This window comes from Chroicocephalus ridibundus, chromosome 2, assembly GCF_963924245.1.
Source record: "Chroicocephalus ridibundus chromosome 2, bChrRid1.1, whole genome shotgun sequence".
Lineage (NCBI taxonomy): Eukaryota > Metazoa > Chordata > Aves > Charadriiformes > Laridae > Chroicocephalus > Chroicocephalus ridibundus.
Genome location: NC_086285.1, coordinates 92,254,387 through 92,315,334, shown reverse-complemented (window position 1 = coordinate 92,315,334; position 60,948 = coordinate 92,254,387). Strand labels below are relative to the sequence as shown.

Sequence of the window (60,948 nt, the reverse complement as noted above, 5' to 3'; positions counted from 1 at the left end):
CTGGACACAGTACTCCAGATGTGGCCTCACCAGGGCAGAGTACAGGTGAGGGGATGACCTCCCTCTATCTACTGGCCACAGTCTTTTTAATGCACCCCAGGAGACCACTGGCCTTCTTGGTCACAAGGGCACATTTCTGCCTCATGGTCACCTTCTTGTCCCATTGTTTAATTAACGCTGTTCGGTGTAAACGCCCACAGTTCCGCCCTCCCCCGCCCGGTGGCCGCCACCACCAGGGCCCAGCCGCGCCCCGGGTGACAGTTCCTGTCAGGCTGCCTCAGACTCCGGGGAGGGGTCTCGGCCCGGTGTCTGGGACTCCCGGCCCGCCCCGGCCCCGCCGCCCGGGCCCTGCCTTCGCTGACGGCCGAGCGTTGCCGGGTAACGGCGGCCGCCCGGCAGCATGGCTTCCCCCGCCCCGCCGGCGCTGCCGGCCGCCCCGGGAGCCCCGGAGGCTGGAGGGTCGGGAGGGGCAGAGGAGGCACTCGGTGGCGCGGCGGGAAGGAGGCGGCGGCCTCCCCTCTCCGCCGTCTCCGTCTTCAGCCACATCCCCGCCAGACGGGAAGGGCCTCCGGAGCTCAGCTATTTCCACCGGGTGGCCAAGGTGAGGGAGGGAGGGAGGGAAGGGAGCGAGCCGGGGGGAGGCGGGGGAGAGCCGGGGGGCCTCGCAGGGCCCGGCGGGGCTGGAGGGAAAAGCCTTCCCCCCCTGGGTTTCTGTACAGCGTCAGGACATTGTGCCCCACGATGCGAGCGCTCAGACCTCATCGAGAGGGACCTGGTCAGGCGGGTGTCTTAAAAAATCGCGCTAATATTTCAAAACCAGTGGAAATGCCGCGTGTCAGCCAGGCTATCTAATGCCTGAATAGCAGGTTTTCGCTTCAGAGGCCTTTGCAAAGTGTAACAGGTGTTTGCTACTTGTGGATGGAAACTGAGGGTGGATGCCATCACTGGATGGCAAGAGAAGGCAGAGACATGGTTCACCAAGGATTAAGGACCAGCCAGCCATGTGGTATCACCAAAATGCGAGACGTCTTTGGGGGTAACAGTAGGAAAGGCATCATCTGTCACTAGGGGTGGATGCGGCACCTGTGTTTTTTCTGGTAACACACACTCTCAGGAACTCTTTAATAAGAAACTGCTGCATTTTCAGTCAAGGGAAAAGGTTTTCAGCGTTCATCGTGCAATTTTTCCATATGCTCAGCTTTAATAAACAAAATCAAGAGCGCTACTCAATCACATCAGTATAGGCCTTGGTAACTGGATGCTTCTGAAGGTGTTACACTGACAACGTGTAGTAACTCAAGTAGACTAGCAGGGAGCCTTACCTCTCACTCTCTGCTGCATTGTATCACCCTTTTTCCTCATTCTCTCAGTCCTTATATTTAAAATCAGAAATGAAAACAATCTTACACCTTCAGCCTCAGCTGGGCTGTACTTCCTGGGTAGCAAACCTTTCTCTCTCTCAAAAGTCATATGAGCCATTGAAGTTAACAGCTTCCCCCTCAGAAAAAAAATAAAAACCATTAAAAATTTCTGAAATGTCTATTATATCAATGTAATATAGCAATATTATGGCAACATTTATTTATTTATTTGTAATAATAAATACACCCCATGAATCCCCTCCCCACCCAAGTGACCGGCTGCTGAATATGCAGAGCACTGGGCAGGGACAACTGGCAACCTGAGAGAGTCTGCAGGTTGTGTGGCCCTGGGATGCGGGAAGGGTGCAGACCACAGCACTGCGCTGGGCATTAAAGGAACAGCAAAACCAGATTTCCACCATTGACTGGGTGGCTCTGCTAAAAGACAGGTCGATTCGTAATTTCAGGCTCTTTTGTGTTGATTTCAGCCTTACCTTGGGAAGGTGCTCTGAGCCAAAGGTGAGCGGGCACAGATGGTGCCATGCTTAACAAAACATGGTAGGGAGAGCAGAACAAGAGTAAGGCTAGGGCAGGTCAGAGGGCTGGCGTGGTGTGGTGCGCTTGGGGCTGGTGGAGCTCCTAGTCTACCCAATCTGCATGGAATTAGCAGCCATATGGTAGAGCTTTTGCTTACAATATAAAGTCTGCTTTCACACTCTCGATGACCTGGTTTGTGAAAAATGCTGCTCCAGTGGCATGGAAACAAAAAATGATAACAGCTGTTTAATAGGTTTCTTCACAGCACAGGCCTTGGCCACAAGGGAGGAAACAGATTCAACCCATTCTTCTGTGCAATTAAGGAATTATATCATTTGAAATCTTTTGTCTGTACAGGAAGGGGAATTTCATTCCTTTTTGCAGCTTAAATACCTAAAACCAACTGCGTGTCAGAGACTGAAGGGGAGAGAAACAGAGGAAGATATGCTCAGTACATGGCCAAAAACCAGAAATTCCTGCCTTTTAATCCCTTGGCTGACAGTTGCTCCCTTGATTGCTTTACATAAGTTACTATAGCCAGTTTGTGTGGTGTTTCCTCTTCTGTGACGTGGAGAAAACTATTATCTATTTTATGTGTGTCTGGAATATTAATTAATGTTTTCAAAGTGCTTAGCTTTAGTAGCTATACACAGAGGATGCCCACCCTGAGTGCAAATTTATTGTCTGCTCTGCATGATTCCCTTGCTCTGATGGATTTAAGAAACGGTTCCCCCCCACCACCACCACCTAGGCCAACTAAGTCATCATTTAATACCAAAGAGGAACAAGAACAAAAAATTATCAATATATTGAGCACAGAAGTGTTGCCTCTGCACACCTGGCAGATCTTAAACAGATCATCTGGGACAGGGCTAGTTTTTAATGTAACAGGCTGGCTACCTATCTGCGAGTTCCAGAAAGAATGAATTATGTGCTCTGACACAGGTATGGATGGACGAATGGACGAATAATGTCATGTGAATAAAAACAAAGGAACAAATAACATTCCTGGTGGTGAACACAAATTAGATGCTCTCTACAATTTTGAATGAAACTGAAAGCATGGGGAGGAAAGGAGAAGGAAGGAGGCACAGAAAATAATAATAATAATAATAATAATAATAATAATAATAATAATAATGATGATGATGATGGAGGTGACAAATCAGATGCAGGATGCTCTTCAACGTGCCTGAAATTCTGTTAGGCTTGATGGTTTCTGAGAAATGAAGGGATGGATAGGTTAAATATCAAACCACCTCTCCTCTTGGCAGAACCAAGTAATGGAGATACACTTCCAGATGAAGCCTGTGATTACAGTTATGCCTCACTAGCGCTCTTACCTATGGTTTAGTTTTAATGGAACCATTATAGCCTTCTTGGCCTGCCCTGACTTGACTATTTTTGGAGGATAGCATTGTAAATTGTAAGACTCTAAATACAAAAGTTTTTCAAAGGCTAACTTGGGTACACTGTAAAATTAGAGATAAAAAAGTCGTCCAACAAAATGCACAATTTTTCAAATTTGTAGTCAGCCATGCATAAAACCAGTGATCGATTGACATGTTTACCAGAATAAGGACCTTTTAATGAAGTTCATTAAGAACTGACAGCATATTTCAACAAAGATTTTGCTTTTCTTTCTTTGAAAATGTTTTTTTTTTGTTTTTTAAATTCCTTTGATTCCATTGACGAGAACTTCTTGACTGGATTTCACAAATGCATTTGTTAGCAGATCACGTCTTTAATGTTGCTTATTTGGATGCAACTATGTCAACAGGTACCATAAATACAATAATATTCTGGCTTGGGGTGTGCTGTATGTTCATACGTGACATATATGCATACTACTGGATCGCAGGATTACCACTGTGGCGTGTTTCTGAACTGTTCTCAATTCTGCTTTAATCAGAAGTTAAATGGTGATTCCACTGCAGGATACATTTGTCTTTTTCATTCCAAATGAATTCTGAAACTGCCTGCTTTCCTTTTACGTTGCAGTGCCAGATCATTTCACAAATTTATGAACTTAAGAAGGACAATATGAAGTTCAGAAGAGTAAAATAAACAAATAAAGCAGTTAAATTTCCAAAAGTTACAGCAGATTACAGGGAAAAATTGAGGTAGATCGCTACAAGGGAAATTTCAGAGCTGAACAGATTCTAAAAGATACCACACGTCATTAGATGTTTTTATTGCAGACTATTCCAAAGGAGTGACCCAAAGTTGCTAATGGTAGCTCAGTAATATTACAGTTGCCATTCATCTAGTGCTATATGTACACTGTTATTAAGTATTGACTTAAGTATTGACTCAACTACATGTATTCTGTAACCTGTAAAGTTAAGCAATACTGCAAATTAGCCATTTTTCCCCCTTTTCTCAAGACAGGAGATGTTTCCACTTATGATTCCATTTTTAATAGACCAGAGGGTTACAACAAAAAACTTCACCGATGTGACAGAGAACATGCAAAGAGTCGTGGTCTTCACATTAATGAGGAGGTAACCCTTTTTTTAAAGTATTTTATACTTTTTGACATGGGTGGAGACTGTAGGCATTGTTTTACCCTTTATAATGCAGCCTATATGGTATCAAAGGAATCGGAAGGAAGACATCGTTGACCTCAACCTGGAGGTTTAGGAAAAGGCATTAGCCAGTGAAGACACCTGAGTTAGCTCCTGCTCTTTGGCATCCTGTAGATTTCCAGGTGACAAGCCGTATGCAAGTTAAAGCATGGGGAAAGATACACACAGCAAGGCAAACCCTCATGTTACAGACCTTCAGGGTCACCGAGAGTGACTTCTGAACCATCTGTGCCCCTCGAGAGTTGCAGTTCAGGTGGTCCCACAGCTGTTTCTGTGATGCTTGAAAACTCATCTCCTTGAGAACACTGGATTCAGGGACCCCAACTCAACCACTGCCCTCTGACATCATTTCTGAGAAAGCCCAAGTCTCTGAAGCTGGTGAGTTTTTTACACAAACTTACACCAGATTGCCCTGCAGGAAGGAAATTTATAGGGAGCTTGTGCAAAGGAGGGGTCAATCAGAAGACCACGGACGTACCTGGAAAACGCTGGGCAAAGCATTCAAGGCCAGCAGAATCTGAGTTTGGTGTGCAGTTTGTGTAGCTAAGGAAGCATGCAGACATGTTTTTAAACATCTGCCTTGAAAACAGAAATACTATAATATATATACACAAATATAGAAATACATATTTTTCCATGCAGCATCTGAATAATACACATACATACACAAGCAGGTATGTGTGTGTGTGTATATATATATATATGCACTTACATTTATGTACACACACACACAGGCAGAGCCTGTCAAAAACCAAATGAAGTGCAACCTCTGTGTGTTCATGGCCTCAAAATTCCAATGGGTTCATGGCATGTAAAGAGATGGGTAGGCTGGGAATGGCTGCCTGTATTGGTGATTATATATGATAGAGATGGAAGATGGAAAAGAGAGACAAAAGTTAAAATTACTGTAATCGCTGTGTAATAAAACTGCTGCTATTTTATGACAAAGGCCACTGCTTGTGATTTGTCTTACTAGCAGCTATATGTGCCAGACAGGTCACTGCTTAGCTGTAATGCCTGTCAGCTCTATAAGGCAGGGCAGGGAGTATTAGGTGCTCTCAAAGGAATATGTGGAGTGCCCCTTACCTGCTCATCCTAGTAATTCAACTGCAAATCTGCCTGAGGCCAAAAGCCATGTAAATGACTACTCCAATTAAAAATGAGCCTTTTTATCTAAACAAAACAAAGCCAACCTCCCTCCCCCAATGCCAAGCCCAACCTCCAGATGGGAAATCTGTGTAGAAACAGTTTATCAATACAGAGTTAAGGTTTTTTACTGAGTTCTTGTGTCCTTTCAGTATCAACAAAACCCACCTTCGTATCAGTTTGCTTCCTAAAGCAAATGCGTATGGGCCAGAATTCATACCAGCTCTGCTGGACAGCACACACAAGGGACTCTGCCTGAACAGGTGTCCCTTAATCCAGCCCTTTAATTAGCAAGGAAGCATATCAAACCCACAGCTGTTGAATGTTACAACATGATCCTCCTGCACGTGATGACACCCAACACTGGCCTTACCCATAACTAAGTGCAGGTCACATACTCAGCTCCTGCTCTTTAATTACCTCAGTGGCCCTCACAGACTTTATATAATAATAACTATATTATAAAACATAAAAAGGCCAACAATTGACATCTTTCTAGTACAACACTGAAAGGAGACAGGCTGAATCCACTACAGTATGCGCCTTTCCTTGAGGTGGAAAAAACCCAAACCACTAGATGTAAGCCCTTCATTTCCTGCAGGTGCACCCAGGGTATCCAAGAGTACAGTCACAGATACTTGGTTTAGCTGCACGCAGCACAGTTGACTGCAGTGGAGTGTTTGCACAAGGCTGCCATTGCTGATTTCAAGCGTTAACAGTGCTAGAATTACACGCTGTGAAGGCATGTAGCAGGATGCTTCTCAGCCAACTGTTGGAAAATCTGAAATCTGCTGAATGCCGAACCCGCGAAGATGAAATGCCACTGTGCACAGTCAGTGCTGTGCTACCAAGGATGCTGAAAACTGAATCTTATTTATTTAAAGGGAACACAAAATATTGGAATTACATACTGCTGCCTGTTGTTGGCACTGTAAACCTTGTATCGCTAGCAAAGTCTTTCTTGATGGTACAAAGATTCAGTCATTTCTCCTTTTCAACATTTGTTCACAGCTGGAAGAAATGGTCTTATTTTTTGCCTGCCACTCTTCTTGACTTGATTTTTGTTCTGCTGGGGTTAAAAGCTGGTGTACTGAATAGTTTTTAATGGAGTGGAGCAAGATAGGCAGGAAAGGTAGGGGAAGAATTCAGGGATGAATGGTTGTTTTGGAATGGGCTTTTCTGTTGGAGTTTTTTTTGGGTTTTTTGTTTGGTTGGTTTAGTTTTGGGGTGGGTTTTTTTTTTTTGAAAAAAAAGAGTTTACGGCCTCTTCCCAAGAATCTCAGGTCTAGCTCTGTCCACAAGCGTGGAAATGTCTTACAGGTGACTGCTCTGCTATGGGACCCCTCAGATCTGTGCTCCCACCTGCATCCTCACAGGAAATGCAGGGGCTCGTGTGCTTCACGGGTTCTATCATAAGCGCTGATACGGCAGAGACTTGTGTCTGTTGTAGCAAAGAAGTAATTTGTTTGCACCTAAACTGTGATGTGGCATCCACATTTTAATTTTGCTTGTAGGTATTATATCATAAGACTAGGTAAACACATTGGGGACCAAGGCTTACTGTGCTGGCCAGTGCGTAAGCATACAAGCAGCCTGATAAATCTGAGACCTTTGGCTAGGGAAAGAAAAACAAACAAATCCTGTCTTTCCCTTCTGACTCCAGAGCTCCCCGTTGCTGTAGCACAGGAAGGAACTGCAGATTGCAAATAGTGATTGCACAGTCACGTAAAGTGCAGTTTACTAAGAACGAGCTTAAAATAATCTTTTCTTTGTCAGGTTATTTTCCATCAAGTCCACTTCCCATCAGTGCAGAGCAGTTACTTCTGTAATCTTACAGCTACGAGCATTTTTAGTAAAACCTTTCAGTGTGCAAAAATATAGTAGCACATACTTTATGTCCTTTAGGGAAAGCTTGCATGGACTAGTGGTTGCTCAGGTTTTTCTTTAGGCTTTGATTTTTTTCATGTGGTGCTTTCACTGAATTGTGCAAGCAGGGTAGGTGTTCCTGTAACAGGGGACAAAAATTAAATTTCTCCTGTTTTTCAAATGAATCATACAAGCCAGTGCACAAGAAAAATAAGAATGAAAATAAAATCCGTGCCACTTTCCAGTAAAATAGTGTTTAGTTTGCCAGTAATGCCATGGTAATCCCCTCTGTGTGGGGAGGGGCATGCGTGCATGTGTGTATGTGCATGTGTGTGTGTGTAAAAAATTATCAGTCCACAGTAACTCACGGCACAGCTCCGTATCTTGTCATGTAGTGATACATTCACGGTTTATTAATATACATAAAAAACTAGGTCAGGGTTGGAACAGTAAGAGTGCAGATCACTGCTAAATAAATATACATCCATATAGCAGATGCTGTACAGTTCTGTCTGTTATTTTGCCCCTGGCTACAGCACATTTAGCAATAGATAACTGCCAAGTATTCACTCTGTGATTTTCTTACAGGGAGACTTTTATATTTTCACAGGAAATGGCAAGACCTGTCGCTGTTTTGTCATCTTCAGAGTATGGGAGACGCATAAATAAGCCCATAGAGCAACCAATCAGAGAGCACGCAAGGGTTAATATTCTGCAGGCAGAATTCTACAGGAAAAATGGCATCACCTGCTTATTGGAAGAACCTTCTCCAAGCCTGGATCCACGTTAAATCTCTTGTATCCGTCATTGCCAGCAACATTTATGTAGGAAAAAACCACCTCACATCAAAAAGCAATATGGTGCTTTTTCCGTTTCCTCTACATTTTAGTTAATGAGAATGATTTGGATTAAAAATAGGATGAAATAGCAGCTGTACTTTTCCTCGTGCTAATTCAAATGCATGTCTTCTCCTTACAGTCTCACAAAAATCTCATGAAAAGCAGCATCAATCATTCTATGATTTTAAGCAGCAACACTGGAAGCGAGACCTGTTGGGTCAACAGCTGTCTCTCTGCAATTTTAGGCAGTGCTTCTGCATAACTATTCGCAGACTTAACGTTTAAGCAAGCTTGCTCCTCAAGGTTATCAGTGGTCACCGACTTCTTAGTTCGTACAGTGTTGCTACAGAATTGCAAGGTGTCATTTTATTTGCACAACAGCTGAAACGGGGATTCATCCCAGATTTTCCAAAATGGGATGGCCTTACCCATAAAGGAGCAAGTAAAGAAATGAGCCGACTCAGAGAAGTGCTTAGCAGTTTCAGTAGACTTCAAATGAAAGTCAAGTTAACGGGAAGTTCTGAGCACTCAGCATTTCAACAGACAAAATCTCAGCTTAACTGGTTTCAGACATCCATTTTGCTGGCTTTCACGATACAAATAGCGTCTGAGGGACTGATCTGTTCAAGAGTGTCACAAGAAAAAACATCTCTGGTTCTGTAACCAAAGCTGAAAAAAAGAAGAAGAAAAAAGTAACACTAGCAGAATAAGCACTAAATAGTTTGGTAGAAAGGATGGAAAAAAACACAAGGATTTGAGCAGTAGCCATTTAAAAAGCATGTTTAGAGTAAACGTCTAAACATGGTTAAACATTTAATGCCTTGTATTCTCACTGAATCCAGTACTAAAGTTTTAAGGTAATTTCAGGAAAAGGAATACCTCCTGCAGGATATGCATCAGTTTGGTTCTCGAGAGCCATCGATCCTGCTGTTACTTAAAGCTGAGGCAGCATTGTTCAGAGGGGGACCACAGCGGGACTGATAATAGCAGAACAAGGACTGGAAGTCCACAGCTTTGACACTGGAGTTCTGTCAGGTACTTACACATAGGAAACCTGTCTCATTTGCGAACACAGTGAGTTTCCTAGTGAAAAATAATGAAAAAAAAGAACTTCTTAATCTGGAGCATGGATAAATAGTAAATTAGGCAATCGATAGCACTCGTTTGGCATGATGTGAGAAGCAGAGCACACAGAGCAGCGCATTCTGAGGTGTTTGTTACTTAGTCATTATTTATGACCTGCAAGTTCCTCTATAGTCAATGGGCTAGGGACAAGAGAGCAGTAACTGCTACATTCCTTTTCAACAATAAATACTTCGTTAAACAAATCCAGCAGCATAAATGAAAGGAATCACAGTAAGAAAAAAGTGAGACGGAAATGTTTTCTAACAATATCAGAATGCTTTTTTCAAAAATTAGTATCAAATGTATACCAGTGAAGAATTAGACAGAATATGGCCATATTCTAGACAGGTTATTTTTAGTTTGGGACAGCCAGTACAAATTACTTCTTTTAAGTAGTCTTACTATATTTACAGACCATCTGTGTTTGAAAAACTACGGGAAATCAAATCTGTTTGGGAACACCACCACCTTCTGGCCTGTGTGAGAAATAAGCATCACCAGCTCACTTCCACCGTGGAGAAAGGCACGAGTCATTGACACCAGTATCAGTTTCCCTCTCTCATTTCTTTGCTTGCATCACCCCCTTCTCTTTTTCAGCCCCTTCTCATCCCTCCTCAGTTTGGAAGGCTTTCTACAGGCTATTCCTCCTCCTACTTGTTTCTCATTCCGTTCTGAGGGGTTGATTTCTCCCTCCAGTGCTCAGTTAGTTACAATTTCTTCTGTATTAGGGAGAAGTTCCTTATGGATGTCTGCAAACACATTTTAGTCATTTTCCTTCAATTTCTCTTTTGCTAGGATGACAACTGTTAGGTTAGTGATGTGCTGTAAGCTTCCTAGTACACTGTCGGAAAGTATCTCATTACCTCTTGGTGCTCCCTCACCTGTCAGTGCTGACATACTACATTGAGTAAGGATTTTGAACTTGCAACTAATTAACGTGAACAGAATGCCAGCATGACACAATGTAAATTATATTTTGGATCTGGATTTTGCATCCAAAAATCTCCAGGAATTGTTGGGTTGAGATACCCACAACTCACAAATTACTAACAGTAGCCTTGGAAGGAAAAAATGGCCACGTTCTGCATCTACTGGTGAAATGCACAGAACTTTAAGAATGTAAAAGTTTCACCTTTTTTGTATGAAATCATAATAGTTAAAATCAAACCAGATGATGCTGCAAATTCTGCTTTGCTACTCATAAATAATAATTCCATACAGGACAGGATGCACACCTGAAAATGTGTTCCATGCAGCAGTTATTTGATCAGAACTAAGGTGATGTTACTTTCCCTTCATCCATCTGTAAAGCAACATGTTGACTTGAGTTAGGGCACGCTTGTTATGGCTGAATTGGTTACTGGTTCCAGTTCTAAATTACGGCAGAAGGGTGGAACCGATACTCATGCATAAAAAAAGCATAAAAAAAGGACTGTGTAGGACATAGTTCTGTTTCAGACCTTCAGAGTGTAATAAGTATTTAGGCCAGAATGGCAGGCTGGAAACTGAAGGAACTCCAGAGCGCATACACGACCCCATTTAGTCAGTTTAGATAAAACTGCCACCAAAGACAATATTACAAATAATACATATCCAGAACATGGGGTGGCCCCCACAGAGATAGCTGTGCAAGTCCACTACCCTGTGGCAGCTGTTCTTTTACAAAGTAAAGTGAATCTTTCTAATAAAAACTCTCTAATTTTTTGTAAGGCATTGCTACTTAGTGAACAGCACTCTGCATCTCTTTGAGAAATAAGCGAATGCTGCTTGTGCAACTACTGCAAATTTTCGTTTTATGAAACACTTGGGAAATCACACAAACAGCTATGAGTATATCGCACAATTTCTTTTTATACTGTCAAGAAAAGCCCTGATTGCTAGGTAGCGTGGCATTTTCTGTATATTCAACACCAGCCAGTATCCTTGAGTAGTCACATCTGTCCATTTGCAGTTGTGAGTTAGAACCAGTGAAAATCCAAAGGAAACGCAGAACTGACTGGCGCTTATATTTGTTAACTTGTAATAAACATTGACATAAAACTTAAGAAAATATGTTGCTCTTTATTACTCTTTACAATTGTTCCAAATATTGGAAGGTGTCACATTCAGAAGCTTAAATCATCTTAGGTGGAGTTATTTAGAAAACAGAATTATTCTTCCACATACAATATTTACACTTTATAGTACAGGAGGTCAACCTGTGATTTAGTATTATTCTCCTGCGTCAGCAGCCAAGTCCGTATGTATGAGGAAAGATTTTTTTGTGTAGATATTCTGCCATTTTTCTGCAATTTTGTAGACTCTCTATCTCAAAAAACGGAATCTGGAAAAGAAACAAAAATGATTGCTGGAAATACCTTTTAATAAACAGCTGGGTAGGATTGATGTTCATTAAGCAGATGTAAAATTACACACCAAGGATCTGTCTTTTTTAAAATTAAAATTTAATCTTAAGCATATTATTGATCTGTAAATCACCTGAACAGAGATTATTGTAAACCAAACAATGATATCCATTACAGGTTGAACTAAGTGAAATATAACCGACTTAGGCTTATGTGATAAGTGATTACAAATGGAAAAGAAAAACTCAAAAATCTAAAATTAACTGGTTTGGCCCAAAATATGCTTAAAGATAAAAATACCCCTATTAAAACAACACGCAAAATAAAGGATACACTCTGTTGTGAACATATTTACAATACAAAGCAGTTCCTTTTTGTTTTCTAACTCTTCTTTTTAAACTCCAAATTCAGATCTTTTTTAAAAAGTATTTAAATAAAAATCCCAATTCTACTGAACTCTTGGTCAACATTTGAACCTTAATCACTGCAGAGAAGTACTCTTTCAAGCAGCCCCTATTTGGCAGAAAACACAGGCAGAATACACTAATTGATGCAAGGAAGATAAAGGAATTTCTCTACCACCCTTAAAAAGGCAAAAGCTAGGCAGAGCGAACATAATGTAGAAAGGACAAGACTACATCTGCCTTGGGAAATAATTGCATCTACAGTTTTAAGCGTTATAATATAATAATTTTTCACTTGTTTTGTTAGCCAGAGAAAAAGCAAAACTCTGTCTTTGGACTTACCTGCACAACTTCATAACCAAGTAATTGAAGATGTCTCTGTTTAATAGCTTCTTCTCCCAACAGATTGTGGCTGTTAATGCAAAATCTATTTTGACCATCAACACAGAGGGCAACTCTGAAAGCAAGCACAAGAGTAGCATAAAAAAAAAAATAAATCCTTTACTTTAGTCACCACAACTACTGCAGTTCCTAAGAAGCATGAGACAGTAACTCCCCTCTTACTTCCTAATACCTCCTAGAATTAGATGTTGTAGGATGGAAGTTACCTAGTTCAGTCAATTTAAATCACTCAGCTTACTGGTGGGAGGGGGAAAACCTGAAGCTTAGTGAAACTAACCTGAAAAGCCTATTTATATGCTCCGAACAAAAACTACTATACAAGTTAATAAAAGCCTGATATTTTTCATGCTACTGTTGGTAAGCTGTTTGAATTATTCTAGAAGGAAAGACATACAAAACACTTCTCTCGGCTTGAAAACGGTTCAGCAGCTAAATTTACTCAACTTACTAGTGTACCTGTTAAACCTGTTACAGTTTAAGTTTAAGCTAAATCTGTTTAGGTTAAACCTGTATATATGGTTAGCAGCATCCAGATTATATTTTTTCCACTTAGTGATAAATATCACATCAACTTAAAGAAAGATTTGTATATCCACTGTAAAAAAAGACTTACATTTTCAGTATGTTAAGTATATTGTGACCTTTATTTACACGTGAAAGCTGTAATTTAAAAAAAAATAATCAAAGCCCATTCTTAAATATTAAAGGATTGGATTTTTGAAAGAACCTGTATTACTCTGAGTCTTGTGAAGGTTAATCTGGAGACAACATAAACTTTTAAAGACTTTTGCTTTATCCACAGAAGTGCAGTTGCAAATAGCACACAGGCAGGTTGCTTAACTTTGTATCAAATGTTTCTCAAAATAATCCTTGTTTAACATATTTCATAAACATCTATGCATTGTTCAATAAAAACAGCATCTGTAGCAAATATCCTTATTAGACAGGATTCTTTACAGAAGTAAATTTGTGAACTCAAACTGGCTTAAACTGTGCTAAATCCATGTGGACACACTCAATTGGAATTAATTTGGTTTTAATTTGAAAATTAATTACTGAAGATCAAACTACATCACTATAAGGCAAATCAGTATCACTTTGATCCTGACTGTCACTGGGTAAAGAGACTAATTGTCTTAACACTGTATAGTCAGGAGGCAAAACAACGAGGAAAAAGTACAGATCATTAATTTTGCCAACTTTGTCCTTTTGCCAGTGGTTTCAATGTGAAACCTTCGCTTTGTTGAGGTCAATGGCAAAACTCCAATTAGCTTAAATTTTGCCAGGGTTTCACCCTGGATGCTCTTTGTCAATGTTAACATTTTACCAGTGGCGTCTTTTATTCTCTTACCGTCTGTGTACCTCTTCACATTGGGCAGCAGGCAATACAAAACCTTCTTCATCTAATTTAATCTCAATATCTAGTAGATATTAAAAGAGAAGTGACATTAAAACTCACTTTGTATTAACAAACCGTTTGTTGTAATTCTCACCCTCTTGCAGTTCATTCTTTTATAGTAACTAAAATAATATTGCAGTACTTTTTTCTGAATCAGAGAGGCTTGCAAAAGATGTGTATAAACTATTTAACACAAATGAGTGATAATTAGTAACGCGTCAGCCTTTCGTAACACTAAAAGCAAAGTAGTATTCCAAGTCCACTAAAAACCACAATGTCCTTAAATGGCACTTTTCTGGGCTGGCTAGGGCCTCTGGAATGTTGAGGGCTTTGGGGAGACACTCTCTTTCTTACCCCCCCGCCCCGGACCTAAACCCTGCCAACTTTAACCCCATGTGGAAGCTGACATGCAGAATAATTCTAGAATCATCCCTTCCTCTTGATATTTTTTTTTTTTATCCCTTTGATGTCCATGGGGTCCAAGAGACCCTTCCCTCAACACCTTATTTATCATCGACCCCTCCTGGGCACACATCTTTCCTCATCATCTTTCCTCATCACCTTCTCTCAGTTTCTTTGCTCACTCCTCTCTTTCAATCCAGAAAAACCCCCACTGACTGTATGTAGCCAACAGTTCTTGCTAAGGGGAGAGGAGCCCAGCTGAGCAGGGCAGAGGGCTGACAACCTTCCAGTTCTCCCTCTCTCTACTCACCCCCAAAGCAGAGAGACCAGGCAAGTGGCATTGCCTCATTTTGCTTTACATTATACAATTTGATTACAGGATAACTAAAAAGGAGACAATAGTAAAAATACAGAATACAGGAGTTAGCAGCTATTTTTACTGCAGACTGGCTGTGCAAATTCCAAGTAACATTGCAGTTCTTTTCTCTTCCTGTTCTTGTTTTGGACTTTGAAAATGCATTTCCTTCAAGTTCCCATGACGTTTCCTCATTTCAGATCCTCTACGGAGTTCTGTATTCCAGTTTACTTTTTCTGTATTTGCACAATTCAGAATGCCCGCAAAGGGAAAAAAATCAGTAATTTTTATTTCTAGAAAATAACTAAGCCTAAAGTTTTGACAGCATAAGCACACATTTTAGTATTAATTTCAAGAAATGTTACTTACCAACTGTATAGAAATATGGTGTTGATACCTCTGATGCAAAATATATCCTTTTTTTCAGTAAATAAAGTAATCCAGTCTTCACCCTTTTGAGGAGGTGAACATCCAGAGAACTGGGAGGCATGAGAAAGGCTTTTACTTGATACTTTGGAAGGAGTTTGGGACCCTACATAATGACAGAAAACCAAATCAAACAAAAGAAAAAGGAAAATAAGGTTTTTGTAATTACCTGATATTAATGTAGCAAAATGTATTCTGTGCATTTCAAAGTCATGTCTATTGAGGGACTCACAGTCTGAGGTGTGATCTGCTGGAAACTTAAAAAAAGACCCCAAAAGAACCACCAGAACATCCTCAGCAAGCTTCCACGCTATCATGCTGAACATATCGTTCATGAGAAATGCACAACTGCTTCCGTTCCTCTTCAGTCAGGCCAACATCTAAGTGCCTGATCTCTTTTGTGCTCCAAGACTTCACAAGCCAAACATAAAAAAGCAATAGTTGTTGGAAAAGTACTCGGAAATACACAAAAACCACTTTAACTTAGAGCTAGTCAGTTCCATCAAACATACAAATATATCAAGTCAATCAAACAGGTAGAAATGCTTTGTATTTTCATCAAGGGGAAAAAAAAAGCTGTTTTGGCCAATTCCGATGTTTTTATGGAGAAGACAATCCTCAACTATCAACAGGGCCCTAGCAACCTTATCACCTCTTGTTAACATCAGTTCTGATTTCGTATGTACCATACCTCATAAAACGGGCACTCAAGGGTAACAGTCAGAAAAAGCTGGGTTAGCTGGGAGGTAACAATTCTGTCCAAACCAGGTGGCTGAGCTGAAACAACAATATTCAGGCTTTCAGGTGGACTTTCAACAAAGTATCTTTACACAAACCATCATTCAGAAGTTAGGAAAAACATGCAGAGAAGCTACTTGATCCTTATCACTCTTGATCATTGTTTGAATGAACAGAAAGATCAGTTGTGAAATTACATGGTTAGAAAAATGAGGAAATGATTTACAGAAATGTACAACTAGCAAGATCTTAGTTAAGACTATGATATTCTTGCACAAAAAAAAAATAAAAAAATCTGAGAGAGGTAGGACATTCTATATGGAGGAACAGGCGTGAGTTGAGGTCTTGGAGAAATATCCCATTTCCTTCTTCCTACAACCCCTTCTCCCCAGGTTATAATTCCACGATCTCATTGTTTTGCTCAGCTGGCTTTTTTTTTAATCTGAAAGTAGTGGATAATACTGAATAATTTCTGGAGGTTTTTCTACAAGCGTATACTTGAAGCATCTTTCATGTTATGTGCAAAGTATTATTACAGAACGGTAAAAACTGGATGTGGTACAAGATGTTAATCCTGCAGGTCATCTTCTCAAATTCCTGTTCTGAACTTTGACCACTGTGGTGGAATATCTTTTTTGATTTAAAAGAACTTATTCAAAGTAACTGGTGCTATGAGGTCTCTCATTTTCTAAGTATCAGCTTGAGAACTTTAAAAGACATTCTGTTTTTTAGGACATGAGGAACGTCTGCTTCCTAAAAATCAACCCCTTAAGGTATTTCATGTTGAACAGCTAAAAACTGAGTGACCAAAGTTTCTAATGACTTTGAAAACTTGACCTTATATAGAGCTTTATTAACAAAGCAATTTTATCTGAGATCTTGAGAAGTCACTCATCTTTCTGTTGTAGCTTACATATCCCTATAATGCCGCTAAAAATGCTTTCCTATCTAATACAGAATTACCAAAAATCTACAGCTTTTATGAACTGTGTTGTTCATAATATGTTTCCGTCCAAAAGCGTTGGATCATGCAGCAATTAGAACCAAGGACAGGCAATCACATGGGGGATGTTCTAGAGGCTTACTAGACTGGAGAAAAATAAAAAAATAGGTGAAGGCAGGCCTTGCAGACAAGACAGTCTTAGACGCAGCAGGTGAACAGGCTCTGAGATCTCCTAAGCAAGACGGGATAAACCATGGGGTAGATTTTTAAATTTCGTTATGTTTTCCTCAGTATGGTAAGACACAGAGGCAAGTCTGGGGCTGTAGCGCTTGCTCAGAGGTAGAAAGGAGCAGAGCTCAGGGCACAGAACACAGACGGGCACAGCAAGCCTCCCCCAGAGGAGTCCAGTCAGTACACAGGATGCCAATGGGAAGAAGCATCACATAACCATATCAGATTGTAGATTTAACAACCACGACGAAGCAACAATCTTTATGCCTTGTTAAAACATATGTGAGCCTTGGAATTCAATTTCCATTTTTACCTAGATAATTAAAAAACCCATACCAGCCTAGCCTTAACTGTTCACATTTATGACGCTGTTAACGTTTTACTGGTTCAAATCTCACTTCTATTTTAATTAAGCCAACAATTATGCACTGCAAATTAATTTTTTCAGCTTTATCCATTTACCCTTTTCAGCCTTCACAAGCTGATCATAATACAATATGAAAGAGAAACACAACCAGTTTGGAAGCATGAACATAACACAATAATCTTTATCCTGAAAGAGCAAAAGAGTAGAGATGACAGTGGGAGTCCGTACCCAGTTCTACCTTACCCCCACCTGAAAAGCTGGACACGATGCAGGCTGGCAGAAGGTAAGGAGTAAAGCACTAGAATCACTTAAATGCAGTGGACATTATTTGAATCATAAGGTAAAACAGTACTTGAAAAACACATTTTTTACTGCCTGAGATTTAGAAATGCTGTGTATATAATTGTAACATGTTCTTATCAATAATAGTAATTAAAATTCTTTTTGTCTCAATGCTCAACTTCACCTCACTCGTCTCTAGAATTTGTATTAACCTTAACCAAAGTTTATAAGGAATTTTAGACAAATTTTTAAAATACAGCAACGCATTATTTCTGCAGTAATAGGTGACCTTGCTAGTAACACAATGATAAGTAAGCTGTGGAACACTTATTGTAACTTTTCTTGCATATTATAATTTAGTCCCAATTTCAAAGGCTACAAACAGGTTTTCTGACAACTGCAATCATGTACCTTGCCCTTTGAGCCTCAGGAAGAGAGTGGTTTTGATGCTTAGGAAAATATCCAGAAACAAGGATTATGCAAAGTCACAGAAGACTTAACCTTAAAAAGACTGTCAGCAAAATCTTAACTCTAACCAGCAGTCCAGAAGAGAAGGTAATTATTTTCACAATCAATACTATTAGTATTTCTATTGTTTTTGAAATGCGTCCTCCCTTGGGCTAGGCCTGAGTAAAACACCTAAGAGCCAGTCCCAACCCTAAGGAGTATGAGATCCAAGTAAGCACAGCAAACAGTTGTGGGGGAAGAAAAAGATAAAGAAAAGTGAAGAGACCTGCCCAAAGCTGCAAAGCAAATGGGGGGCTACACCCAGTTTATTCGGTCTCAGTCAAGTCTCAGGACTCGCTATCCAGTGTCATTACAATGAAACAATTTAGAGAAAAATGAACCCAGAATCACTAAACTCTATTCTGTGTCAGTCATTCATCATTCCAAGTATCATTGTCATTACAAAATCTACCACTTTTGGTCTCAGTCTTGTTAGTTCCATAATAACTGGTCTCACTAGCCTTCCTAGTGTTACTAGTCTCAGAGTAACATAGTCTCACTTCATTGTGACTATTCACATCAGTTATGGCAAAGGCAAAATAAGTTTAAAACAGCCAGAGTTAAAAGTAATACATTTCCTCCACAGAATAACTTAGCGTCTAAAACCTGTATGAGACAAAGGACAAGCATGGGGAAAAACAGATCAGTATTTTTCAGAAAAACAAAAGGATTAACTGAAATAAAATTTTTAAGGGAACTCAAATCTCTGTTTAAGATTGTACAGTGCAATTTTCAAACTCCTCTAAATGATATAAACTGAAAGACAACTGCAACTGTGACAAGGAAGCACCTGTCTTTGGCCTCCTTATCACTATTCTCCAGTCACCTTAATCAGGTCATTGTTGATGTGACAGATGAAAAGTGGAAAGAAATGGGTGCTTGACAAGAGATATGCCATGTAATTAAAAGAAATGTGGAACATCACAAGAGAAACGCTGCTCCTTACCTTGAAGCTGTTGCAGGAAATAGGGACTAAATATTTTTGGCAGAAAATTTACTGGATAACGTTGAATAAGGACACACGAGTGCAGCAGTTTCAGCAAGGTGCGAGGCTGAAAGTGACTAAAACGAGCATGCAATATGGTTTCAAGCTTCCTAAACAAGGAAGAAGCACTTGTAGGCAGATAGTTAAGAGTCCCAAATGGTATAATGTACCCAGCAATCTGGTCGGTGGTAAATCTGTCAGCATCAGAAATGAAATTTTCTGCTGCTGCATCAAAGATGGGCTTAGAAAGGATCATCTTTTGGCAGCAATACTGCATGACTTTGCTGACTGTTTGAGGATGCATGGTAAAGATGGACTTGGGAATATGTGTTTCCAGTGCCTCTGTAAAAATTTCTTCACGATGTCCAAAGTATAGGAAGGCTTCCAGTACATTTACCAGTTCATCACCTGTGAAATATGGAATATGCTTCACAGAATGTTTACACAGTGCTGTGATTAAGGGAACTGCTTGAGTCTGGTGAAGAACAACCAGTGAATTCAGTATTATACTTGTGAACTTTGGGCTTAGCTGGGAAACTATGTTTAAAGTGACACTGTTCAGTCTGTTTAGCAAGTCTTGGTATTGTTCCCCTTCCCTGACAGTCACCTGCAGCATCTTATAAACCATCACCGTTTCCCTAGGACTCCACTTCTCAATGTCTTTTTCTTGCATGTGGTTCACAATTTCTCCCAGTGTTGCACAACTTGGGCCTTCCAACTCAAGCAAACTCTCTCCAAGAGCACACAGATTTTTAACAGTCAACTGTCCTTTACCAAGCCGTTCCTTACCCTCTGAAAGCAAGCTTGCCATCAACGTACTCTGGGGATCTATACGTAGTTTTATCAAAGCTTGCAATGCATTCAGCAGCCCAGTGTTTGACAGTTTTGAGGATTCAAATTCAAATTGAAAGCATAATGCCCTGAAAACTTCATTCTCTAACACCCCTTCAGGGTTTTTCAGACCATTGTCATCCACCTCAACTTCAGAAATCCTCTGCAGGGCTCCTGATGCCATAGTATCAGACATGGCTTCTAGAGAGCTAAGAAAGTCAAAAATCTCTTTTGATGTACAAAGGCTGTTCAACTTCTTGCAAAACAGTTGCTCATCCATCCACATGTTATTAGATTTAGTACTGCTCCCAGTATCTCCACAAAGATGCACAGTTTCATTAACAGAAAGAGACTGTACCCGCAGCTGTACATGGTTTTTCCTACAATACATATACTGAGATTTATCTTTGAAATAGAGCATCCTCATGGCTACAGAGCTACAGTTTTGGGGCTTTCGCTGCCCGCTGATAAAGCTCAACCTTTTGCTTAGGGTCATCAAAATGGACCTGCTTGCTGGTGCGCTGGATGAATAAAACTGGAAACTTTTCCGGCTAATCAAAGCCATACTGCATCAAGCAGGTTCTCAAAAGATACCTAGAGGAAGAAAAATACATATAAATGTATAGTTTGGAAAAGAGTGCCATTAAAACGCAACCAAAAAAAACCAAACACCTTTTAGGGGCTGGACACGACAGGGCTGGCCCCTCTCCCACGACCACCGGCGATGCAAAGAGAAGCAGAACCTGCCGGGAGCGGGGGGACCCGGGTGACAGACTGCAGCCCGCCCCTGCCCGGCGTCTCCCTAAGGACACCACGTGGGGGGGGGGGACACGGGGACGGGACGTTTCCCGAAGCGGGAACTGCGCGGCGGCGCCTTCCTCTTTACCCCGTCGGGGCGGGTGCGCCGGGCGGCAGAGGGTCTGACCGCCGTTACCGGGGGGGACCTGGCAGCCGGGGGGGCGATGGGCGACTCCGGCACAGGTAGGCCTCTCCGCCTCGCAGGCCCCACGCCTCCCCCGCCGAGAGCGGCGAGGCACAGGCAGGCCAAGGCGCGTCCTTCCCTCCCGCCCCAGCGCCTACCGCGGGCTGCGGTCCCGCGCCGCTCCCCCTCCCGCCCTCCCTCCGCCGCTGGAGGCGGCCGCTGGAGGCCGGGGTAGCCTCACCTCCGCCGCCATGACGGGCAGCGCGGGGGCTGCCGGGAGTTTCCGCCGCTCTCCCGGCGGGCACCTTCGGCCGCTGGCAGCCGCTGCCTTCCCTCGCCGGGCCGGGGCGGGGTAGAGCTGAACTGAGTCCGGCGCGGCGGAGCCAAGGGGCTTTGCCTTGGGAGCCGCATTTGTCCTCGCGTACGTATGGATCGAAAGCGCGTCCCTCAGCGCAAGTAATCCCCTTGGCCGTAGGGCAGCCGCGGGTGGGTGCTCTGAGGGGAGGCGGCGCGGGAGGCGAGGGGCCCGGCCCGGCGCTCCGGGAGGCTTCGGTTGCTGCAGCGGCGTTGAAGCCTCCGCTGCGGACCTGGCTTTGGCACCCTGAAACAGCCGTCCTTCTTGAGGGCCGTCTCTCCTCCTTCCCGGCAGGGTGTCCACTGGTCCAGCCAAATTGGTCTGGGCGGAAGGTCAGCCTTGGGCAGTGGAAGGTTTCACATGCCACTGTCCCACTGCTGTCACTGACGTTTTTTCTGTTTTCGTTTTGGTTTTTGGTTTTTTTTTTGTTTTGTTTTGTTTCGGGTTTTTTTTTTTTATATATGTCTTGGTCGTGGATTGAAAGTGATTCTGAGCAAGCCTGTAACAGTTGGAAGAATGGCATGGGAATGGGCATGGCTCTGAAGGCAACAGTCCCACAACCTGGTTTAAAGCCACACAGAAGCGTGTAAAAGCACCTGCAGGAGTTTCTTGGGTTTTTACCCTGTCCATGGCTATGCAGTTTGACTTTTTTGACAGATCAGGTACTTGAAGTAGGAGGTCTGGCCTTACGGTACGGCCATGTAATTGCTAGGGCCAGCACATCTGGTTCAGTGAAACTATAGCTGGCGTTCACAGATGGCTTGTTTGCTCCTGCAGTGTGTTGTCGTATAGAGCCAATGGCCTTCCTGTTAACCTTTTGTGGACTGGTAGTTTTCTGACTTTTCTGAGTACTTGATCAGATGAGCTATGATTTGGAATTTTGTCCTTAGTTTCATGTTAAGCCCTGGTTTGAGCCAGGAGATCCTGGGTTGTTTTTCCAGCTTAAACTGTGGGTTGTTTTTTGGTGTGCAACTACCAAGACATCAACATGTTAAAGACTGCTAAGTAGTAATACTATTAAAGTTAGAGGTATTATCTAGAAAGCTTGATAGTCAAGAATTACTGTTTTTTCCCCTCTTTATTTCAGTTGAACTCATATCACCTAACTGGAAGTGGCATATTGTCTTTGAAGAGTGTATGGTGCAGCAAAGCGAGAGTAATGTTGGCAGTATGTTCATCTGAGTGCAAGTGTGTTCCTGGTATATGATTTTGTTCATCTGCAGGTAGGCATGACTGATTTTCCTTTCTCTTAGCAGGCATCACTTGATCAGTTTGTGCGTGAAGCTCTTCTGCTTGATGACAGAGTGAAGGTCTCACAGGCAGAAACTCCTCAACTTGTGTGGTTTAGGTCAAAGCAAGATCAAAGAATGTTATTGATCTATTAATGACATACTTAACTGTCAGGCAGTTAAACTACTGTTTAATCAATTAATTGAACTATATATTCAAGATCAATAGCAGCAACGCAACAGATACAACAGTAGGCACTTAGAAAATGTTAATAAATGCCTACAAATATTTAAACAGCCTTCTGTATCAAATTCCAAAGAATTGTCTAATTGTGGCCTCCACCCTTCCCACAAGCGCCCATTTGCACTGTTACATATGCACAGAGTCCCCTCTTAGGAGGTATGCATCTCAAGCAAGATCCCCTCTTCTGGCCATGCGGGTTCTCTTGTTTACACACACCTTCTGTGGGAGATGTGATTGCTCTAACTTTTGTGTCTCTGTGCAATCTACTAGTCCACACACTAGTGAGCTCTCTGCCAGTTCACATACAGGCATCCAAGATGTGAGTAGCTACTTCTTGCACCCTTTGTTGTTACTGTACTAGCTGGAGTGGAAGCAGCTCAATGTCTTTTGGAGAGGCTGCTCTGCCTGACATAGGCAGAGATCACAGCGCTGTCAGGGCGACATCTGGCCACGTCAAACCACATTGTGACTGCTGTTCTTTCTGTTACCCTCTTCTCCCTCCCCACTATTGCAAATTTTCATGCTTCTCTTATGTATCTTCCCAAGCTGACTCTTTTATATGAAGTCTGTTGGTAATCCCCTTGACTATAGTGCTGGCAGCTTAACCCTCAGCTTTTTGTGTATAGAAGGCTTCCACACTGTGATGTGGTCCCAGTGGAAAACTGGTTATCTTTTTTCCTTTCTGAGGTATGAGAAAGAATGTAGTAATGAAATGCTGCTTCATCTTTATTGTTTTTCTCCATTTATAGTCAGGTATTGCCACCTGCTGACGAGAGAACCATTAGGGGGAAAATGTAGCATGTGACTAGGATGAATCTGTATTTCTACAGGGATCTGAGGGTATTTAAACTGTATTTAAACTGTGTTTCATATGAATTGTCATCATTTGTGTGTCATCAAATTTCTTTATATTTCTTTTCGAAAAGGAGGGTGAAAAATCATTTTGTGGATTGTTTTGGTGTATGCATTCTTCTTCTGTGCACATGCACATGAAGCCAGTTATTTAAATGAATTTATTTAAAGCAACTGTTAAGGTAATTATTAATGTTTTTAGGTAATACAATGTAATCAATTTAAAGTGAAAAATATAATGGAAAATGTAGAAGAACAAAATACAAGGAAAGCCTTAAAATTGTATAGTAGTTACATTTTTCATGGAATTCATGTACGATACAGGCACTGTACTCTTAAGAAACTATCACTTAGTTTTACCACTTTTGATTTACAAATCAGAGTGATAAGACTTGATTATACCAAGGAATCGTATGCAGAGAGGCTCTTGCTTATACTTATTGCTATAACAGCCAAGGTCAGCTAACTTTGTTATTTGCCCCGTTAGAGGGTCAGAAGTGGAAAAGCATAGAGGAGTCACACCTGCAGGGAGGAGTGGACAGGACAGGTGACCCAAAACTGACCAACAGGGTATTCCATCCCATCTGCATCATGCTCAGTATAAAAGCTGAGGGATCAAAAGGTCAAGTCTCTTTCTTCCGTGGCTGACATCTGAGGAGGGCCCTGTCTGTTTGTCTGCTTTTGATCCCAATCCGAGCATTCCTGATTCCAGATCTGGAATCCTGCTCCTGTCCATCGCTGACTCCAGTCTGGGACTTTCTCTGTGCATGATGGTGACACGATCGTCATCCTGGGAGCTGGATACGGTTTTGTATATATTGTATACTTTTTTACTATTATTATTTATTATTTCCTTATTTATTGATATTTTCATTAAAGAAGTAGTTTAGTTCTTTTTCTAAACTTGTAGATCTCTATCTCTTCCTCTCCTCTTTGGAGAGAGAGGGGAGGGGGCCATCTGTCATTCTGATTGGCCAATCCAGCCAAAACCACGACAGTATGCTTTTAAAAAAACGCTTATTGGAGAAACCTTCCACAATACTGTGGGGAGAAGTATCATGCCATGTCAATAGAGTGCAGTAGTTGTCTTCAGCAGTTGAGCTCTGTTGGTTTTCCTTTCAGAGAAACAGGAAAAAGATACGCTTCAAATTACTTAGTCGCAGGTTTCCATAAGTCAGTGTGTGTGGCTAGTACACTGAATGCTTTGTGTAGTTGAGTCCGTGTGGGTGCAATAGATGAAATGCAGCAAACTGGGCCCAGGCATGTGAAAAAAATCTCAAGTTGGGAACTGAAAATTACTCGGTTGTAATTCTCGGTATTTGAGCTAAACTGCAGCTCCCTAGCAGTGACAAAATATTCACAGAAGATTAATTTGTAATATACGCACAAGAGACATTCTGCTTGTTTCTTGTTCACTGCTTCTTGAAGTTGTCCTTGTATCTGTTGTGTTCTGTGTCAAAATCATGAAAGAAAACTTCTCTCATTAAAACTTTGATGGGACAGCTGAGTGGATAAGGCTATGCATATCATTTATCCTGCCGCTTGCAAGACTTTGTGAGGGAGTGGCATTTTACACTACAGCAGATTTCTCTTAAAGTGGTTTCTTATTTTTATGAGAAAAAAATACTAAACTGTCAATTCTGTAGTTGTACTTGTGTAAGAAGCTCGTTTTTGAAATATGAAATGAAAAACAATGTGTTCTAAAATACAGACATAGTGGACAATAAAGTGTAAAGTCATTCAGGCAAAAAATACTGATTTCAGAAAAGAGGAAACTGATCATTTTAATTTTTTTTTTTTCCTCAGGCATTGTGGTTTGACTTCACCAGGTCTATGTTTTTGTTTTGTTTTCAAATACATCTCAGAAAAGTAACCAAAGCAGTCACTGACTTAAAGTGGAAAATACAACTTACGTAACACAAATAGTACTTATTTTCAGGAAACTAGTTTCTCTGTTGTATTGTTTACAAACTAGATTCTTGATACTGGGCTTACTGCAATATTACTGCAATATCAGGGCAGTACAGCATGTATGACCAGTACTACGAGTCCTTTGCAACCTGGCCTGCAAAGCTTGGTTGTGAGAAATGGCTTCTCTTCAAAGTAGATGCCTCATTTCCAAGTTAAACACCAGTATGGCTGCCCTCTTTTTAATCTAATAAGCAAAGCAAAATCTTGCTGTTCTGCATGCAATGAATTCCCTTCTTTTTTCTTCTTTTTTCCCCTGCAGTGTCTTTAAGGAAAAAAAAAAAAAAAAAGTGCTGTGTTTTGAGAAATGTGCTGTGATGTAAAAAGAAGGTTTTTGCTCCTATATGCAACACAGAAGGGGCAGGCAAAAGCCATAGCTGAGGAAATATGCCAGCAAGCAGGTGCCCATGGACTTGAAGCTGATATGCATTGTATGAGTGAAATGGACAAGGTGAGGTACTCCATGCTATTTTGAAAAATAGGTATTTTAAAGCTGAATTTTTGTTCATGTGCTGCTGTAGCGGCGGTTAATAATCATGAAGGCTGAGCGTATTCAGCCATCTAGAATATACCATCTAGTTTTAAATTTTTGTTTCTTATGAATCAGTAATTTGGACCAATCCTCACAGACGCTTAGTAGCCTTCTGCCAAAGGTACATCTTTCTTGTGATTTTTCTTATTAGAACAGTAAATGAATGTATCTTTGATCTCTCTTCTAACAACAGTGCAGTAACTTCTAGAAAACTATTTATGTGTACAGTAGTGAATGAATTCTGTATTTACTGGTCATCTCTCCTGTTGTTAGAAATGACCCTTTATTTTTTTCTGCAGCTTTTATGTTGCATTGAGGTCCTGTGTTCTATTAAGTGTGGGCTTCCTCATGACCCTGAGCTTTTGTGGGATCTTCTTGAGTTACTTAGCATATGCACTCACTCCAGTTCACTCTGGGTACACTTAAAGTCTGTTCTGGAAAGAAATAAAAAGCTTACCTGGAGCAAGGAAGTGGCTTTTTATTATTTCCTGTTATACAAGGGTAAGGATGTGAAAACTGTCTGCCTGTGACTAAAAGCAATATGGACTGTAATTTCCTTCACAAAGTACTTTCAGTTGTATGTCCTCAAACAAAAACATTTAAAAAATCAAACAAACCAAACTTGATAGCCTGGTATTTCATATGAGGTGAGCAGAAAATACCACCTTTAAAAGTTTTCTTTGCACTTAAAAATGTGAAAAGTTTATGTAAATAATTTGGTTCCCTTTTAGCAAGTTGCTTTCTGGGGGATACACTACATGTTGGGTAGCTGGACATCTACTTTAGAATGAAAGTTCACTGAGTATGTAGTGAAGTGTTACAAAGAGATTTCTACGCAGCCAGAAGGGAATGCGAAGATTCTCCTTACATTCTTCCATTTCCTTTCTTCTGTATTTGACAGGTTTGGAGATTAGTTTTGGGAGGGCAGTAGGCAGGATATTTCTAGCCTGCCACTTGAATAAATCTATGTTGTCAAATTTGGCAAGACAACTCAGAACTGCAAGTCACTGATGAGGTAGAAAGATGTACTGAATTGAGAATCTGAGAATTGGTCAGTAATTCCCAAAAAGTAATTTCTGCAGCTTTGTAGATTTTATCACTTAGGATTTTCCTTACCCTTTACTGTAAATACAGAGAACTTCTAGAAGTGTAGATGTAATTGGGGAGGGGAAGGTAGGGTGGCATAATGTACTGGAGCAAGAGCTTGCTTGAATTTGATGGTGACCCTTGTGAAGTCCTTGGGACATGTTAGATATGAGAGTTTATTCTACAACATGCGTGTTTCGGAGAGGGGTGTGTGTGTATCCCTTAGGTGAGGAAGTAAGAGCTATCTGTTTTGTCCATGTTTCTCAGTTAAAAGGCCCATCTTTATGTGGCTGTTGGGTATTTCGCAGATCTTGTCATTACTTGTCATCACCTGCTCTAGGTGACCCTGCTCTGGCAGGGGGGTTGGACTAGATGATCTCCAGAGGTCCCTTCCAACCCTATGATTCTATGATTCTATGATTCTATGACTTAAAGGGATTGCTGTGAAGGTCGATGGATGGAATAGCTGGCTACAGAGTCAATAATCATAATGTGATCCTGTTGCCATACAGAAATGAATGGTCAAATACTGCTCAAGTCTCAGAAACACTGGCTGTTTCCAAGTAGTGTGTCTCACCTACGCTCTTGTAGGTGAGAAAAGGTCATAAATCTTTGGTTGGTTACTGTCGTTGCTTTTTATGCTTGATGAAAGACTGAAATGAAATGGAAGTGAGATAGGAACAGTAAAATATGAGACTAAATAGAGATCACCATGGGATGAGTTACCGGAGTAAGCACATTTACTATCATATGTATTATTCTGTGTAAGACATCATCTGGGTGTCTGATCCCATCCTCTTCCTTCAGCGATCGTTCACAGCTTGAGCAGGCTGCTCACTGCTGTTTTGTGCCATTGCTGTCCTCAGCTGAGGAGTACTTTTGAAGGAAGGAGAAAGAATGGGAAAAAGATGAAACAACAAGGGTATAGGAAGAAGTGGAAGGTAGCGTGAAAAAACGTGTAATTGTGAAAGGTTCTTGCTGGCCTAGTGATACATCAGACTTCTTGATGAGTGACACAAATCAATGCAGGACCTCTGTGCTTCCAGAGGCTAGGTGGCCTTGAATTTTCTTCTTAAGAAGTCTGTCGACAAACATTTGGCTTCAAAATGGTCTTTAAGTTTGCAGAGGGGACTGTGTAGTGGAGCAAGCAAAAATTTAGTGAACTAATCATACCTCTGTTCTAATACACTACCTTTTACTTTCTATGCTTGTATCTTTTTTTTTTTTTTAAATGGAACATCATGTAGTGTAACTTTTTATGTGATACCAGTATACCCTTGCATTTTGTACCTAAAGAGTTTGCTTTTGATTGTAAAAGCAGTAGTCACCTGTGACAGTGCACCGCAGAAGCTCTTGTATTTGCACTTATAAAATCAGCTGTGGAAGCTTTGAAAATCTGCGTTATTGCAACACGACCCTTACGGCCTTTTTTTGCACAACTTATAGTTCAGTCTTGGAAGTCTCGTGAATTTGTGGGTACTTGGAGGTCACCTGAACTTGTAAAAGACAAAACTTCTGTTTGGAACGTCCCTGGACCACAACTCACTGAAGTCTGTCAAAGTACTTGGCCAATATCCTTGCATGCTTTCTTCTCTTATATTTCTCTAGACACCTGCTGTTGGCCACTGTCAGAGGCAGGACACTACTGCAGATGGTAATTTAAGTTGCTCCATGCAACTGTTTTTGGTCCTTTGGGAAGGTTTTGGAAAAAATGACAACAGCAGACATCCTTGATACACTGTTTCTTTGTGTTCCTAACCTTTTTGGATGGTACATATAAGGGCTAACTTTTTATATGCCTTGAGAAGGGGATACGGTTTGAGTGATTTATTGAGTGAAGTGTTTAGAAGATAATGCCTCAAACTCGAAGTTTCATGTACGTGGCTCGCCGTCAGTTTGATTCAAAACCCATAACCCATTGGGGTGCTGTGAAAGAGCGTGTTGTGTGGGCGACCTGACGGACAGCACATTAGCATCATGCTGCAGCCTGCTATCAGTGGAAAGCTGAAATAATCACAGAAACAGAATGCTTTTTACTTGAGAAGTAATAAATGGTTTAATGACACCTGAATTTATGGAACCGACACACAGCCCCAAATATAGGCAGTTCTTGTCGACCTGGTGTAATGGGAGTAGCCCCCATAAAACTATGGGAAATGTGAAAGAGAGAGATAAATGAATTGGGGATAGGGTGAAGGGGCCAAAATGAATTAGACTGTAGAGCATGGTGACTCATTATCTCTGTTCAGAGCTACCTTAGTTCCCCCAAAGCACAGGCGGTTTTCAGTGGCAAAGACAGATGTAACATGGAAGTTATCAGACAGAACCAAATGGTCCCTAATGGAACTTAGAAATGATCCCTACAGTTTGTACAGCCAAACCTTAGTTATCTGTGTGAAATTATCAGCATTATGGCTAACTGTGTGATTGTGATCATATACGCAAAATACTTTTTCCACTTGACAAATCAAATACTGTAGAATTGTGTATTTAAGCTATCTGAGTGCAGTTGTGAAGTATTCTTCGCATGTGTACTAGCGTGCTCAAAATGCTGCCCTTCAGCATTTGTGTATGGGATCATAGGATAATTCAGGTTGGAAGGGACTTCATCCGGTTATCTCACAGCAGGGTCAGCTGGAGTCAGAGCAGGTTCCTCAGGGCTTTACCCAGTCTGGTCTTAAAAACTCCAGCCAAGATTATAAATTGAACCCCCAAATGACTTGGAAGGCTTTCTGTGGTTTAATACAAGTAAGATGAGATTAAACATTTTTCTGTGTACTTTTGGGAAAAGGGAGGGTGAAAGATAATATCTAAGGCTACAATTAGGTATCAAATGGCACCTTATAACTTACTTGTTCTATTACTTGCAGTATAACCTGGAAACAGAGAAGGATCCTGTAGTTATTGTTATTTCCACTACTGGTACTGGAGACCCACCAGACACTGCCCGCAAGTTTGTAAAGAAAATTCAAGACACAACCTTGCCACCTGATCATTTCGCGCATCTCCAGTACGGATTGCTAGGTGATTTAGTATTTTCTATATTATTGCAGCACTTGACTGTCAGTGAATGATTTTTGTATTTTTTACTTGTGAATAGGCTGTTTGGGGTTTTTTTAAGTGCTTATAAAACATTTATTTTTATAACATGAACAGCGTTTTTGTGTAATATACTCTATGAGCAATAAAGGAAAAACATCACAGAAATGATCTGAAAGTAAGCTAACAATTTTTTATAGTATAATTTTCTTTGCATAAACAAAATATGATGTAAACTATTTATAATTGTCATTTTAATTTTGAATGTCAAACTCATCAATAGAAGGAATATAACTTCAGATTAAGGATTGATATGCAAAATACAGATTTGGCAAAATGCATCTGATATATAGAATCATAGAATCATAGAATTGTTGAGGTTGGAAGGGACCTTTAAGATCATCGAGTCCAACCTTTAGCCTGCCCTGACAAGAGCCACTTCTAAACCATGTCCCTCAGTGCCCCATCTACCCTTTTTTAAACACCTCCAGAGATGGTGAATCCACCACCTCCCTGGGCAGCCTATTCCAATGTTTAATAACCCTTTCAGTGAAAAAATGTCTCCTAATATCTAATCTAAACCTCCCCTGACGTAACTTGAACCCGTTTCCTCTCGTCCTATCACTTGTCACCAGGGAGAAGAGGTCAGCCCCCATCTCTCTACAACCTCCTTTCAGGTAGTTGTAGAGGGTGATAAGATCTCCCCTCAGCCTCCTCTTTTCCAGGCTAAACAACCCCAGCTCCCTCAGTCGTTCTTCATAAGGTTTGTCCTCCAGACCCCTCACCAGCTTTGTAGCCCTTCTCTGGACACGCTCCAACACCTCAATGTCCCTCTTGTAGCGAGGGGCCCAAAACTGAACGCAGTACTCGAGGTGGGGCCTCACCAGTGCCGAGTACAGGGGGATGATCACTTCCCTAGTCCGGCTCACCACACTATTCCTGATACAGGCTAGGATGCTGTTGGCCTTCTTGGCCACCTGGGCACACTGCTGGCTCATATTCAGCCGGCTGTCAACCAACACTCCCAAGTCCTTTTCTGTCGAGCTGCTTTCAAGCCATTCTGCCCCAATCCTGTAGCGCTGCATGGGGTTGTTGTGACCCAAGTGCAGGACCCGTCACTTGGCCTTGTTGAACCTCATACCATTGGTCTCAGCCCATCGGTCCAGCCTGTCCAGATCCCTCTGCAGAGCCAACCTACCCTCAAGCAGATCAACACGCCCGCCCAGTTTAGTGTCATCTGCGAACTTACTGAGGGTGCATTCAATCCCTTCATCCAGATCATTGATAAAGATATTAAAGAGAACTGGCCCCAGCACCGAGCCCTGGGGGACACCACTTGTGACCGGACACCAACTGGATTTAACTCCATTTACCACCACTCTCTGGGCACGGCCATCCAGCCAGTTTTTTACCCAGCGAAGAGTACACCTGTCCAGGCCATGAGCAGCCAGTTTCTCCAGGAGGATGCTGTGGGAAACAGTGTCAAAAGCTTTGCAAAGATCCAAGTAGATAACATCCACAGCTTTTCCCTCATCCACTTTATCCCTATCCACTCATATCTTGAGCTGATGGTAAGGTCAGTTTGTTGAGTGTCCAGGTGGTGTTCAAACAAACTCCAGAAGCTTCTATTTGAACCTAGGTTATTTTTGCCTGACAAGTTTAAGTTGATAGGTAGGAGCAGGAGCAAGGAAACTTCTAGATTTCTAGTGAGGAAAGTTCCCACTAGGAGGAAATTTCTAGTGGATTTATGATGTGGAAGTCTGAAATGTACGCATCCTAAACATGTAACATTTTGAGAAGGTGTTATGCTGTTGCCTAGTTATACATTACGGTTTGTGACATGGTCAGGTTTTTCATAGATGACTGAATGCATATATGCATATATGAAGATAAGCATTGTATTAATACTGATTTTTGTTGTAACAGATATTATTATAGTATCTAAGTTATAACATGTTTTGTGATTCTAGTCTAAAAAGTTACCAGTCTTAAAATATATTCATAGTATCCATTTCATTTTGTCCTGTGAAGTGTTCACTCCAAGTACCATACTTGAGAGGGAGCAGAAGTCTTTTAAAAAGAAAAAGAAAAAAAAAAAAAAAGGCTATCATAAAGGAGAAAGGAATAGTCCGTTGCCACCCATTGTTATGTGGGAATAATAAGGGTCTAGTGGTTTGAAACTACACACACGAAAGGGTCAGGCTGTGAAAAATTGTGATAGTTAGGGTAGTGAAACAGTGGTGGTGTGGATTACTTACAGAATTTGTGAAGACTGCCTGACCTTTGGGATTGTTAGATAAACATGTGTTGTTGATCACTTTTAGGGCGGGTCAGTGGTTTAGTTGATATCTTAAAATCTCAAGTGCTCCATGAACATAACTCCTGAGTCCAATGACTGTTTAACTGATAACAAAGAGCATCTTCTAACAGAACATCTTCATGACTGTTAAAGGGCAGAAAACCCAGTGCAGTGAAACGGAGATCTACAAAGAAATCTCTGATTCCTGGGGAGGGGGATGTTGGACCAGATTCCTTTATGCACCTTTTTCTACATTTCTTACTTCATATTGTTTAAAATCACTCCTGTGTTTGATTTATTTTTGTCAAGGTTCCAATATTTTTTAATTACTTGTAATACTCTCTCCCTTGTGTTGTTGACATATATTAACAATTTTAACCTGAAGGTGAGGTAATTTATTTTGGTAATTCACATACAGTTTATCAATTTCACTATTTTCTAATTATTTCATTTCCTTGCATTTTTCCTGTGAGAATGGTTTTGTATTTTTTAAAAGCCTCAAACTAAAGCAGTATTCTTCTGAAGTGTGAAATATTGAAAGCAAAGTGTTTTCAGAGAGATTCTGTGTCTTACATTTGTGAGGGAGGAACCGCTTTTTCAGCTCTACTTTGTGACAAACACAATTTTTTTTTTAAGGTCATCAGAGTGTCCTGGTAATACACGCTTTTCTGTATCAGATTCTTCTGTTTGCCTGCCAGAAAATCCTGTGTTGTCTTTGCAGATCTTCGTCTGTGTAGCCTGGGTGGCTGCCTGATTGACATGATTACTCTTTCCTTGAATTTGCTAGGTCTGGGAGATTCAGAGTACACCTTCTTTTGTAATGGTGGAAAGACAGTAGACAGACGACTTCAAGAACTTGGTGCCCAGCACTTCTATGACACAGGATTAGCAGATGATTGTGTAGGGTGAGAGTTGAATGAGTTTGGATTTTATTTCTTCAGCATGCTATAATTACATGTGAATTTGGCTAAACATTCTGAACTCTTTGAAATCGGTTTGATTGAATACTCGGCACCTCATAGGAATGAGTCTTGTCTGAACACAGTATGCCTTTTCGGTCTCAATTGCCATTAGATGGAACTCCATTTTTAAAGCGTGAGCAAACATCTGTAATGCCTGGGAAAATGGAGGGTGTCTAGCAGTTACAGAAATTAAGTAATTCAGAATAAGTGGAGGGATTTAAAAAATGTAGACAGTTTACTGAAGCAAATCAAAATAAATCCAGTTCCCAGTACGTGTGGTACTGGCTAATGGAATCTCTACATGTGCATCAGACCTTTATCCAAGCTCACATCTTGCAGTAGAGCTGCTTTAAGCAAACCCTATAATATTTTCTATTTTTTTTCTCTGTTCCAGAAAGCATCCTTTTTTCTTTATTTTTTTTTCTTTTTTTATCACTGTAGAGGAATTATGTAAGAAAACAACTCCCTGTTCTGTTGCTCTTTCTGGCCGGTAGGCTGCAGTCTTGCCTTACCTATTTTGAACTGCAGATAATATCAGTTTTGTGCATGGTGATAGGAGACAGTTGAACACAAACATTACCATAACCATAAAACTTATGTCTTGTGTTCTAAAATAATAAAAATGGAACATTAGTGTAAGCTATTGATATTGCTGTTGCACAATGAAAAGTTGCATATTTTACTACCATCCCTTCAACTTCCTGTTATAAAGTTCAGCGTAAGAAAATAAAAATGAGAAACTGGAAGAAGAGTAAGGCTGTTATATGCTTTAGACTCTATAAATTTACCTAGTTGTAATAACTAAATTAAAATATTTTTTTAACAAAACTAAATTAAAATATTTTTTTAACAAAAAAGTCATCTTGGTAACAGCCGCAGATATATATTAAAAATGGAAAATGAATGGAAATGTTGTCTTTTCATTATTTGTAAGTAAAATACAACAGTAAAAGTCTTGTAACAGTCCAGTAAGTCACAATAACTCACCTGTTCCTTTCTCCTTTTTTTTTTTTCTCCCTTTCCAGTTTGGAATTAGTGGTTGATCCTTGGATTGATGGACTTTGGCTTGCCCTCAAGGAAGCATTTCTATTGCAGAAAGAAAAAGAAGGCATGAGCAGTGATGTTGATGCTGTTTCTAGCTCTCTCTCTGCAGCCCCCCATGTAGTGCATGAACTAAACTTAAGCTCAGAAGTACAGAACTTGAAGCTAGAAGATGGGGGAGTGATGAATTCTGATGTCCTGACACAGAAACTGGTTGACATCAGTCTTGTCGCTTCAGCTGGAGACACTGAACCTTCACTTGTTCATTCTGTCCCTCCTGTCTCTCAGTCTGCTCTTAATATTCCTGCCTTGCCACCAGAATATATAGAGGTGCAGTTTCAGGACACCCATGGTGAGGTAAGGACTTCACTTTGAATGATGAAAGCCTCCAGCTCTGGTAGCAGCATGAGTGTGTACTCCTACATACGGCTCAAAAGAGCAAGCGGATACTCATATAAGGGAGAAATGTCCCTGAACGCAGGAGTGAAAGGTCTGTTTATGTTGTGAAAATGTAGTTACCACCATATGAGTTATGGATGCTCATGTCGACGTATATTTTAGCTAAATAATAATTTGGCATTGCAATGCCAGGAATAGAAGAATTAAAATCTTCACTGTCTTAGGTTAGGATGGTGAAAACGTCTTCCTGTAGAAAGGAGTATAGTACAGTTTCTGTTAAATTTTTAGTACTTGCAGAATGCCTCAAGAGGGTGTAAAATTGCTCAAAATTTTGCTGCATATTTAGTAACAGAGAAACTTGTCATTGTAAAAACCTGATGATAATTTTACTGTTGGAAATGGAGGGTGAACTGTCGATCAAAAGCCAGTGTGCTTTTCTTATGAATCCATGTTGAACAAAGACCTGCTGTGCGATGAGAAGAATTAGCATGAGCTGGGGATCATCCCCAGTTGGCATATTTAGTGTTCAAAATGAACTGGAAAGCGTGACTCAAACTTTTCTAGTTGCCTGCCAAAGGGCAGATGTGTTGGTTATCTGTGCGAGGGAGCAGTGAGGGATGGCTGCTCTTCAAGGGACAGGGAGCCAGGAGCTGGGTGTGGTAACACAACCAGTCCCTTCCCCAGTACCCAAGCAATGCAAACCAGGAGATGGCAGCCAGGATCAGCCAAGAGTGCCGATCATCAGGCAAGTTTGTGGGAATGAGGGAGGTCTGGCGCCAAGCTGGGAAGTTGGTCTGCAGATCCAGGCCTGGATCAATAGCATCTGTGGCCAGCCATTCCTCTTATAAATTTCCTGTAACAATAACTCCATCTGTACCCCAAAGTCTTAATCTGTAAATCTGCAATGATGTGTTTAAATAGCTTCTGTTCTTACTTCTACTGTACACCTAGTAATCCTTTTCTTAGGCAGGAGTGTTTTGGATTTTAACATAAATGCCATTCTCTAATTGGCTGTTTTCAAGGCAGCTCTTGAAAAAGGAAACGGCTAGCTGCACTTGATGGTAGTTTAGGCCTACTAGACTGTTCAAGCCTACTGACTTTTTATAGTTGAATATATGCCGGTTGCTGCTTGGATGTGAATTTTAAAAATGTAGAGAAAAACACTCTATGTATATAGAAGATTCATGGTTTTCCTCATTGTTTTGAATTGTTTCCTAAGATAGTTTGAAAAAAATTGTAGCAACACTAATTCCTGTATGTCGTAGTAAGTCATCATTCAGCTGATTTGCATTTTTAGTGTAAGTTTTCATGTCCTCTTTTTCAGAATCCACATCTGTCCTCACTCATTTCAGAGGGAACAACCTTTGAAGTGCCAGTTACAAAAGCAGTTCAGCTCACTAGCGAAGATGCAGTAAAAACTGCATTGCTCTTAGAACTTGATATTACAGTAAGTTAGTGATGGCTTTTTCTTTAGTAGGTTAAAATAAAGGGTGAAATGCATGTGTGTTATGTATAATAACTGAGGGGAAAATTATTTACTGGAATTTTTAAAAAGGAAAAATAATTCCCTATACAACAGGATGTCAGCTTAGACTGTTCCATTTTGTAAATGCAAAGCTTGATTTGTTCACTGAAACATACGACTCCATGGACATCAAAACAGAAATAAAGTGTCAAATTAATTTCTGTGTTGTTCCATGGATGTTGTATTGACTGAAATACCTTTCTGAAGGGAATTTACAGTGGCGAAGGGGAAACAGGAAATATTGAAAATTATTAAACTTTCAGTTTTTAAGTATACAACGTAAGAAATATTCAGAAACTGTATAGTAAATTGTGACTATTCCTCATGGTAGGCAATCTGCAGAAGTAATAATTTGACTAGTATGATCAAGTGATAAGAATCATTAGCTCTCGAGCATTGTTTCTACCTCTGGCATTCAGTTGCTCTGACTTGTTAACGTAATACTCAAACTGCCAATCTCCATTACCCTAGACGTAAAATCAGGTTTAGTTTATTCAGGGAAGATCATATTTTGTATACTGGTTTGAAGATGAAAGGAGGACAGTGCTCGATATTACTTTACAAGAAATCTTTAAAAGAAAGATAAAGCTGCTTTGGAGCGGTTTTCCAAATTTGTAGAATTATGCCTTTGGGATATTGTGGTTTTGTTCCTAATTTTTATTGGACTCTATTAGCCTAATCTGTTTCAATTTCCATGGGACCTATATATATGTCAGTCATAAATAGAGTGTATTTAAAGTTTTGAGCAAGTGAGTCTCTGAGATGACATGTTTTTTGCATATATTTGTGTGTATACATGTATCCTGTCATCAGCACACACTGAAAATTTAAACATTTTGTGCCTTTTTTTCCTCACATTCTCAACAACCTGTGTATGCAGGTTACCTCACCTGATGCACAAGAGAAACATAACGATGCAAGTATAATTCTGTATGTTTCTATAGCAGGCAGAAGCTTGAGTAGGGTTTTAGCAGTTGGGCAGAAGAACCTCAGCCAACTAAGTAGAATCTAGGTCTTAAGATCTGAGATACCTTTTAATTTTCACTGTGCTCTGCCCTTGCTGTTTTTCTTTTTTCCTCCAGAAAACAGAAACAGTTGGGATCGTTTCAGTCACAGTTCATCAAATAGTTTAACCAGCAAATTTTCTTTAAGTGATAATGTATCTCTATACAAAGTTGCATTAATTATGAGCACTTAATTTTTCTGCTCTTCTCAAACGAGAAAACAAAGTACATCAGTAATTAATGATCTGGACTGATTATAGAACACATCATCTTAATACGTATTTATTTTCCTTCTGTTTAGGCTGCTCAGCAGTTCTTATTAAAGTGTGCAAATTATTTAAAGCAGTTAAGGAAAGCTTTTTCTAATTAGTGAGGTTAAACCTGAAAAGAAAACGTGAATATTTAGTTTCTGATGTGGTCCAAACAGTGAAGTGCTAGTACAAAGTAAAAGAACATACGACTTCATCTGACTGCGATAGTAGGAAGATTGCTGCTGTTAGAAATTGGGATGCTGTTGGCCTTGGTTTATGATACAATTTAATAGAAATTATCTCATATCTTAAAACAGGATACAGCCTTTGACTATCAGCCTGGAGATGCCTTCTGTGTAATATGTCCCAACAACGTCAGTGAGGTGGAAGAACTTCTTCAAATCTTGGGACTTTCTGAAAAAGGAGATTATTTCATTTGTGTAAAGGTTAAGCAGGGCACTAAAAAGAAAGGTACGGTATGATGCACTGGTCATGAACAAGTACTCCTTTCTATGTTGGTAGTAGTTGGTATGCATACTTTTGAGCATTTTTGTTGTCAGTATTGGGACCAGCTGTCATTTCATGGAGGCATGTTGGAAGTCACAGAGATGTGTTAAAAAAGGGAGTGGATGCATATAATGCTGCTGCCGGTTTTATTATACGTGAGTTAGCTTTGGACTGGGAACTTGAGCTTGGCATTGGTGTTCATCCGTCTCATTCTTCCTCTGTGCTCCTTCATGTTTATGGAGATGAGCCCTTAATCACATAACCTAACAATCCCCCACTTGAAAGTAAAATCTCTCCCTGCACAGCACTTCACATCGATCTGTTCTACGTTGTAAAAGGGCCGCCCTCCTGAAGCAGAAGACTTAGTGCTGCTGCAGAGGGCCTTTTAAGGGGCTTGTAGGTCTATGTGGATCTATTCTGCTGAGTCTTACGATCCCACACCTCAGAAAGGGTAGCTGCAGGTTCAAGGTATGCCTGTGTACCTGGATCTGTGAGAATTACTCTTCTCTTGATTTGCAATTGGTGCCTTAATGGTTCTGCTGAGTTGTGCCTTTAGTTCTTCAGAATGGGGTAGGGCTCTTTGTTGTCCCAGTCTATGGGTAAATCAGATCCCATGGTGAGATTCTCTGCATGGTTGAGGGCAACACAACTTGTCCCTTAGGTATGAGATGTAAATGGACCCTTGTTCTTGGAATTGGCAAATAACTCACTTGTTGATGAGGTGAGTTTACATGACAGGCTACGTTATAACATCATATGGGATGTCCAGGCCCAGCTGATCCCCATCCTTGACCTCCACTGCAGTAACTAACCTCTGCTGGGAGGGGTCACGGGTTAGATTTGGAGCAGAGCCAGTATCGGTTACAGCCTGATCCCTGCACTGGGGATGTGCCCTGCGTCCACAGGGCTGGTCTGGCTGTTACTCAGCCCCAGTGTGCTGAACACCCTCCCCCTGCACCACCCCTCGTGGACAGTTTCCATTGTCCTTGTTCCTCTGGGACAGACCACCCCAAACACACCTGCTTCCTCAAAAAAAAAAAAAAAAAACCCAAAGAAATGAAAAAAAGGTCCCAGGAGGGTCCCAGCTCTTTAACAATCTGCCTTCAGCAACCTGAGCACCTTCAAGCTCAAGGCAGTGTCACCCCGTCCGGGGCCCAACCACCGTGCACAGGCAAGCAGCAAGAGATTGTGTGGTGTGGAGGGATTTCACAGATATGCTACTTGTACTGTTTATAGTATTTACAGATGTTACAGAATCAAGCACATTCTCAAAGGAAGCGATTAAAAGGGAAGGGTATAGCAAAGGAGGAGGTAATGGAGAGCCAAAAGCATCAGATCTTCATAGGAACGTGGGCTTAAAATTTTGTCCCTCCTGAAGGGTTTCCTTCCTAGTAGGTTTTTCTGTGCAAATCAGCCCTGCTACCTGACTGCATAAAACTTGAATCTCTGTTTGTAAGTTAAAGACAGTGTCAGCAGCACGTTCAAAGTGAAGGTCTCCTTGAATAGGCACAGAGAGATACTTTCTCCTTCCTGCCTACAGTAGTTCCCTTTCTTCCGCTATGCTGATGTTGCAGGAAGGACATAAAGCTGCCCAAACAGGGCACTTTGAGTTCATCAGTGTCACAGCATTTTCCATGTGGAAGAGAGCCTGTATAGCCAAGTGTACATAGTTTAGCCGCTTGATTGTTTTTGTATACTGAAAAAACTGTCCTTCCAAGGCAAAGTTAGTTTGGATTGAATTCAACTTGGAATATCAGTGCTCTCATCCTATGTGTAAATAATCCAGGTTATTGCATCTCTGGCTGCCTAATGGAGCACTAATTGGGGAAAAGATTCTGTTTGTGAATCTTAATGAATGATAATGATCATAGCACTGGATTGCAGCGCAGGGAATCAAAAGTTCTTGGTTCTGGTCTTATATCTTCTGGATGACCCAGAGCAAGTCATGCTGACTTTTTACGCTTGCCTTGGATACTTGGCCGGGACCTAGAAAGTTGCTTCTGATCTGCTGATCTCCAATCATAGCTTGTACACTGACTTCCGTCCACTGCAGTTATGAAGTTAAATGGTTTAGGAACAAACCTAAATTCATTTCTGTGGAGCTGTGCTGGTGAGCAGAGACTCATTAAGTTACTGTAACTTAATAACTTGTTATTGCCAATCTGTACCAAAGAATCAGTTGTATAATGCAGCTTTGCAATTCCTAGCAATGTTGCGTAGTTGCTTTCCTTTTAAGATGATTGTCTCTAAACTGCATTCACATTTCTGAAGAATTTGTAGTAACTATTATAGTTGTGGGTTTACTGAATGAAGAGAGCTGAAAAACCTGGGAGAAAAGAAGAGCACGAATGGCAAACTGTGCCTCTGCTGTGACTTTGAGATTTACCAGCAACTCCACTGATGAAATTGATGAGATCAATTGAGAGGACAAAACAGAAATTATTTGCAGTCTGGTACAAAGTCTATACTGAATTTCTGGAGTTGCTTTTTTATTGTATGTACGGGCATCCTAAGAAGAGGACAAAGTACCTCTTGTAACATGCTGTCAGCATGTTCAAGAAAAGGAAATTTGTATAATATAAAAATGGATGCTTCTTTCCTGCATTACATTTATGCCAATCCTCTTATTTTCTAAAAGTAAACTTTGTTCTTTGTAGCAAGGATTTGATCAAGTAATGACAATATGAAGAGGTAATTTAGCAAGTTATGTAGGTATATTCTTGGAGTGAAAATTCTGTAGTATTAAAGGGCTCTTGAGCACGGAAAAAGCGTAGTAAGAATCAGTAGCTAGATGTCAAAGCCAAGAAATATTGTCAAGAGAAATCCCAACATGCAAGTTAGGTATGTAAGGAAGCAATTTGGGAGCTGCAGAGCTTATTAATTGAAGGTGTTTTGTAACATAAATGCTCTTACGTTGCTTTTGGGGTTAGCATGACACGGCATGAGGCTGATAAGCCAAGCTGCACCTCAGCTGACTCCATGAAGGGATAGATGGGATGTCGATGTACCTCCCTCGCAGAAATGGAACCTGTAGAGATAACAGGAGGGATTATTTGCTTGTACAGAAACTCCTTGGATCTGTTGAGCCTCGGAAGCTCCAGCTTGGCACTGGCTACATACACCTTTGGTTAGATTATTAGAAAACTTCATCATGTTCTGATTTTCAGGAGTGCTTATTGATGGAGGGGAGAAAAATGTGGATGTTCTTTTTCCTAGTAAGCATTTCTCTGTATTTCTTCAAGCTGGAAAGTGGCAACAAAGCCATGAGTGGTTTAGCAATGAAATTTATTTGACGACTCATGTATTATACCCCTCTGTTTCCTGCTAAATTTTGACTGTTCTATGGAAAATTGTCATTGATACTTCATTGGAAAACTGTCTTGCTGTTTAGTTTATGATTTCCACTAACCAGCTGGGGTTCAAACATACAGAAATGAATGCAGTTTAGCTCTCTTGTATTTCTTGAAGGAGCAAACACTCTGTGATGCCATTTTTGGATGCTAATGGATGCACTTTTTTGGTGTGTTTTTTTTTTCTCCCACTGAACTAGGAGCAACTCATCCACAACACATCCCTGAAAGAAGCACTCTGAAATTCATTCTAACCTGGTGTCTGGAATTAAGAGCAATTCCCAAAAAGGTGATTATGTGTTTGTTGTTTTAAAAAGAAATCCTTAGTAATTCTATGCTGTATGGGTTCTTACAGATGTATCCTTGCTTCATTTGTAGTTACCATGTTTCTTGGAGGGTAAGGATTGTCAGTTTGTATGCTGCTGTTTTTACTTTCTTCTAAGAAATTTTACTTCTGCTACTTTTATCTGGCAAACTGTGAAATACTGAAATCTCTATTCACATTCTGCAGTACCTTGATTCATAACTATTCTGGAAGTAAATAGAAAAGTATTAGATATTTGGTGCCAGGTAACTGGAAGGCTGGCTGAACTTGGCCCCATAGGCATTTTAGAGAAATTCTTTCTAATCAGAGGGAGCCATGTCGATCAAATTTTGTCACTGAAAATATGCATGTTGCTCTATTCAAACATACCATAATGTCTTTTAAAATTGTTTTAAAGCTTTTCTTTAGCATTCAGTAACCTGGCAGAATTCAAAGAAAGATTTTTGCTTGTGTAGTATTTGTTCTCACAACGTGTGACTATTATTTTCCTTTCATCCTGTGTCTGCAAAAAACTAGAAGCTTGCAACAGGAAATGCATGTGTATTTCTAGTATTGTCAAAACACATTTTAAAGGTAACTTTGGATGAAGGATGAAGCAAAACAGTTGTATTGGTTGGGTCTCTGAGGAAAATAATTTTTTGGAAGGATCTTTTCACTCAATTTAGTGGATTTCACAGCAGAAGAGAAGAGAATCTTCCAATTGTTTCAACCTTTTCAAAACTGCATTTAATAATTTTGAAAATTTGTCTCAACAATAAGAGTAGGCAGAGAGTGCTGGCTGGGGAATATCACCCAAGCAAGTTTTTATAACCTATCTGCCTTATTACCTGTTCGTGGTGGAATGTAACTCCATACTCGAAACTGTTGTCTGGAAGCTCAGTGTTTGAGCACACTCAAATTGCTTTCCAAGTATTCTTTTGTGTAGAATACATCATCTGATTGCACTTGGTGTTTTGGATCACTTTTCTTTTAAGCACCGTGTCTATTTCCACCTTACTTATGGAAAAAACCTTGTAACTATTTACATTTGATTTTTACTTTATCTTGCAATGCTCCATTTAATTTTCCCTTAAGAAAAGCCTGCAGTACAGCTATGTAGGCATAAAGTACGGACTAAAACACCACAGCGACATTTACATGACTCATTAAATACCATACTTTATTTACAGTGATATCTCTTCTAAGACTTTTTATTATTCCTTTCCCAGCTTCTATAACTTAGCAAATGGTGGTTTGTTTTGAATTAATTTGTGTTACGGGGCTGTTCACTTAACTAAAGTGCAAATACATAAATAAGAAAACCTTTCATAAATTTGAGATTTATCAGGGAATGGGTTATGCCTGTTTGCCTGTTTATTTGTCTCTCCCCACTCAGGCTAAGTAGGATTTTCTGACCTGCTAGCTTGTTCCAGACATCAGAGGAGCAGCCAAAAAAAAAAAAAGACCCAAACAAAAAAAAACAACCCCCCCCCAAAAAAGTAAATTTTTCATAGTAGGTGAAACTGTGCATTGGGAAATAAAAAGTATTATCCATTGACTTGTCAGGTGACTGCTTCCTGTCCTCAGGCAACCCAAGTTTTTCCCGGTTTTGTGATGATTTTCCCAAATGGACAGGTTTGGTTTTGTATCCTCCACTCTTATTTTCTTCTCTGCAGGCGTTTTTGCGAGCTCTTGTAGAATGTACCAGTGATGCAGGAGAAAAACGGCGGCTTCAAGAGCTTTGCAGCAGACAAGGAGCCTCTGATTACACACGCTTTATTAGAGAGTCTAATGTTTGCTTGCTGGATTTACTTCATGCTTTTCCAAGCTGCAAGCCTTCACTTAACCTGTTAATTGGTAAGTGACTGATTTAGACTTAATTAGGTTTTGTTTCTGAAAATGCATCAGACTAAATGTTCAGTTTCCTGAGAAAGGGGAATAACTGTTCCATTAACTGCCTTAGAAATATTCATAGTGATGAAACTAAAATTATTGTTGGGGAACAGAGCTCTGTGTGTGTAGTCTTTGGCCTTTATTCTGCAAAACTCTTAGGTGCGTTTGCAAAACTGTGCTTCAGTTTACTCCGGATTGCTCCTGTGCATAAAAAATAAGCATAAAGTTTTTGCAGGATTAGGGCCTGTTACTCCACTGTATGTTTTCTGGCATTTGCTGTGCACAGTTTTTTTGGTATTGCCCACTTGTTGTCACCATTCCCCACCGTACTGTTCACTTAGCAATATGCCTGTCTTCTTTTAATATGCCCTTCTCGTCAGCCAAAATGTGCAGTCTGCATGCTAGGGCGAGTCATTCCTTTGAAGACACTGTTTCTATGATGTATATGTACATACATATGTAGATATAAATGTGTGTGTGGGAGGGTGATACATATAGCGTGTTTCTCATTGAAAAAAGGCCCAGTAAACTCCTGTACCTGTTATTGTTTTGGTGGTTTTTTAAGCCGTGATTTCAAAATTTACATAGGTATTCATAGCAGTTTGAAATTGAACTGGCATGTCTGCTTCTAGGATGTTATATATAGGAAACTTTCAATCAAGCAGTTCGTATTCTTAGCGCTTTTGAGCTCCATAAAGCAGTCTTAGGTGAAAGGTAGGGAAAATTAAATTTCAAGCTTCACTTTGTCAACTAGCTAGTAGCATCTCTTGTGTGCACCTTACAGTTGTTTTTAATCGTCCAACAGCTCCATACATTGACTGCTGTGGCCTCATTTTATGGTATCTCTAACAGATGTTCCACAAAGTCTAAAAAAAGTTCAAAATAGAGTTCACTCTTAATAGCTTATTTCTGAGACACAAACACAGAATGTTAATAAAGTAAAAGTACTGTTAAATTGTAATATGCTTGTGTAAACACTCATTGTTTGTGTAAACACTCGTGTGATATTTTCATTATCATTGGGGTGACTCAAACAAGAAACGATGCTTTTATTTTTAATTTTATTTTTAATTTTTCAGAACATCTTCCTAAATTACAAGCCAGATCCTATTCAGTGTCAAGGTAATCAATTCAAATTGTATCTTCTTGGTTATTTAGGTATGTTTTTTCTCAAGTGTGTGTATGTGCGTACGTTATGATCTAAAGAAGAAAGAGAGGAATAAAGGATAAAACCTGAGGAAAAAGTGACTGTATCCCTGTTGCAAAAATACCCCAGGGTCTGACTATTTCAAGCAACATTGTTTTGAGTGTCTGGCAAGACTTTAGGATAGAGTTCTCAAGAACAAGCTTACACACGTGTGAACCTGATAGAGAGGATTTCAGATTCCCTTCTGGAGGCACTGGCCTCTGAGTCCAATCTTAAGACGTTTTCAAACTATATATGCATATCACACAATTAACTGAACACTACTAACTATATATAAATGTCACTCAGTTAACTGAACACTGAGAATCTTGATTCAAATGATGTGGTTTGGGCTGCAGATTGACCTGCCGTAAGATTGTACAGCTATCTCTCAGGTTTGGGGTTTTTTAAAATACTTTTATCTTTACAGTTCAAACTCATATCAGCCAGGAAAACTATGTTTTGTGTTCAATATTGTGGAGTTTCCTGCCTGTCCCACTAGAGCAGTCGCACGGAAAGGAGTATGTACAGGCTGGCTTGCTGAGTTAGTTGCACCTCTACTGCATCCCAATAAAAACATTCCGGATACAAAAGGAGGAAACCCTTCAACTGAAAAGGTACAAATATTAGATCTAAACTCCCTTAACCATTAAATTTATGCATTTGAAGCAATTGCAGGTTTCTTTGTTCACTGCTGTGATATAATGCAGGTGTTTTTGCAGTATGCACCTTCATTTTGCAGCTCTACCCTACCTGTAAGTTTACCCTTCTCTGTGTAACATGTTTGGAATTTCACTGCTAAGTTGCTAAACTCAGGTATCCCCAAATAAAGTAAAACATGAGTAGTGAAACTTCACATTGCTGAAAGGCCAGAGTCGTTTTCCACCCCACTGTAGTCTTAAGTGAGTCTTGGAAGATATTTTCATGGAGTAAAATACCACTGTGCAATTAAATGATTATGGCTGTTATGTTGGAGGAGAGAGGCACTTGGTCACCTCCAGGTGGCAGATAATAGGGGAGAAATCATAAACCTCTTTCTTCTTGTCAGGTCTCACACAGTTTGCAAAGGCCATGTTATTGAATGCGACACAGAGGACAATCTTCTGTGGTATTTCTGATGTGCATCAAAGATGGTTTGGCATAGTGGGTATTACTAGGAGAAGGTACTCTCTTTTTTTTTGCCTCTTTTCCTTTTGTGGCAGAGAAACTAAGTAATTAATTGGTTTCAAAGTCACCAGGTGTAAATTAATTATTAAAAATTTGGAATTATAATTAATATGTCAAAAGAACTACTACCAGTCTAATCTATATTTGAATAAGAAAAATTGAAACAAGCATAGAATTTGGTTACAAGAAAACTGCCACTAACTCAAGATGTCGTTCTGGCAAAATGGGGGAAAACCCATGCAAGTTATCTTAATTTTTTAAACTAACTCAAAGAACATCATATATCTTATTCCAGTATTCACATCTGCTCTTTATTTAAAATATAATTGATTTACAATATATTAAAGATCAAACATGAAACAGGGGTGGAGTAAAAAGAAAAAAACAGAGGATTATTACAAATTGAGTCTGAATAAAGTTCAGAACTATTTGCATCTGCTGCACAAGCTAGAATTCAGCATAGGTAAATGTTCAGCAATAGAGTGCAGAAATATGTGAAATACCAGTACAAAACAGATGATTGTGATCTTACACAAAAATAAGATTAATTGAAAACACTTTACATTATAAACGTGTTTACCATTTGCAGTATTTTTTAAAGGAATGACCAGTTTGGAATCATTAATAGAGAAAATAACCTCCTAACTCAAGTGTGGTTTGAAGAATAAGTGTAATAGAAACACAAATACTGTCCCCTGCAGCAAGAATTATACTATTTTTTTATCATCATCAAACCAGAAGAATAATTTGTGTGGTTTTGTCTAGTTTTTCCCCAGATTAATTAATAAGTCTCTAAGTATTGTGTGATTGGGGTGTTTTTTTCAGTAACACATAAAATTTTATTCCAGATGCCTGTATGGCAGACATCTTTTTATTTAGTTTTTTTAGATTTAGAGTTTATTAAAAATAACTCTGAAGCTCAGGATCTGGAAGGGTGTGTGGACACATACACTGTGTAAATATCCTAAAGGTTCTAAAATGTTAATGGCATTTTCACTGCCTAAGAATATTCTTCAATTGTATTCTGTCTAACTTCATTTTAGGTATGTATTTTTGCTCGTCCAAACAATACTTTCCACTTACCTGGAGACCCATCTGTCCCATTCATGATGGTTGGTCCAGGAACAGGAATTTCACCATTTATTGGTTTCCTTCAACATCGGTATGTACCAAATTGTTACGTGGAAAGCAGCCTTTTTTTGTTGAGGGAATTACAGCCTCGGGTTTTGAGTACAAGTGTAGTTAATTTTCTTATTTTTTTCTTCTTACTTTTTGTTAACAGTGGTATGCCGATTAGAAAATCTTATTAATTTTAAATAAGCAGTGCTTGTTTATTTATTTGTGTTTCAAATGAGTGAAACTTACACTTTCATTTGACTGTATTTAATATCTGTAGTGGATATTTAAGCATTGGGTGAATTGCAGAAATAGTAATAAGGAATTAAATCTTTTATGTGTGTATTGCTAGTGGAAGGCCTGTAAGTGATTGCTATTTGTTAGAAACAGTATTGATTGGCTTAACTTTGATATTCAAAATCCATTTCCTTCAGACGTGACATGTCTATAAAAAGCTTTGGCATGCTGCATGTCAGTTTTCTCCCCCATTTCCCTATTTCTGTGTGTTTACACATTTTGATGTTTTAAGATCAGGAGCTCGGCACCTGACCCTCAACTGGGCAGTAATCTTGGGTTTTGTGGGTTTTTTTCCCCACTCCAATTCCAGCAGCATAATTTTGCAAGGCAAAGAGATGCTTCTTCAAAAATTGACAGGGACCTCATCCCTAAGAACGTGTAAAAACATGATCATTTGGAGGAAACAGTAAATGGGAAGAGTGGAATATTTGGGTGGGAACGGTTGCAAGTTTTATAGATACCCAACACATCTTATATCGTTCCTACCTGACTCATCTGTTCCAGCAAAGTGATGGAGTTTCTCACATCCTGTAACAATTACTTTTTAACCATTTTATTTGAAAGAGTGAAATTTTGACATGATGTTTCTGACTCCATGCTTCTGCTTTAACCAAATCATTATATACAAATCTTACTCCTTAGTTTTAGCCCCCAAATAAACCTTTCTTTCTCAGAAGTATTTTTCATTTTAAAGGATCCATAGCATTTCATAAGCATTTGATCAGTGATAAATAAAATACCTCTCTCAAAATATAACTAGAAAGTTGCAGCTAAAGTCCCTATAAAGCAATACCTTCAGCATTATTTCAAGAAAATGCAATAACTCTTCTGATGATGCAGTAGTGAATGGATTGTTATTCATAAAGTCTTGCAGGTTTCTACAGCTAAATGGAAAGCGTGCTAAAAATGCTTTGTGCTGAGTTTTCCCAGGTGTTTTTACAGGGCTTCCAATGAAGGATAAAGGGTAGTCATCTCCTTATTAAGCAGTCAGGATTGTTTTGTGAGATGTTTGGAAGTGTCAGACTTGACTATTCCAATATGAAACTGTGACAAAAAAAAACCAAAACCAACCTTTGAAATTGATTGATTTTGAGCTGGGCCAAAAGTGACTACTCAAAAAAATCAGAGGAGGAGGGTTTGACTGTGATTTACCTTATGCCATTTCACATTTCTGCCAATACACAGGTTTGTCAAAGCACTACTTTAAATGAGAATTAGGTCACGAGCGTTTTAGATTCTGCACTTCCTAAAACAGGATTGGATTTACATACTATCAATACATTCTTTTTTGGTCTGTTTAGGCAAAAGCTCAGAGAAGAACATACAGACTGGGAATTTGGAGAGACATGGCTGTTTTTTGGTTGTCGGCATCAACATCGAGACTATTTGTTCAAGCAAGTTTGCCATTTAACATTAATTTTCTATTCATGAGAGAGTCCTTATCTCAGAGTCATTACTAACAGTTTTCATTGCCTTTCAGAGAGGAGCTCAAATGTTTTCTTGAAAATGGCACGTTAACTCATCTTAAGGTTTGTTTCTCAAGAGACTCTTCAACTGCAGAAGTAGCCCCGCCTAAATATGTGCAAGATGCCATTAGGCTTTATGCTAAGGAAGTTGCCAGAGTCCTGCTGAAAGAGAGAGGTTACTTCTATGTATGTGGGTGAGTAGAGTGGAGATGGACTGTCTCACAAAGAGCGCAGAGTTAGCAGAAGTTAGCAGGAAGATTTATAGAATCATAGAATAGTTTGGGTTGGAAGGGACCTTAAAGATCATCTAGTTCCAACCGCCTGCCCTGGGCAGGGACACCTCCCACTAGACCACGTTACTCAAAGCCCCATCCAGCCTGGCCTTGAACACTTCCAGGGATGGGGCATTCACAACTTCGCTGGCCAACCTGTCCCAGTGCCTCACCACCCTCACAGTAAAGAATTTCTTCCTAATATCTAATCTAAATCTCCCCTCTTTCAGTTTAAAATCATTACCCCTCGTCTTCTCACTACATTCCCTGATAAAGAGTCCCTCCCCATCTCTCCTGTAGGCTCCCTTTAGGTACTGGAAGGCCGCTATAAGGTCTCCCCAGAGCCTTCTCTTCTCCAGGCTGAACAACCCCAACTCTCTCAGCCTGTCCTCATAGCAGAGGTGCTCCAGCCCTCTGATCATCTTGGTGGCCCTCCACTGGACCTGTTCCAACAGGTCCATGTCCGTCTTAATTTAGAGCTGTCTGAAAGAAAGGACGAACATGGTGTTGAAATAGCCTTCCTGGAGTGCTTGAATTTTGTCACTATCTCCATTTTTTCCAATATAGTCTTGAAACTAGGGTTTGTAACCACACAGTTCCACTGATTGCTTTAGTCACTTATTACTGCTTTTTCTTTTTTAATATTCAATTAAGCTATAGGAGGTTTCAAGCTAATAGATTTATTTTGAGAAAATGAGATACTTGAATACATGTGATGATAAACTGCACAGCTGTGAGATAGCAGCAGTCCTCTGCTGTGTGCCACCTTCTGTGACACCTCAACAGGGTCCCAAGGTTTTTTTCCTATAAATTACAGTGTGCTGAAAACTTTCTAATGTTTGATTGAGAGAAGCCCTTGTTACTGTCAGTACTCAGCTACATGAAAACTCAGTGAGCATCTTGCCATACAATATACAAGCTGTATTTGTGTTTGGGATTTTTTTAATGACTCTTTTCCAATAGTATCCTGCCTCTGAAGTTATTGATAAGAGGAAAAATACACTATTATGCATTTTTCTCCTTCCCCCCTCCCCTTTTTTTTCCCCAGAGATAAGAAGCACATGGCTGATGGTGTAAGTGATGCTGTAGTGGACATTATAAGCATGGAAATGAAAGTTGACAAGTTGGAAGCAATGAAAATCCTGGCCACTCTTCGAGAGGCAAAACGATATTTGCAGGATGTTTGGAGCTAAATACTTAGCTTTTCCTATGCCTTTGTAACACAAAAGATTTTGTTTCACACTTACGCTTTTGACTAAAAGTTATTGTCAGAAGTGCTGTCTGTAATCACACAAATCTTAACTTTCTCTGTTGACCTTTCAAACAGGAATATGAAACCTTTTAAATGACAGCAAGCCAGGCTGCCTTTTGAAGCGTATGATTTTTTAATGACGTTTACAAAAAAGACTGCCTCAGTGCCTTGATTCTCTCATTATAAGTTCACCTTCACATAGAAAGTAAAACCTTGTACAAGTATAATTGTATGTTTACATTACATCATGTATTTTTTCCTATAATGTATACATAAAGAAGCTACAGAGTAAACGTGATGTTACACGCTAATCTGTGTGTCATCAAATATGTTACTGACTTGCCAAGATTTATTTGAACATGTATTGGGTTTGTGAGGCAAGGTTTTGGTAGCTGGGGGACTAGAGGGGTGGCTTCTGTCATAAGCTGCTAGAAGCTTCTCCATGTCAGCTCCAAGATGGACCCACCTCTGGCCAAGGCCAAGCCCATAAGCAACCATGGTAGCACTTGTGATGTGATAACACATTTAGGAAGAGGAGGCAGAAAACTGTGGGGTAGCAGCAACCAGAGAGAGGAGTTGAGAATATGAGAGAGCAACAACTCTGCAGACACCAAGGTCAGTGAAGAAGGAGGGGAGGAGGTGCTGCAGGTGTCAGAGCAGAGGTTCCCCTGCAGCCCATGGTGAAGACCATGGTGAGGCAGGCTGTCCCCCTGCAGCCCATGGAGGACCCCACGCTGGGGGAGGTAGTTGTGCCCAAAGGAGGCTGTGACCACATGGGAAGCCTGTGCGTGAGCAGGCTCCTGGGAGGACCTGTGGAGAGAGGAGCCCACGCTGCGGCAGGTTTGCTGGCCCCATGGGGGACCCACGCTGGAGCAGTCTCTTCGTGAAGGACTGTACCCTGTGGAATGGTCCCATGTTGGAGCAGTTTGTGAAGAACTGAAACCCACAGAGAAGTTTGTGGAGGACTGTCTCCCATGGGAGAGACCCCCCACTGGAGCAGGGGAAGAGTGTGAGGAGTCCTTCTCTTGAGGAGGAAGGAGCAGCAGAGACAACATGTGATGAACTGACCACAACCCCCATTCCCCGTCTCCCTGCGCCACTTGTCGGGGGGGGCAGGTAGAGAAACTGGGAGTGAAGTTGAACCTGGGAAGACGGGAGGGTGTGGGGGGAAGGTGTTTTAGGGTTTAGTTTTATTTCTTATTACCCTACTCTGATTTTAATTGGTAATAAATCAAATTTCCACAAGTTGAGCCTGTTTTGCCCGTGCTGGTAATTGCTGAATGACCTCCCTGTTCTTATCTCAACCCATGAGCCTTTTGTTATATTTTTTCTCCCCCTGTCTAGCTGAGGAGGGCAGGAGGCATGGAATGCCAGAGAGTTAGTGGCATCTGCATGTGTTTTATCTGAACTCTTCCATTAACCAGTGTCTTACTGCACTGTTAGTTATTGTAAGTACTCCAAAAATACGAACTTTTTTTGAGACCATCCCTGAATGTTATGCAAATACTTCTCCAGCAGTTATATTTTATGCTGCCTAATAGCAATTACTGTTACTAGACAAAGATGTGTTGTCACATAAACCATCTGGATAATATACAATGCACGTCTTATCTAAATGTTATCATGTAGCCTTACTAATAGTACTTCCCAGATGATAGTATTTCTGTGCTGTTGAGAACAGAAATACTTTGTCAGGTTCCCTGCTTGGCAAAAATAGTGCCATGGTGGATAAGGTATCAGATGCCTGTACTTGAAGACTTTGTGCTTTTAAAAGCTTTGTCAACACCATGCCATAGATAATTTTAAATGTACCTGATTCACGAATCCTCTGCCTGAATGAACAAATTCAGCTGACGTGGTATATAGTGCTAAATTCCACTTAAATAACCATTTCTATTGAACCCATTATTCTGTAGGGTTGGGGTTTTTTTTTAAAAAAAAAAGAAGAAGAAAAGAACAGTTACAGCAAACAGACACAAAATGACCTGCCTAAAGCTCAACTTTGAGCTTTGTGGTTCACATGAGGTCTTAGGCTTCCAACTTTTGTTTTCTATAATATAAATATGGATATCCTCGTTGCAATTTATTTAGCAATTTGGTATGTTGATGGTCTTGCACAACCAATTTATAGGCATCTCAGTTTCATTGGACGTCCCTTGTATAAAAGGGGCCTTTTTTTTTTTTTTGAGTAGCTCTGTCATTCTGAGTCTCAACCTGATAGCTTCAGCTTTTTTCCTGCTGTTCAGATGGAAACTTTATGCCTCCATCTGTGGATCCCTTTCACTCCAGTGATGCTTCATCTGAGTTGGGAAGACCAAAACTGAATCCAGGTGTCCAATTTCGGACATGACAGTCATTATACAATAAATAACAACAGAATATTTTCAGTATTATTTTCTATTCTGTTCTGATTTTGGGTGTGCTATGGAGGAATAAAAATGGGAGGATCACTGCGTGCCTGCTGGTGATTATAGGAAGAATATTACATCGTTAAAAGTTATGGTCTACAAGCCCTGGTCACTTATGGTGAATTGAGAGATGAATCTACGTTGGCAGAATGGCACAGGCAATTGATTTGGATCTGAAAATTGAGCTAGTTGATACAATGGTTTAATACAGGAGCTATAGACTATTTTAATGAATCTCGAGAGTCTGCTCTTCAATTGAATAGAATGTGTAAATATAAAAAGTTGCTCGGTATTATGAGAGTTGCCTATCATAAAGAAATCAAAATACTTTGAAATTGATGGCAAAAGCAGTATGTCAATTTGTTTAGTCTCAAAACCCTATTCAAATATTGTTTCATATTGAAAAAATTGGAGTTTCATACAAATGCAAATTAAAGCCTTGAAAAGTTGATTCAGCACCACTAGAAATTACATTCACTTTCATTACCATTTGAATAAATGCTCCACTTCTGCTGGAAAAGGTTTGTCACATTGACAAAGCACTCAAAGCCAATTGTGCTTATTAAAAAAGAAAAGGTTCTACAGTTGGTTTCAAAACAGCAGTTCTGTAAGGCTCCATCAGTCAGAGACATCCAGTCAGTCTGATCTGCTTTTAACTCTATTGCTTAGATGACTGATTGCATTTTTTTAACTTTTTTTTTTTTTTAAAAGCATTTTATTGTAACTTGCTAGAAGTGCCATTTCCAGTATTTTCTCCTCAATGGTGGGACACTGGTATTTTTAAGTTGTTTTGCAGGCTGTGTGAGAAAATGGTGTCAATTTTCCTCCATTTATGAACATCACCAAACCAAAACAGAATTATGGAGCTACAACTACTCTGCATTTTTGGGCAGGGCCAGATGTTGAAATAGGCACTTGTGGCACATCTGTCTCTCTTTGTGTGTTTGTATAAACTGTTCTGTCTTCCAGCTAAGTGCTCCCTGCTTGTGATTCTTGTAGACTACTACTTCTTGAGACTAAGATAATTCTGCCCTCCTTTTCTTTTGGTGGGGATGGAGCCCTATAGAATAATCCAGTCGTGATGTCACCAGCGCTCATTTGTGTTTTCTGCAAAGACGAGAACGGAGCAGTGTATGAGCTACCGAAACTACAGGCAGATAAACACCTTGTGGCTCTTGGAAGACACTTTCTTCAAGGCAGAATCTCTCTCCTTTTTTCATGTTACAGTTCCTAAACATGCTGGGAACAGGTGATATTAATGCCAATGGAAGCCCAAGAGCTTGACAGTAGTAAATTTTTTGGTTTTCTTTGACTAAAAAGAGCTGGAGCAAACACAGATAGGAGGGGCAGAAAGAAATTCTGTAACGCTTTTTAAATAAATGATTGGACGTCCAAGAATTTCACGCAAGTTGGTTTTTAAAATATCTGTTCCTATGAGAAGCAGAACACACTGAATTTTGTTTTGTTATTATTTATTTTTATAAAATTCTAAAACAAAAAGCTAATTCCTAAGTCAAAATGGCTATGTTTCTTACCAATGGGCAGGTTTGTTCAGGTTTTTACAGCTTTGCACAGAGAGAGTATTGCATTTTAAGGTAAAGGGAAACATCTTTCATGTTCGTAAAACTTCCTACAAAAGTCAATTAGGAACTCATGGGAAATGGGGATAATAATTCTTTCAGCAGTTTGTAGTTATTTTGCTTTTTCTTTTTTAATGGACTGTGTAAAACAGCCCATTAAACAGCCCTTTGTTTTCTGCATACACATGCATGTATATATCTAATAGAAGTATACATATATGTGTGCATTACCAAGATCTCAGTTTAATTTTTGTCCTTGCTTTATATGTAAGGCATATTTTGAAATATCTGTCTGAATAAATGTGTCCTTCAGTTTACACAGCTCTATTTTGCTATCGAAATATACGTAGACCTTTATTCATAAAATGTCAAATGAACATTTCCAAGAAAAAAATAGCCGCTGGGTAGTTCTCTCTATTCATTCCATGCTATTAGAAGAATACAGGATTTTTCTTACTGTTTCATTTTGCAGAGAGAAAGACCCTTATGAGTGCACAAATAGTAAACAAAATGGAGGGCATAAATCTGTAAACCGCTGTACAGATGTGGTGGAAATATTTTTTTCCCTAACTCATTGTTTCATGCTAAGGGCTTTCAAACACGTGAAGAAGTACAGCTGGTCTAGTTCTTATTAACCTCCCTAACTGGAAAGGCTTTTGTAGAGTTGCATGTTACCAACTGACATTGCTGTCAAAATACAGGGGAGGGAGAGAATCTGTGTGTTTTTTAAATAGGTTGTTAGTCAATGTTTCTATTTATGTATTCAACATATAGATTGTGAGTCCATTCTAGATTATCTTTGAAAGATCATGATGACGACTAGAGGCTCCTGAGGGCTGGAGGAAAGCAAATGTCACTCCTATCTTCGAGATGGACTCAGAAGGATGATCTGGATAACTACAGGCTGGTCATCTTCACCTTAATCCCGGTGAAGGTGATGGATCAAATCCTCCTGGAAACCATTTCTAAGGGCAAAATGGTGACCTGGATTAATCACCATGGATAATAAAGAAATAGTGCCTGACCAACGTGGTAGCCTTCTAAAATAAGAAGACTGGCTTGCTGGATCGGGGGGAGCTGTGGATATCATTTGATCTCAGTTGTAGTGAGGCTTTCAACACTGTCTTACCCATGAAATTTGGACTAAGGAAGTGATCAGTGAGGTGGATTGAAAACTGTCTGAACTGCTGGTCTCCAGTGGTTGTGAGTAGCTCAGCTGGATGCCAGTCACTAGTAGTGTAGTAGCCCAGGGGACAATACTGGGTCCAGTCCTGCTTCATTAATGACCTGGATTCTCAGGTTCTCTCACTCGGCAAGTTGGTAGATGATGATGAACGGGGGCTGCAGTAGTGGTTGATAGATGAGATGAACGTGCTGCCTTTTAGAGGGACCCTGACAGGCTGGAGCACAGAACCAACAGGAATCTCACTCGCAAGTGACCTTTGCAAGTGCTTGTCTTCAGCTTGGCTGCTGGCACCTCTCTTATATGCAGTGTAGTTTCCCCCGGATAATAGAAAGCTTCTGACTTGAGCTTCAGATAGTGAAAAGATATTCGCCAAGGAAACCTGCAAATGAAGTGGGAATCCTGTAGAGGTTACTCAAAGCTTGCACGTTAGGGAGTTCGAGGTGTTCTTGGGTGCCTCTGGAATCTACAGCATTGTCTGATGGCCTATAGTCTACATTTTGTTTTCCCGACAATGCTTTATGAAATGGACCACTGCTGCAGTCTACCCAGTAAAGCCATTTCCCTTTCCCTGATGTTTGCATTAAAAAGGATCACATTTGTTTCCTAATAAAACTTTATGTTGAAGTTCAAGAGTATTTTCCCATTAAAAGATTTCCAGCAGCATCTTAAGCACTGGTATGTGACTACATTTGTTTTGTGTTCCTGCTTTGTTTGGGCCTAAGCCAGATTAATCTCTTGAAGAGAAAATATTCAAGACATGGTATGAACTGCAATTCAGTACGTCTTGGCAAGTTCATCCTCAACAGAGCTAAATTAAAAGCTAAATTAAAACCAAACTGGTTGACTTACTGTGAGTCAGGCTGCAAAAAAGGATGCATACAGGCTTCAATAAGACAAAGTATACATGCCAGCTGGCCTAATAAACCAAATTTTGTTTTGTATTTTTATTGGTGGGCTTGTGCAAAGAATGATTGCATTGCTATTTTTTTTGAGCCATGTGTTGAGGCTCTGCAGCACTGGGTGATAGTCAGCTTTGATCTGGACAGAGATCCAGGTAATTGTGCGTTTCAGATGATCACTTATAATTAAATTTCTAATGCATCTGAAGAGGATGGTTAATACTTACTTGTAATGTTGATGTGCAGGGTAGACAGCTCTGAAAGTTTCAAGTGGAAAGTACATGTCAATACACGGCTAAGCCTGCTGGAGCTAACCCACAATGCTCTACTTTGAAATAAGGGACTCACAGATTTTAAACGCATGTGCTCCTGTCAATGAGGGACTCTGAAAGTTCTTGTATTTATGACCTGATGGTGGCTGAATAGTAAATTTTCACAAGTTATTTGTCACCGCCTTGTATGTGCAGCATGTCAACCCATGTTTTATCATCTATGATAACATAGCAGTTGAATTACTGTTAGGACTTCAGGTTTATTTTGCCAAAGGTCTCTGTGAAATTCTTACTCTCCTCACTGATAAATTACTTGGGGCAGCACAGTTGCTTTAATGTATTTTCTCATTAAAATACATAAAATCTTCAAAAGTATATAATTCCTGTTAAATAACTAGTTTTCAGATTCCGTATAGCCCTCAGTATAAACGTGAACCGCTGTAAATCAAGTTGTTTCAAATGTGTTACAGTATTATGCACATTTTAATTTAGCGATCTGCCTCATGTTGTGCAATCCTCCATCGTCAGATTGCACAAACCACCTCCTTGCCTCTAAATTCTTGGATAATACCTTTGTGTCAACTCCAGCTGTTAATTGAATGGAAAAGGTGGACTAAAGAGATCTTTTTCTATAATGTAGTCAGGTAGAATCTTTGAAAAGGTTTAGCTAATTTCTTTTTCTATTTTCCTGTTTTCTTTCTTGCTTCTTTGTCCTTGTACCTCGCTGTATACACTGCTGTCATCTGCTTATCTTCTATTGCAGATGCATGTGTTCCTCTGATAACCTCTCCTCTCTCCTCTGCACGTACTTGTGGCTGCGTTTCTCATGCCAGAAGGTATCCTGTTGGTGGTTTGAATATTTGCATTTGAATTTCCAAAGCTGATTCTGCCATCTGAAGGTATGTCATATTTCCCATACATCTTTGTGTTTCATGGCAATAATTCCAACGGCAGCATCTAGGCTGGAATTTTGTTTTGTTTTGTTTTTTTTCTCATGTACAGATCTGGGAATTCTGTTGCAATGAAGTGTAAAGGAGCATATAGAAACGTCTGAAAGCCAGGAGCCAGCAATGGAAGAACTTTTTTCTACCTCTTGATGTGTATCTCAGAAATGACTGCTATATAATTCCTTTTTTTTTTTTTAATAGGACAAATACTTCATTTGTCTCTTAATGAATTGATTCTGTGTCTCTGAACTCATACCACGGAATTTTTGCAGATTTTGGGTTGTCCTCTGCAGAGGATATACCCTTCTTTTTCTCTGACAGACCATTCAGAATAGAGAAAGAGACGGAAATATTATTGTTTTCTCTGGCACTGATACTGGTGACCTCCTAGCGAATATGATGCAGATAGCCATGTCATCCTTTGGGTTTATTTAATTCAAAAATCTCCTGTCAAGGGAAACCAAAAATATACATACATAGTATACATGCCTCCAGCTCTGGTCGTGTGTTAGATGACAGAAAAAGAACGTGCATTCTCTTTTTCCTGTTCTTATCATCACTCAGGCAGGGTGTGCGTGCGGAAATCAGCCCCTGCCAAGCCAGCAAATAAGCAATCAATGATCAATGTAGCATACACAGATTTCTGTCGGGGTAAATCTGCCCATGGCATAGGCATCACCCTTTTTTTAAGAAATCAGGAGAAAGATCATTAAAGTGGGAATAGTGTATCTGAAGAGTCATGAGTGTTAGTCTTCGGTATACTTGGTTTTCATTCTCAGATTTTGGTCTCCTTGATGCATGCTGAGGTTAAGATTTCTTGGCAGGGCGCCTGGGATTCATTGCTTGTAGCATTCAGAGTAAACACAGTGGCTTTCCTGAGACAGACTGTCCAGTTTATCTCCGCTGGCAAACCGTAGTAGAGGAATACAATAAAGGCAGTTCTGCCACAGGTGGACTTGCTTCCTGAGGAGGCAGAGGACGCTTGTGCTGCTGTCAGCTGCTGGGGACTCTGCTGTCTTGTAGTCAGCTTCAATTTGCAGTTGAAGTCAGATAAAAATTCCACCAAAGTCAGCAATATGGGAAATGTGCTGAACTGACACAGTTAATCATCTGCTTTGAGGGATGAGTGCTTTCTGGCCAACCTCCGTTCCTAGTGTTTTGGAAAGTGACACGTGCCTCTGCCTTCAGTGAATTCTTTGACTTCTCCAGGAGAGCAAGTGTCCCCTGCAGTGTGTCCCCATGTTGCATTCTACTGGGTATATCAACAGTAGCCTCCTGTACTCCTCAAACACTCTTGCCCTGTTACACAACGACTACATCACCAACCCCTCATTGCGAGGCCCTTGGGCAGCTGCAGTGCCAGAGGATACATTTTGACGGTGTTCATAATACCTACCTTCTTTAAGGTGGGGAAGGATGAAAAGGGCAAAATGCTTTTGGAAATGGCAGCCTGGATGATGTTAAAAGTTGTCTGTCATTATCTTGTAGAAATTAAAAACTAAGGATAGCAGATTTACTAGGGAAAAAACGTTTAATTGCTGTAGAGGAAATTGTTACTCTAATAAAAATAAGACAAAATATGAAGTTATCTCAGAATTGAACAGGGATGGAACATCAGAGCAAATAGTACTGTCAATCAGCAGAAATCTGTGCTTGGGCATCAGTATGGAGTTCTTATGTCCTAAATTAAAGGTTGTGGGTGGATGACACAACCTCCCTGGAACCTAAGTCTTTTCTGAAATCATCAGTGAAAACATCATAATGTTAAGGGTGAAGCATAAAAGAAATCCATTGTGTCTTTATTTCAGATGATCAAACACATTATTTACAGTGTCCCATCCTCATTGTGTCACAGTGAATAATTATTGCTATGATCCACTGTCGTCGGTTGTTTGTGTTCTCGTGTAGCTAATAACCCACATCCCATTTCTGCAAATTTTTACATTCAGTCCATTCTACTTACCTGCCATTATCTATATATTCCTCTACTCTCTTCCCACAGTTTTAATTTTACCAAATGGATCAGAGAAAGAAAACAAGAGCTATAGCTCATTTTACTCTTTCGGGGTTTGTGGCTGTATGCTTTGTACTATTCCTGCTCATATGGACATGTCTCAATACCATTGGTACCGTACAAACAGAGACACAACCAGAAAGAATGCACAGAAAGAGATACCCATTGTGATGACCTTTGTAAGGAGTTGAAAGTATCGTGACAATGTTCAGAAGTAAGTAAAAGATCACTTTAAAAGACAGCAGTAGGAGAGAAAGAAAAATGAGACTGTCCGTTGATTCAAGTTCAGAAAAATTTTAGAAGAGCTGCAAATGATTACAAAGTCTAGAGGCTGTTTAACAAATTTAACCTCAAGGACTTCTATTTATCATTTTTGGCTGGTAGAATCAACTTCATTTCAGAAGCAATGACAGATAGGCTTCTTGATTTATGATACATTTTGGCTGAGGCCTGAAATAGCCTCTTAAAACCCTTGTAGCAGAAATCTTTTGTATTGACCTATGGGAGGATTGATCTCCAACAGAAGGTAAAGCAAATTCCTAGTGTAGCCACAAAGTCGCATCTTACAAAAGAGATTCATCAATCTTAATGCTCTGTTTAATTTTCTTTTTAAGAGATGTAATCTTTTGTAGTGACACTGCTGTTAATAAGAGGTCAAAAAAAAAACCCCAAACCATCAATGAGTTTGAAAATGTTTTTAAAGCAACAACTTGTTTTTCAAAACTGGTGGTTTTGTTCCAAGCTTGAATCTGTGCTTCTTAGAATGGCTTAACTGTAGTGTTTAAGCTTTAGGGAACTGCAACAACTAAGAAGGCAGGCAGTGAGAGAGTTTGGGAGGTGGAATTCTGGGCCTGGCTGGGCTTTAGTTTAGGGAAATCCTTATGAACGTTGGTGCTTCTGGTCTCCCAAAGACAGGCACATATCAGAGTTTGGTGGGGTTTTTCAAGTAGGCGTAATTATTTACACTTCTAATTGTCTTGGATGCATTTAGAACGTTGACCCTCTCCTTAGCATTTTAGCATTTGAGTTTATCTGGTTATCTTTT

General features: G+C 40.1%; 3 protein-coding genes across 11 annotated transcripts; 2 read left to right on the top strand and 1 right to left on the bottom strand.

Moving 5' to 3' along the window:
• Positions 1-400: 400 nt before the first annotated feature.
• On the top strand, positions 401-8,291 carry CFAP90 (cilia and flagella associated protein 90). Its single transcript, XM_063324080.1, has 3 exons — positions 401-601; positions 4,286-4,402; positions 8,109-8,291. Exons 1-3 carry the CDS (start codon positions 401-403, stop codon positions 8,286-8,288), a joined length of 498 nt encoding a protein of 165 aa, XP_063180150.1. The 3' UTR covers positions 8,289-8,291.
• A 178-nt stretch (positions 8,292-8,469) lies between these two features.
• FASTKD3 (FAST kinase domains 3) lies at positions 8,470-21,336 on the bottom strand. Of its 4 annotated transcripts, XR_010069967.1 has the most exons (9): positions 21,243-21,336; positions 19,210-20,673; positions 15,887-15,972; positions 15,139-15,301; positions 13,965-14,034; positions 12,554-12,668; positions 11,661-11,785; positions 9,217-9,420; positions 8,470-9,006 (listed from the first exon to the last, which is right to left on the bottom strand). XR_010069967.1 is itself a non-coding variant. In XM_063326194.1 (7 exons), exons 2-7 carry the CDS (start codon positions 20,642-20,644, stop codon positions 11,687-11,689), a joined length of 1,968 nt encoding a protein of 655 aa, XP_063182264.1. In that variant the 5' UTR covers positions 20,645-20,673; positions 21,243-21,336; the 3' UTR covers positions 11,504-11,686. The 4 variants fall into 4 exon arrangements, 3 of the variants coding, with proteins under 3 accessions (XP_063182264.1, XP_063182265.1, XP_063182266.1); XM_063326194.1 differs by lacking the exons at positions 8,470-9,006; positions 9,217-9,420 and having other exon boundaries at positions 11,504-11,785; XM_063326195.1 differs by lacking the exons at positions 8,470-9,006; positions 9,217-9,420; positions 21,243-21,336 and adding an exon at positions 21,160-21,186 and having other exon boundaries at positions 11,504-11,785.
• Positions 20,918-51,771, top strand: MTRR (5-methyltetrahydrofolate-homocysteine methyltransferase reductase). Of its 6 annotated transcripts, none has more exons than XM_063326190.1 (16): positions 22,449-22,579; positions 24,394-24,492; positions 25,912-26,100; positions 30,138-30,291; positions 33,393-33,510; positions 34,593-34,965; positions 36,332-36,454; positions 38,105-38,258; positions 41,845-41,933; positions 43,625-43,805; positions 44,921-44,963; positions 45,458-45,644; positions 47,238-47,356; positions 48,909-49,001; positions 49,088-49,267; positions 50,394-51,771. In XM_063326190.1, exons 3-16 carry the CDS (start codon positions 25,957-25,959, stop codon positions 50,536-50,538), a joined length of 2,103 nt encoding a protein of 700 aa, XP_063182260.1. In that variant the 5' UTR covers positions 22,449-22,579; positions 24,394-24,492; positions 25,912-25,956; the 3' UTR covers positions 50,539-51,771. The 6 variants fall into 6 exon arrangements, with proteins under 6 accessions (XP_063182262.1, XP_063182261.1, XP_063182263.1 ...); XM_063326188.1 differs by having other exon boundaries at positions 24,394-24,501; XM_063326189.1 differs by lacking the exon at positions 24,394-24,492 and having other exon boundaries at positions 22,444-22,579; positions 50,394-51,770.
• Positions 51,772-60,948: the final 9,177 nt, after the last annotated feature.

Coding starts and splice junctions, on each gene's coding strand:
- CFAP90 (XM_063324080.1), top strand. CDS start 401: ATGGCTTCCCCCGCCCCGCCGGCGCTGCCGGCCGCCCCGGGAGCCCCG. Junction 602..4,285: donor ATTTCCACCGGGTGGCCAAG/GTGAGGGAGGGA, acceptor CCTTTTCTCAAG/ACAGGAGATGTTTCCACTTA. Junction 4,403..8,108: donor GTCTTCACATTAATGAGGAG/GTAACCCTTTTT, acceptor ATATTTTCACAG/GAAATGGCAAGACCTGTCGC.
- FASTKD3 (XM_063326194.1), bottom strand. CDS start 20,644: ATGGCTTTGATTAGCCGGAAAAGTTTCCAGTTTTATTCATCCAGCGCA. Junction 15,973..19,209: donor TTTCCTGCAACAGCTTCAAG/GTAAGGAGCAGC, acceptor TTGTTGTTTCAG/CTCAGCCACCTGGTTTGGAC. Junction 12,669..13,964: donor TGTGAAGAGGTACACAGACG/GTAAGAGAATAA, acceptor GCTTGCTTTCAG/AGTTGCCCTCTGTGTTGATG.
- MTRR (XM_063326190.1), top strand. CDS start 25,957: ATGTGCTGTGATGTAAAAAGAAGGTTTTTGCTCCTATATGCAACACAG. Junction 38,259..41,844: donor GCAGGGCACTAAAAAGAAAG/GTACGGTATGAT, acceptor CCACTGAACTAG/GAGCAACTCATCCACAACAC. Junction 41,934..43,624: donor TAAGAGCAATTCCCAAAAAG/GTGATTATGTGT, acceptor TCTTCTCTGCAG/GCGTTTTTGCGAGCTCTTGT.